The sequence below is a fragment of the Rhinoderma darwinii genome, chromosome 1, assembly GCF_050947455.1.
Source record: "Rhinoderma darwinii isolate aRhiDar2 chromosome 1, aRhiDar2.hap1, whole genome shotgun sequence".
Lineage (NCBI taxonomy): Eukaryota > Metazoa > Chordata > Amphibia > Anura > Rhinodermatidae > Rhinoderma > Rhinoderma darwinii.
In genome coordinates, this window is record NC_134687.1 from 474655905 (window position 1) to 474727993 (window position 72089).

At 41.7% G+C, this 72089-nt stretch overlaps 1 long non-coding RNA gene across 2 annotated transcripts; it reads left to right on the top strand.

Annotated features, from left to right (window-relative positions):
* The first annotated feature begins 6029 nt into the window (after positions 1 to 6029).
* LOC142743588 (uncharacterized) lies at positions 6030 to 57145 on the top strand. 2 transcript variants are annotated; one of them, XR_012881588.1, is made up of 4 exons: positions 6030 to 6132; positions 8289 to 8337; positions 14524 to 14628; positions 57064 to 57145. It is a non-coding gene; the product is annotated as an uncharacterized LOC142743588 (long non-coding RNA). The 2 variants fall into 2 exon arrangements; XR_012881589.1 differs by having other exon boundaries at positions 14524 to 14623; positions 57064 to 57140.
* Positions 57146 to 72089: the final 14944 nt, after the last annotated feature.

Genomic DNA, 72089 nt, shown 5'->3' on the forward strand with positions numbered 1-72089 from the left:
TGTTTTTATCTAATACTAGGTAACTCCAAAATACCGAGAGATGAGAAGAGAATACAATGCTAGTAGACAAAACAGCCTCTTGGCTCCCATCTATTCAAAGGAACATATTAAATTTTATTTCATTATTTAGTCCCCTAGGATTCAAGGTTCCCAGTGTGTAAATCCACATAGTTTCTTTCTGGAGGAGTGTTCGGTTGAGATCACCTCCCCTTCTGTCTTGAAATAATTGATAAATCCCCATGAATTTTAGGCCAGTTGGTGATTGGGCATGATACGTTTTGAAGTGTGCAGCTAAAGGATTTGTCATTTCACCCTTGGTAATGTCCCGAATGTGTTCGCTAATACGAATATGTAATTCTCGTTTCGTTTTCCCAATGTATTGTTTCCCACATGGGCAGATAATAGAGTAAACGACCATGGTTGAGCGGCAATTAATAAAATTATAGACTTTGAATTCCCTTTTATGTTCACTGTCAAGAAAGGTATCTGATTTTAACACATACTTGCAACATCTACAAGAGCCACACATGAACATTCCTTTTGGACGTTTCTGTAGCCATTTCTCATTGTCTGGGGTCCTTCTCTTGAACTCAGAACTCACCAACATATTCCTCAGCGTGGGGGCCTTTCTGGGAACCATACTCGGTACATTCCCCACTATTGAGTTGATTCTTTTGTCCAAAGTTAAATGTGGCCAGTTTTTAATCATCAAATTCCGAAGTATGTTCCAATGGGAACCATACCTCGAAATGAATCTGACTCTATTATCACTGTTATCTTTTTTACCTCTCTTGAGAATTTCCTCTCTATTCTGCCTAGATGCCCTATTGTATCCTTTCTTGATCATTTTTTTGGAGTATCCCCTATCTTCAAAGCGAGAGGATAGATCGTGTGCTTCGCTTTTGAAGTCCCTGAAATCAGTACAGTTACGCCGAATTCGAAGAAATTCGCTTATCGGGATCCCCTTAATTTGAGAGGGAAAGTGATGGCTACTTGCTGCCAAAAGGGTATTACCTGATGTTGGTTTCCGATATGTGGTCGTTTTTAATCTATTTCCCTCCCTATGAATATTAAGATCTAAAAAGCTAATGTGATCTTCACTATAAGTAAAGGTCAAAAGAATATTCAATTTATTGGAATTTAAATCTCCGATGAAGCTTTCTAACAAATCCAATGGTCCCTTCCAACATAAGAGAACATCATCCATATATCTAAGCCAAACAGAGGCGCATTTTCTGAAGAGGGGATGTGGGTATACTATAAATTCTTCCCACCAGCCCAAATGTAAGCAGGCATATGATGGTGCACAAGAGGATCCCATGGCAGTTCCACGAATCTGACGATAAAATTTGCCATCAAAAGAAAAGCAGTTATAATTCAAAACGAATTCCAACATTTCAATAATAAATTCATTTTGGTGAGCCCAGTCTCCTCCTCTCCTCTCCAGAAAATGTGCGGCCGCTTTAAGACCAACATCATGTGGGATGGAAGTATACAATGACTCCACATCCAATCCTACCAGGATGAAATCTTCCTCAAGAGTCAAATTGTCAATTTTGTTTAGAAGATCCCCTGTATCCAATACAAAGGATGGAAGTGTACGGACAAAGGGTTTCAATTTTTCATCTATGTATTTCCCAAGGTGATCTGTTGGACCATCACACCCCGAAATAATAGGTCTACCCGGAGGTGTATTCCTATTTTTATGCACCTTGGGAAGCACATATATAGTGGGCATACGGGGTTCTTTTACCTCCAAATATTGGAACTCATTTTTATTAATTAGGCCCTCATCCAATGCAAAAGTCAATTTTCTATTTAGAGTTCCCACTATATTGTCCAGTGGGTTATCCTTCAAAAGAGAATATGTATCCGTCTCCAATTGTCTTCTAATCTCACCGACATAGTCCTCCTCTCTGAGGAGGACAACATTTCCACCCTTGTCACTGGGCTTGATTACAATATTTTCAATATTTTGCAATTCCTTTAGGGCTTTTCGTTCCCTTTCAGTTAAGTTGTCCTCACACAGAAATGAGGACCAGTCGATGACACTAATATCCCTTAGCATGGCCTCCAAAAATGCATGTGTGTACCTGTTAGAGTGTATACTTGGCATGGTACTGCTTTTTTTCCGCAAGCCCGTATACTCTGGGATAATATCAGTAAGATACTCTTCAAAATTATCTGTATTCTCCAATGTGTTACCTTCCCTCCATAACTCATTTAAATCCACTAAAGTATTCAGATCCGACATTTCCAAATTCGGGATCATTCCAAATTCCATTGTTTCTCTCTGTGACTGTGATGACACATTCTCGTTTTGACTATTCCTCTCATTTTTTTCCCCATGCCAGAGTCTTAAAAGAATCTTTCTGAGAAAGAGGTGAAGGTCTTTACATATCTCAAATTCCTTTCCAGGGATAACTGGTGAAAAACCCAATCCACGATTCAATAAGGATATATGATGTGTTGATAAGGGGAAATCGGTTAAATTAATTATATTATTCATATTATTTTCTATCTTCCCCTGCGTTGTCTTGTATTGGGTCCTCCTTTTTTCTCTACTATTCTTTCCTCTCCGAATTTCCCTCTGTTTCGGTCCCCTAAAAAAGAGACCTTAGATTGTGATTCCTCAACTCTGATGTGTTTCCCCATCTCATTGTCACTAGATGGGTCACTTGTAGTTTCCCCATCTGTTGACATAAAAGTATTCCTTCTCACCCGTAATTTACTTTTGTTTTGTTTTTCTCTATTTTTTGTAAAGGAGAAAATTTGTTTCTGCTCAAAATCAAATGTATCCCTTTGGAATTTTCTCCTTTTCCGTATTGATATTTCACGAAGTTCCATTTCTACCTCTTTTTTGAGACTAACATTTAGTTTTTCAAATTCCGGATCCTTGCAAAATATATCTAATTTTTTAACACTCTCCTCAATTTCCACATTAAGCAGACTAAGCATATTTTTCTCCTCTTCTATCAATAAATCCATCAAATTCCTTGAGTGTCTCAAGCACTCCTCATCCCATTTTTCCAAAAATACTTCACTTTTGAAATGTGATGCTGGTGTTGTACGTCTACGTAAACCTCTTGGGATAATTTTGGACAGCCTATATGCCTCTAAGCTCTGGATATCCCACTTGCGTCTTAAATGACTCAAAATTAGTCTCCGATGATTTTTAAATAAACCATATATGTCTCCTCTGATGTCCTCTGCACTTTTATTCATTTCACAATTCAAAAGTGCAGCAATCCGTGCATCCACCTCTAAGTCCAAGCAATAGGCCATACTAATGACACACCACTGATTACCTCTCAAGTTCAAAAAGAAAATATTTTTCCTTCTAAAGGTATACAAACAAAACAGGAAGGGAAAACACCCTCCAAAAAATATTGTATATAGAAAAAATGTGGTTATAACCAAACCATACCTAACAAACCCAAAATTGCAATATAATATAGCACGGTGCCATTCCTGATAAAGATAATAGAAAAAAAGAAAAAAGAAAAATGATCCAGAAATATAACTAGGCACTCTTGGGTTAAATAAAATTTAACATAGTATTTTATTTTTAAATCCAGATAATACCGGCAACATTTAATTTATACATGAATACAAAATTTACAATTTAAAAAGAGAAATCTCCTGGCCAGGAAAGAAAACATACAATAGAACCTTCAAAACATAGGTGATATAGCCTGATGGATATATATCAAACTATATATGTATAAACAATTTTGAAAAGATTTCAAAAAATGAAAAACCGCTGGGTTGTGTTCACACTTGCGGTTTTCAAACATATATATTATTTTTATCACAAATTGGCCAGAGTTCCTATTTGGAGTAGCTGGTAATGAAATTTTTAAAGAAATTCACTTTATGTGTAAGTAACATAACTTTATTCTCAAGATAGGAAAATAGCCTCATGAATTAAAGGAATAGGAACTCTGGCCAATTTGTGATAAAAATAATATATATGTTTGAAAACCGCAAGTGTGAACACAACCCAGCGGTTTTTCATTTTTTGAAATCTTTTCAAAATTGTTTATACATATATAGTTTGATATATATCCATCAGGCTATATCACCTATGTTTTGAAGGTTCTATTGTATGTTTTCTTTCCTGGCCAGGAGATTTCTCTTTTTAAATTGTAAATTTTGTATTCATGTATAAATTAAATGTTGCCGGTATTATCTGGATTTAAAAATAAAATACTATGTTAAATTTTATTTAACCCAAGAGTGCCTAGTTATATTTCTGGATCATTTTTCTTTTTTCTTTTTTTCTATATGTCAGTATACCTGTTTTTTTTAAGTATGGAATAATGTAGTAGACTCTGCTATTCCATCCTGAGAGATCCCACAAAAAAACGTATACCGCTCGTGACATCACTATATTGACAGTGATGTCAGGAGAAGAGCATCACAAGCACTCTGCCCGTGGACTTTGGCATAGGGAAAGCTGTCCATTTATGAACAGTGACTTCAGAAGTTTCCCAGGGCCATTCCTGAGGCGATGTATCCCATTTTATGCCATACAGTGGAAAACGTTTTGGCTCAATTCAATAAAATCCAGGGTATCAACCGGTAACTCCATGGTTTCATTCACTGTAACTTGACATCAGTATCAAAATCAGTTACTGTGTATACTGTAGCATACAAACGTAAGCGCTACACTTTCTGTTGCCCACCCCCGGTAATAGATGGGGAGTCCAATCTCTTTGACTGTATGGGGCCCAGAAATTCCTGATGGTGCCCCTGACCACCTCAGCCGGTCACCAACATTGGCGGATTCACACGACCGTGATTAGACCGTGAAAAGCGGTACATGTGTCAGCCGGATTTCTCAGCCTGATCACGATACATGTGAACGGGACTCCTGGCATCATAGTCATTTAGGCTTCAATCACACGATGATCAATGGTCAGTTTTTCATGTCCATGTTGCATCAGTGTATCCAAATTCTCAACCATTTCCGGTCTTTCATGGGCGTTAATTTTTTTTTTTTAAATAGGATGGATTTCATTTGTCATGGTAGATAGTGCCACAGTGTCCACATATAGTGACATCGTGCCCATATATAGAGACATAGTGCCCACATATAGTGCCACAGTGCCCACATATAGTGCCACAATGCCCACATATAGTGACATAGTGCCACAGTGCCCACATATAGTGGCAGTGCCACAGTGCCCACATATATTGATAGTGCCCACATGTAGTGACAGTGCCCACATATAGTGACAGTGCCACAGTGCCCACATGTAGTGACAGTGGTGCCACCCCCCAATATAGTACCACAGTGTCCATGTAGATAGTGCCACACCCCCTTGCAGATAGCACCCCCATCCCTATGTAGATCGTACCCCACCTTGTAGATCACGGCACCACCCCCTCCCTTGAAGATAGCACCCCCACATGTAGATTTCATCCCCACATATAGATCGCAGCACCCCCAACCCTTCTAGATCGCACCCCCACCCCCTTGCAGATCGCAGCACCACCCGCCTCTCTTGTAGATCGCACCCCCACCCCTTGTAAATCAGAGCACCACCGCCCTCCCTTTTAGATTGCACCCCTTCCTTGTAGATCATGCCGCTGTAGCTGCCACTAGGACCTGAATCCCCGGCCAGAGTTTGCCGACGCTTTGGCCGGGGAATCAGCTCCAAGTGGTAGCTACAGCGGCATGATCTACAAGGAGGGGGGCATTGTGGTGCGATCTACAAGGTACAAGGGGGGGGGTGGTGGTGCGATCTGTAAGGGGGTTGCTATCTACAGCGGCGCAATCTATAAGGGGGGTTGTGGTGCTATCTACAAGGTACAAGGGGGGTGGTGCGATCTGCAAGGGGGTGCTATCTGCAGCGGGGCAGTATCTACAGGGTGGTGTGGCTATGTACTAGGACTCCCTGCTTCCCCACGGAACTGCTGTTCCGTACTGTATCATTTTGTTCAGTACAGTACAGCAGTTTCGTGGGGAAGCAGAGACAGAACGGGGTGGAACAGGAAGTGACGAGACGTCGGGGTGGAGCTTCCTCCTGCAGCACGGCGATACTAAAGTATCGATTCTACGATTCTGTTAAAAAAGAGTCCTTGAGGGCGAATTATGTGTGATTCAGCTTTAGTTTCTATTGTAAGGTATCCACTTACTACTCTTGCTAATATCTAAGCAAAGTCCAATAGCTAAACTGACTTTATGCTACTTATATAATACAAAATAATGTGCAGTCACTACAATAATACTTTCGAAATGGTACACAGCTTAAAAATTGACACACTTTCTTTTTTTTACATCATTGCAATAGAAAACAGCCTAACAATAAAAACAATCACCAATATCATAACACCACAATAGAACACAGCCTAAAAATGAATACAAACACTATTGTGATATCAACAACATTTACACAGCCTCAGAGTAATCATGAAAATGTTTGTGATATCATCATAAAAGAGCACAGCTTAGTAATTAAGATAATTGCTATTTTATCATATTTACAATACAAAAAAACACCCTAGATATGAAGAAACTCACTATTGTGACATCGGATAATATACAAAGCAGCGAATACTTTAACCCGTTAGTGACCGCCAATATGCCTTTTCATGGCAGCCACTAATGGGCTTTATTCCGATGCATACACCTTTTCACGGCGCTCCATCGGAACAAATAAATGGAGCAGGGAGCCATTGAATCTCCCTGCTCTCCGCTTTCGGAGGTAGCTGAGGGCTGGGAGCAGCTCTACTCTAACAGGCGAGATCGATATCAGTATCGATCTCACCAGTTTAACCCCTTAGATGCGGCGCTCAATAGCAAGCACTGCATCTGAGTGGTTTCGGAGAGAGGGAGGGAGCTCCCTCTCTCACCCCACCGACACCATGCAAAAGATCGCAGGGCGTCGGTGGTTTCTATGGTAGCCAGGGGGGTCTAATAAAGGCCCCAGGTCTGCTACTAGTTATGTCTGCTAGGCCATGCCAGATGCATGGCCTAGCAGATGCCTGTCCGTTTTACACAGACAGGCAGTAATACACTGCAATACAGAAGTATTGCAGTGTATTATAACAGCGATCGGAGTGAAGTCCCCTACTGGGACTAGTAAAAAAGTTAAATGTATACTGTATAGGGGAAGCTATAGGGGCATTATACTGTATGGGGCAGCTATGGGAGGATTATATACTGTATGGGGCCAGCTATGGGGCATTATACTATATAAGGGCAGCAATTATGCTGTATGAGGGCATTATTATTGGGGCAGCTATGGGGGCATTATACGTATGGGGCATTATACTGTATGCGGGCAGCTATAGGGCATTATGCTGTATGGGAGAATTTGCTTGGGCATTACACTGCATGGGAGCATCTGTGTGGGCATTATACTGTATGGGTGCGTCAATGGGGGCATTATACTGTATGATGGCAGCTAGAGGGCATTATACTGTGTGGGGGCAGCTAGAAGGCATTATACTGTGTGGAAGGCACTATGGGAGCATGATACTGTGTGGGCTGAACCGGGTGTGTATTGGCGGGATTGGGCGATATTAGAGACGTGACTTAAAAGGAAAAAAATTGCCACGATGCGCTACGGGCACCGCATCGGTTGTCCCTCTTTGTGATTCTTAAAAGTTGGGAGGTATGCAGTCACTTGCTCACACTGTGAATTGCCGACACGGCCGTAGCGGCGGTTCACAGTATTACAGCCTTCTCCCATTCACTTCAATGGGAGAAGGTTGTAATACTGTGAACCGCCGCTACTGCTGTGTCAGTGATTCAGTGTGAGCAAGTGACTGGAATGAAGGTGAATACGAGCGCTGCAGCCCCTTTAAAACAGCTGATCAGTGGGGGTCCCGGGAGTTGGAACCCGAGCCATAAGCTATTGATGACCTTTCCCGAGGATAGTTTAGTATTATATTTTAGTGGCTGGAAGACCCCTTTAATGATAATCACATTGATCTTGACAAAGGCCCTATATACTGTTTCGGCATGTGTTCCCTCTACTGCATATGTCCAACACTGCAATCACAGGAAACAAAATCATAATATATTTTCCACGTTTACTTCAGGAACAATGGTATTTCAATTGCTCTTTTCTTAAGGTGGTGATACTTTTGATAGACATGTACTTTATCTTTCAAATCTCTCCAAGTGACAGACACAAATATATATTTCTTCTATCTTTAAAATGCAGAAACATTAAAAGTTACCAAACTCCTGGCTTTCTGCCATGTTTTACTTCTGCTTTTCATTAAGCACAGCGAAAATCCAAAGGCTGCACCTTTTATTCTTTGTTTTCTAGGGAAGGTGAAAGGCACATGTGTGATATAGCACCGAAGAAAGCAGCCCTGGTGAGGTGTGATATTGATTCTGCCTGAACAAACACATTGCATTATAGAGTGTGGCATGACTTCAAGTGTTTTTTTTAAAATTGCACTTCCAGGGGTACACCATCTGTACCAGAAACACAGCCCATCCCTACACTTTTCCACCCCCGATTAATAGATGAATAAATAAATCAACACAATATTTAGCTAAAAACACTATTGTAACTTCCACAATCCCATTCTACATTTTACTCCGCAATGGTGTTCCCCAGTTTGAGAGTTGCAGAGAGTGCTTTACACCAGACTATGCAGGTGAACCAGAGGTCTTAAGGTTAGTATACAGCAGGGGTCTTAAACTCGACCGGGTAAGTGGGCCACATATAGAAAAAATGTGAAGTTAACAGGCCGCATTACTTTCAAATTTGATACATTACAAAATTATTGTTAATCAATTAGGTATTTGAACTACTATAATAATACTACATTACTATAACAATACATTACTATAATACTACATTACTATAACAATACTACATTACTATAATAATACTAAAATACAATAATAATACTACATTACTATAATATTACAATATTATAATAATACTACATTACTATAATACTACATTACTATAATATAACTACATTACTATAATAATACTACACTACTATAATAATACTACTACATTGCTATAACAATACTACATTACTATAATAATAGTACATTACTATAACAATACTACACTACTATAATAATACTACTACATTGCTAGAACAATACTACATTACTATAATAATAGTACATTACTATAACAATACTACATTACTACAATAACAATACTACATTACTATAACATTACTACATTACTATAATTATACTATATTACTATAATAATACTACATTACTGTAACAATACTACATTTCTATAACAATACAACACTACTATAATAATACTACTTTACTATAACAATACTACATTACTACAATAATAATACTACATTACTATAACAATACTACATTACTATAATTATACTACATTCCTATAACTATACTACATTACTATTATAATATTACAATACAATAATAATACTACATTACTATAATACTACAATATTATAATAATACTACATTACTATAAAACTACATTACTATAACAATACTACATTACTATAACAATATTACATTACTATAATAATACTACACTACTATAATAATACTACATTACTATAATAATACATTACTATAATAATACTACATTACTATAATAATAGTACATTACTATAACAATACTACATTACTACAATAACAATACTACATTACTATAACATTACTACATTACTATAATTATACTATATTACTATAATAATACTACATTACTGTAACAATACTACATTTCTATAACAATACAACACTACTATAATAATACTACTTTACTATAACAATACTACATTACTACAATAATAATACTACATTACTATAACAATACTACATTACTATAATTATACTACATTCCTATAACTATACTACATTACTATTATAATATTACAATACAATAATAATACTACATTACTATAATACTACAATATTATAATAATACTACATTACTATAAAACTACATTACTATAATAATACTACATTACTATAACAATATTACATTACTATAATAATACTACACTACTATAATAATACTACATTACTATAATAATACATTACTATAATAATACTACATTACTATAACAATACTACACTACTATAATAATAATACTACAATACTATAACAATACTACATTACTATAATAATACTACATTACTATAACAATACTACATTACTATAATAATACTACATTACTATAATAATACTACATAACTACAATAATACATTACTATAATAATACTACATTACTATAATTACTTATACTAATTATACTACGTTACTATAATAATAAGGTAAAACATATTCTACTAATTGTGATACCGAAGATAGTTTTTGTATTTATTACCGTTTGGATATTCAGAGTTTAGTTGGAAGATCCAAAATGTGTCACTACGTAGTAAGCATCTCCACAGTCCCCTCCACTATTGGGCTTTTAACTCTCTCTATGCTATAGAAGGAGAAAGTTTCTAAAATGCCATAATGTACATTACAAAAATGCTGGTAAGCTCCTGATGGGTTAGACAATGGTGGATTGATATAGTGCGCTATGTAGGGCTGTATTTAGCACTAAGCACTGGAGGTCCAGTGCCTAGGGTGGCACCTTGCTGGAGCGGCGCCAAATGAGACTAATACAAATTTTGATATAATTTTTTTTATTTTACAACTCATTCCCTTGCTCCATGCCAGACTGCCAAGTAAAAACAGGGGGTTGGGGTGGGGCAGGGGGTTCAAGTATGAGCCGCACGTCAGAGAGGAGAAATGTACCTTCCTCCTTGCAGTGGGAAGTGAGTGCTGATTGGTGGAGAAGGGGGGGCTTCTGTCTGCTCCACTGATCAGCAGAGCCTGTCCTGCACACAGACTCAGCTATGTGAGGGAGGAGGAAAGAAGGAACTATAAATGATATCTATAAGAGGATTGGGCTTCTGTATAGATCGATTTTGTGGGGGAGAGGAGACTTGGTTATAAGTGCTTTATGTGTGGTGATTCTGTAGATTGATTTTGTGGGGGTGGGGACTTTGCTCTAAATGCTATGGAAGTGTGGGCGGACTCTTTATAAATCCTTTTTTGTTGGGAGGGGGACTTCTTTATAGTTTATTTTGTGGTGTAAAAAGCTTCTTTCTAAAACATATGTGGGGGAGGGGGGTTGACTGCAAATGTTGCGTGTGGGGGAGAAAGGATTCTTTAGAGTTAAGTTTTGTGGGGGAGAACAACTTGACTTTAAGGGTAGGAACACACGGGGTGGATACGCTGCGTAAAATGACCGCAGGGAATTACGCATGAAAAACTACATCAAATTGAGGTGCAGTTTTTCAGAAGGGATGTCTGCTGTGGAAAGACTGCAGGAATAATGAAAAAAAAGCTTGTACTTACCCAGGCCGTAGTCATATTGATGCGTTATTCAGTTCTGGAAATTACACTGCGCCGCTAACTGTTGCGCCAATAGGAACAGGTTATACGTTCACTTTAAATTTGAATAGTATCACTGCCTGTATGAACGATTAAAACTTGAATTTTATTATAAAAATTAAAAAGTAAAAGAGGGCTGAATAGCCAAACAAATAATCAGGCGTTAGCACGACGACCAGTCAGGGGTTGCAAAAAAAGTCACACACATCTATGTGCACCTCAATTGCCAATGTATTTCTCCCCCCACTAATTTTATGATATAAACACCTGGTCATCCATGCCAATAGAATTGCGTCCCTACCCGTTTCCACACCCCCAGTTTACAGGGTGCATCATCAGGCGTCACACTTATTGTTATATTAAAACACCTAATGGCCGACGAGCACCTATTGCGTGCTCTAACATTCACCCGGCTCATGCACGACACTAGTCAGCTGGTCGCCATTATTCTGTTCTGAGCGCAGCCCGGCCTCCTAGAATGATGCTGTAGTCCATGATGAAACATGGACTCCATGTAGTCCATGTCGTCCATGTAGTCCATGTAGTCCATGATGAAACATCATCCTAGGAGGCCGGGCTGCGCTCAGAACAGAATAATGTGTAGATATGACTACGGCCGGTGTAAGTATAAGCTTTTTTAAATTAATTTGCAATAAAAAAAAGCTTTTTTTCTCTCAATTGCGATTGTTGCAGCGAATGAAAACATGGCTCTTTGTTGCAGGTTTTACCTGAATTCAATAGGGAAAGCAAGCAATACAAGAGCAGCGATTCCACAGGATAAATTGACATGCTGCAGATTTAAAAAAAACGCAGATCAATTTATGAACAGTTTCTCGGCTGATTTTTTCCAGTGTGTGGATGAGATTTGTTAAAATCTCATCCACTCTGCTACTGCTGTAATACGCTGCAGATTTTCCGGAATGAAATGCGTTGCAGAAAACAGTGTTTACGCTGTGTGTGTTCCTACTCGGAGTATATTCACGTGTTGCAGTCATATTGCAGTTTTTGCTGCATTTAATTCGGTGAAAATTGCAGCAAAATGCAATATGAACGCAACGTGTGAAAACATCCTAAATAAAATGAGGGGGGGCTTAGTTATAATTTGCTTATGTGAGGAGGTAGACTTGGCTATAAAGCTAGAATTTTGGCATTAGGACGACATGCGCATCAATTTCAATGTTTCCCTATCAGCCTTTTTTAAATGTTCGCAAGGTTGCGCACAACTTTTTAGTTCCCATAGTGTTATTTAGTCACAGTATGGTGGTATTATTCAGTCACAGTATGGCGGTATTATTCAGTCTTGGAATAGAGGTATTATTTAGTCACTGTATGGTGGTATTATTCAGTCACGGTATGGTTGTATTATTTAGTCACTGTATGGTTGTATTATTCAGTCACAGTATGGTAGTATTATTTAGTCACAGTATAATGGTATTATTCAGTCAGTGTATGGTGGTATTATTCAGTCAGTGTATGGTGGTATTATTCAGTCACAGTATGGTGGTATTATTTAGTCACTGTATGGTGGTATTATTTAGTCTCAGTATGTAAGTATTACTTAGTCACTGTATGGTAGTATTATTCAGTCAGTGTACGGTGGAATTATTCAGTCACTGTATTGTGGTATTGTTCAGTCGCTGTATAGTGGTATTATTCAGTCACTGTATGGAGGTATTATGCAGTGACTGTATGGTGGTATTATGCAGTCAGTGTATGGTGGTATTATTCAGTGACTGTATGGTGGTATTATTTAGTCTACGTATGGAAGTATTATTTAGTCACTGTATGGTGGTATTATTCAGTCACTGTATGGAGGTATTATTCAGTGACTGTATGGTGGTATTATTTAGTCTCAGTGTGGAGGTATTATTTAGTCACAGTATGGTGGTATTATTCAGTCCGTGTACGGTGGTATTATTTAGTCACTGTATGGTGGTGTTATTCAGTCAGTGTACGGTGGTATTATTCAGTCACTGTATGGTGGTATTATTCAGTCACTGTATGGTGGTATTATGCAGTCAGTGTTTGATGGTATTATTCAGTGACTGTATGGTGGTATTATTTAGTCTCAGTATGAAGGTATTATTTAGTCACAGTATGGTGGTATTATTCAGTCAGTGCATGGTGGTATTATTTAGTCACAGTATGGTGGTATTATTCAGTCAGTGTATGGTGGTATTATTCAATCACTGTATGGTGGTATTATTGAGTCAGTGTATGGTGGTATTATTCAATCAGTGTATGGTGGTATTATTCAGTCAGTGTATAGTGGTATTATTCAGCCAGTGTATGGTGGTATTATTCAGTCAGTGTATGGTGGTATTATTCAGCCAGTGTATGGTGGTGTAATTCGGTATTATCTAGTTGTTATATTGTAGTGCTATCTAGTCACCGTAAGGTGGTATTATTTAGTCATAGTGGTAATATTTAGGCATTGTATTATTATAATTTGGGGGTAGGGCTAATCTATGTATGAATATTCTAGATTCTGGTACAGCATAGTGTGGCCTATATTTCCCAGTAGATCACATGAGTTTTGGGGAACACAGTCCACACCACCTGACACCAGGACCGGGCTGTGCACTAGGCAGCAATGCCAAGTGTAAATTTCACTATGAGCGTCATTCACATTTATCAATTGTGCCGCTGAAAACAATTATTTTTACATCACGATTGCAGAGCAACTATAGACAAATGTTTTATAGCGTTGATATTCTCCTTTGTTAACACTGACCAAATATCATTATGATTGGTCAGAAACTACCGAATCATGATGATAATTGGCTAAAGTAAATAGGCCTTTAATGGGGGCGTATTCAGGCTTAGTGCCTAGGGTAGCATGAGCTATAAATACGGCCCTGGCACTATGTGTTCTAATATTCCAATTTTTAACTTTCGGATCATACATCCAACATATTTTAAAGGGCATGATGTGCATTCAATGACATAGACTTCATTTTTTGTGTCACAGTTTTTGTAACACTATTTTATACGTGGGGATGTTGCCCTGTGAATATATATATATTTTTTTTAACTTAGTGGCACATTTGCCAGCTTAATTGTAGCGCACTTATGAAACACTATATATGTTTAATTGCCAGCGCACTTTTAAAACACTATATATTTTAACCAGGTTTGTGTACGATTCTAGCTATTGAAAAGACTTGGGGACAAAGTGACTCCTATGAACAGCACCTTCTACAGATAAAGCAACACCCATCATTCTGAATTTCTGCCAAAACCTCATCTTGGTAAAGTATGGGAAATTCTTCTTTCTATCTAATTCCTTCTAATACAGATGCTTTGTATACTGTATACAGAGCAGCTGTATCTAGCGCCAAAATCTGTATCTTTCAGGTCCGTGGGACTGTCGGGTTCAGTGTCAGCAGGATCGAACTGCTATCAATCACATCTAAGTTCATAACTTAGATGTGATCAATAACAGGTGGATCCTGCGTGTCAGAAACACCCTCTTTCACTGAACCCGTCAGTCCCTCGGACCTGATGGATTCAGGTCTTAGTGCATGATACAGCTGCTCGGTATACAGAATACAGAGCAGCTGTATCTCAAAAAGTAAAAATAACCTTTAATAAAAAGTATTTAAAAAGTTGCACCAATCACACGGATAGACATTTTTATTAACCCGTTAGTGACCGGCCCATCGTGTTTCTACGTCGGTCACTAACGGGCCTTATTCCGATGCCATAGACTTTTTACGTCGCGGCATCGGAATAATTTTACAGAGCAGGGAACTGTCAGATCTCCCTGCTCTCAGCTGCCAGAGGCAGCTGAGATCTGGGAGCGTCCCTGCTCTGCCGTGTGAGATCGATATTAGCATCGATCTCACACGTTTAACCCCTCAGATGCGGTGCTCAATAGCGAGCACCGCATCTGAGTGGTTTTGGAGAGAGGGAGGGAGCTCCCTCTCTCTCACACCGACACCCGGCGATACGATCGCCGAGTGTCTGTGTCTCTAATGGCAGCCGGGGGTCTAATAAAGGCCCCCAGGCTGCCCGAAGTGAATGCCTGCTAGATCATGCCGCAGGCATGACCTAGCAGATGCCTGTCAGTGTTAAACGGACAGGCAGTAATACACTGCAATACAAAAGTATTGCAGTGTATTATAATAGCGATCGGAGAATCGTATATTATAGTCCCCTAATGGGACTAGTAAAAAAGTGAAAAAAAAGTTTAATAAAGTTAATTAAAAAAAAATGTGAAAAAAATGAAAAACCCAGCTTTTCCCCTTACAAACTGCTTTACTATTAAAAAAACAAAATAAAGTAAAAAAGTTACACATATTTGGTATTGCCACGTCCGTAACGACCCCGACTATAAATCTATTACATTATTTAACCCGCACGGTGAACGCCGTAAAAAAAATAATAAAAAACTATGGAAAAATTGCTGTTTTCTGCGAATACTAACTTTAAAAAAATGTAATAAAAAGTGATCAAAAAGTCGCATCTACTCCAAAATGGTACCAATAAAAACTACAAGTCGTCCCGCAAAAAAAAAGCCCTCATACAACCGCATCGGCAAAAAAATAAAAACGTTACGGCTCCTCAAATATGGAGACACAAAAACAAATAATTTTGAAAAAAAAGCGTTTTTACTGTGTAAAAGTAGTAAAACATACAAAAACTATACAAATGTGGTATCGTTGCAATCGTAACAACCCGCTGAATAAAGTTATTGTTTTATTTATACCACACGGTAAACGGCGTAGATTTAGGACGCAAAAAAGAGTGGCGAAATTTCAGATTTTTTTCTATTCTCCCCCAAAAAAAAGTTAATAAAAGTTAATCAATAAATAATATGTACCTAAAAATGGTGCTATTAAAAAATACAACTTGTCCCGCAAAAAACAAGATCTTATACAGCTATGTCGACGCAAAAATAAGAAGGTTATAGCTCTTGGAATGCGACGATTGAAAAACGTAAAAAATAGCTTGGTCATTAAGGTCCAAAATAGGCTGGTCATTAAGGGGTTAAAATAAATAAATAAATGATTTCAAAGGTGTACATAGGCTTTAAGATTTAGTGGTCCTTTAATAGTTACAGAAGCTCTGGAAAATAGGTAACTTCTTGTTGACATATCATAGCATCAAGTAGTTGAAACTACACAGCACTGGTACATACAGCTTCTTATACTAATACTGTTACAAACAAGATAAAACTGTGTAATCAATCATATTGAATGTAATAATTTGCAAATAAAAACAGGCATCTAACTAGTTACTATAAGCAACAGCAATGTTCTACCTTTACAGCCGCCCTCTATTGTATATTCACAGTAGTCGAGGAAGCCAGGATATGAAAACTGTGGCTGATTCTAGTATCGGGGTACTGTGGCAACACTATTATGAGATATGGTTATGGAGTGCACAGTTTCAGTCCCATCAATGGTACAAGGCACTGGCACTAGCATTTCCACACTGCGTGTGGTGCTGTAATTTAGTCACTGATACTTGTATTGTTAAAGGGTATCTTAACATTTAAAAAAAAAAGAGGGACTTTTTTCCATATGTAAAACTTGGGAGGTAAATTTTTTTTTACTCTGTAGATCTACTATTTCATTTGTCTAGAACAGAAAAACACCAGTAAAGACTATCTTTTCAGTATAAAGACCCTGCTACACCTTCTACATCCCTATATGTCTTAATATCTCAGTGAGATATAGAAGTGATTCAGGTAAAATTTAGTCATTTTCAAGTTTTTAGGGATGTCAAGTTTAACCCCTTAATGACCGTCTATACGTGTTTTCACGGCGGCCATTAAGGGTACTTATACCAGAGCGCCGCATAAGATAGTGCCCCTGGGAGGCGCTTAAACTCCGTGTACTCAGCTACGGAGGTAGCTGAGGCCTCGGAGCACAGACCAAGGACCATTTTATCCAGTCCCCGGTCACGTGATCGCCGTTATTCACCGAATAATGGCGATCACTGTAAAAACAGAGACGGTTAGTTCTCTCTCTTCTCTCACAGAATAAATTCTGCGAGAGAAGAGAGAAATGGTAAAAATAAGGACCAGCACCCCCTATTAGACCCCCGATCACCCCTCCGCCTGCCCCCCATCTCTGATAATCAAAATGGCTCATGCATGCGCCGTTAGCACATTGCCAAATATGCCTGTGGCAAAAAGGAACAGGCAGGGACCAATCTGAGTGGTCCCTGCTGACATAGTCACTGTGATATATGCTGTCCACTCTGCATCCAGACACCACGGTGGCAGTTAGGGTATGTTCACACGATGAGAGGCATTTACGTGTGAAAAGACAGACTGTTAACAGCTGCCTCGTTTCACACGTAAATGCTCCTCCTCGTAATTTACGAGGCGTCTGAGACGCTCTGAGACGGTCGTAAATCTTGAGCTGTGCTTCATTGAGTTCAATGAAGAACAGCTCAAATTACGTGGCAAAGAAGTGCCCTGCACTTCTTTGCCGAGGCAGTCAATTTACGCGTCGTCGTTTGACATCTGTCAAACGACGACGCGTAAATTACAGGTCGTCTGCACAGTACGTCGGCAAACCCATTCAAATGAATGGGCAGATGTTTGCCGACGTATTGTAGCCCTATTTTCAGACGTAAAACGAGGCATAATACGCCTCGTTTACGTCTGAAAATAGGTCGTGTGAACCCAGCCTTAGAGAAAGGGGGGCCACCGTGGAAAAGCATAAGCCTGTCTGTGTGACACACTACAATAAATTCATGGGGGGGTGTAGATCTGTCGGACCAGGTGCTTTAACCGTATTTGGTGAAGTGGAAGACCAGGGCCTGGTACAAAAAGGTTGCAATCTACCTAATTCAGATTGCTACCTATAATGGGTTTGTGCTTAATAAAAAAAACAAGGAACGCTCACCTTCCTCAAGTTCCAGGAGGAGGTTATTGAGCGTCTCCTATTTGACTTCAATGCCCCTGTACAACCCTACGAGTCTGAGGATCTTCACCCCGTCCCTTCCACCAAGTCACAAAGATATCCCCAAAAATGGTGCCGGGTTTGCAGTAATCATGGAAGGAGGAGGGATAGTCGCTTCTACTGCCCGATGTGCCCATCTCAGCCAGGACTCTGCAACTACCCCTGTTTTGAAACGTACCACACATTTTACAATTATTAATTTTATTTAGGGAATGCCAAAATGGGGGAGGGGGGGTCTTTTTAGGAATTCAATTTTAATTTATATTTTCATTTTAGTTTGTGGGCTTTCCAAGTGGGGAGGAATTCTTTTGGGAGAGGTAGTAGAGTTAATTTTTTCAGAAAATATTTGACCACTTTCATATTTTTGATCATTTTGTTTCTTTTGACTGTTTTTATGACTATGTTCTGCCAAACAAAGGTGTTATTTTTATTAATATTTCTGTATGATGTTACGGGCATGAACTTTTTTTTATTTATTTAGAGGATCACTAATAATCGAGCTGTTCCTAATCAATACACTATGGGCTTTACTACATTCTGGTTTTCGCAGGACGTCTTGCACCCGACAATGCTTCTGGAAATACTGACATAATTTTGGGGATTAGTGATCCTTTACTGTTGATATAGATGGTTTTGGACACTGCCCCTTTATACTGGAACCGATTGGTTGTTTTGTGCACATAGCGGTTCCTACCTGGCCGGGCAGGGGCCTGTTATGGTGTACCGCGTCACTTGGCACATTTGTCCCTTATATAGGGATTGATGGAGCTGAAGAGACGTTGTACATCCAGTCACTGAAAAAAAAAGAAAACGCTTGTCATGACATCCCTGCAGGTGTTCTTCTTTCTAGTGAACAGACTTGAGTTTGCAACATAGTTGAATACATTTTCCTGCATTTTTTTTTACAATATTGCTCATCACTCCAGTACAGTTTATTTTTTCCTCTCTGACTGATTTTATATTAGGACAGAATTCTGTCCACAATGACATCATAATGGCACAGATGAGGGACAACTGCTTCTGTAACAAGACATAGTCATAAGTAAAGGGAAAAAAGAAAATAGTGTCATTCATCCGTTATGAATATACGGCTTCACTTCTCTATTGTATGCCGCACAAATTTATTAATGTGACATATTTCTAACAAAATAACCTTTTACCACATGTCTCCCCTATTTCATGTGGAAATGTAAGAAGAATTTGAAGAAAACATATAACATAGTGTCTGAAATAATACCCATTAGTTCCTCCTTTAAAAATGGTTTGGTCAGAATGCTCACTACACCACTAGATAAATACCTTTAGGGGTCTGGTTTTTAAAATGGGGTCATTTATGGGTGTTTTTTTTTTTTTTTTTGAGGCAGCTCAATGCCACTAAATGCATGAAATGGGGCCTAGAATTTATTCAATTGTGCCCTGAAAGCCAAAGGGTGCTCTCTCTCTTTTTGGCCCAGCCACACGTCTCGTAACAAGATCAAGGCCACAATGGGGGTATTTTTTAACACATGTGAAACAGGGTGATAGATTTTGTGGTGTTTTTCTTAATTCTGATGTACGCTTTACAAAGAAATCTGTCTTTACAATGATACATTTGTGAAAAAAGTGGAATTGTATTTTTTTCCACCTGCTTTGCATTAAATTTAGCAAAAAACAAAACTGTGACGTCAAAATACTCACTACACCCCTAGATAAATACCTTAAGGGGTCTAGTTTTCAAAATGGGTTTCATTTATGGGGAGTTTCTATCGTTCTGGCAGCTCAAAGCCTCTTCAAATGTGCAGTGGGGCCTAAAACATTTTCAAGCAAAATATTTGTCCTGAAAGCCTCCAGGTGCTCCCTTCCTTTTGGGCCGTGCCCAGTGGCGGATTATCATATCGACGGTTCAGGCGGCCCCCCGGGGCCCTCGGCTCCCAGGGGGCCCATGGCCGCCCGAACCGCACATCATTTTAAAAAAAACACATTGCAGTGCACTAGCGCCGCTAATGTGGAGGAGGGGCGGGCTGAGAGGGAATAATGGCGCATCGTTCGACCTGCTGTCTCTCTGAGGGGGTGGCGGCGCAATTGAAACCAGCCGCTACCCCCTCCTGCACTATAGAACCCAGGTACAATTACATGCATAAGTGCTGAATGGCCGGGATACGTTCCGTGCCCGACCATTCAGCGCCTTACAATGACGCTGATTGGCAGGGCAGAATGAGTTGTCCCGCCAATCAGAGCCTTTCAACTTGTTGAAAGGCGCTGATTGGTGGGGGAAGTCATTCTGCCCTGCCAATCAACGATGGTAGCGGTGCAATGATGTCATCACACCGCTTCCATTGTTGAAGGGCGCTGATTGACGGGGCATGTCATTCTGCCATGCCAATCAGCTCCTTTCAATGATGCAAGCAGCACGATGGCGTCGCTCAGCCCCAGCAGCAGAGAGCAGGCCTGCATTGACAGTGGACGGCACGGGAACGGGATCATGGTGAGTATGTAAATTTTTTTTCAACTAAAAAGTGTGGGCGACATTATCTACAAGGGGGGCTATATGTGGGACACAATCTACAGGGGGGCTATATGTGGTGCGCTATATGTAGGGTGCCATATACAGGGAGCTATATGTGGGGCACAATCTACAGGGGAGGCTTTATGTGGGACACAATCTATAGGGGGACTATATGTAGGGCACTATATACAGGGTGCACTATATGTAGAGCGCAATCTACAGGGGGCTATATGTGGGGCACAATCTATAGGGGAGGCTTTATGTGGGACACAATCTACAGGGGGACTATATGCAGGGCACTATATACAGGGGGAGCTATATGTAAAGCGCTATCTTCAGGATGCTATATGTAGAGCGCTATCAACAGGAGGGCTATATGTGGGGCATTATCTATGGGAGCACTATCTACAGGGGGCTCTATGGGGGCACTATCTACAGGGGGCTCTATGGGGGCACTATCTACAGGGAGCACTATGTGTGTGTGGGACACAGCATATGGTGCTATTATAATCAGGGACACAGTGTATGGCGTTATTATAATTAAAGGTGCAGTGTATGGTACTATTATATATAGGTGTCACGCCCATGGCCATGGGCCATCAGGCTCACTCACCTCCTGACGCCCGCAGCCAGGACCTGCGAGCGCTAGCCCCAGTCTCCTACTCAGGAGACGCCAGCACTCACGTCCGCTCACCTCACCTGGGTCCCGCTCGTGCCCGCTCTTAAAGGGGGCAGCGCGCGCACCGGACTTTTATGTTTAATTAGCCATAGCACCCTGGACTATAAGAAGGGCCCAGCCCCTTCCTCCCATGCCTGAGCGTTGTTGTCGTACCCGAAGTTTGTCTATGCAAATGGTCTCCTAGTGGTTTCCAGTGTTCCCTGTTCCTGTATCCTGTATCCCGTGCTATCCTGGTCAAGTGTCGTGCTGAGCGTCGTGCTGTGCTGTCGCCCCCCTCTTTCTAACGATTTAAATGCTGCAGTCGCTATTGACCGCGGCATTTAATGAGTTAAACGAGCGGGATCGCGCTCGAGCCCGATGCCGCTCGTTACTCTGAAGTGTCGGCTGTAACATACAGCCGACACCAGCATCGTATGGAGCGGGTTCACTCCGTGAGCCCGTTCCATACTTCCCCTACCCGACTTTGGCGTATGGATACGTCAAATGTCGGGAAGGGGTTAAAGTTTTTCCCTGCATAGCAATGTTACCAGCCACTGACTGTGCAGGGTACTGCAGCATGGCGTCATCCAGTTGAATGAAGATGTTGTGCAGATCTATGCACAGTGGGTGGCCCGGAACATCTAGCAATATGCCATCACTTTCTGTAATGAGAATAATCCTTTAAATATTTGATATGCAAAAGTTTTGTAACAGTTATAGCACTGGTCAACATTGAAAAGAAAGTAACAGTGAAAAAAGTAATACAGCCATTATAGTAAGGAATAATACAAAACCTGTCATGTCATCAAGTACTGCACCATGTACATGTTTCATTTTTATTTTAGTTCTGCACATAAAGGAATACTCTAAATAGGATTTAGAATTGCAGCTAGAATTCACAATTCCATTTAAGGATCATGCACAGCTGTCAAGCTGGATTTTTCAATCTTATCCCTGATTAACAAAAGCATATAAAATGAAATGTTTGATGTGTGTAGAGTGTTTTATTCTATTGAAAGTCTTATTTTCTCAGGTGCAGAACATAAGCCTTAAACATTATTAGCCTACTGTACATGACGGCTTGGTATTTTGTGCTCGCTCTGCCTACTTAAAAAAAGACATATTGAGCTTTTCATGGTCGATGTTAGAGTCTTCAGATCTAAAACTTAGGAAGTCCTTAAAATATGTAATATTTACATTGCATCACTTCTATTAGGGTCAGTTCACACAGAGTTTTTTTGATGCATAAACCGCGTCGGAAAACGTGGCAAAAATGGCAGAAAATGCCTCCCATTGATTTCAATTGGAGGCGGAGGCGTTTTGTTCCCGCGAGCGGAAACACCGGCTCGCGGGGAAAAAGAAGGGACATGCCCTATCTTTGGGCGTTTACGCCTCTGACCTCCCGCTGACATCAATGGGAGGCAGAGAAAGCGTATTTTGCGGCGTTTTTTGCCCGCGGCGCTTAATGGCCGTGGGCGAAAAGCACCGTGAAAAATGTGGCGTGCCGGCAGAGCAAAATCTGCCCCAAAATTCCAAATGGAATTTTGAGGCAGATTTTCCTCCTGCAAAAAACTCTGTGTGAACCCAGCCTTATATATCCAAGAAAAAAAGATAAGAAAACTACTCCTTTACAGCCTAATGGCAACTTTTAAATAGATGTATATTAGTGCATTACAATTTACAGAAGTAACCAAAGTTTGGTCCTTATATTTATTTAACTTTCAGAGATATTGGCATTTATTCTATTAAGTTGTGACTGTCATTTTTACAAAGGTGACAATATGAACTTACTGTCATTACTGTCACTATTGTATCTGACAGCGGTGCCCGCCGCCGAGTCTCGTACCATGCTCGGCCGCCTCTGCCTCCACTACCTAAGTAAGAAAGAAAAAAATACAACAGCAAAATAAATAAGCTCTGCAAAAATTAGAAACTCTCTGTGTAAGACAAAAAAAATGGACAAAAGGGATACATTGCAGCGGCGTGTAGTCCCAATGTTGATGCAATTTCCTGTATTCGGGCTTTTCAGAAAATAAAAATTGTACATGTTCAAACAGAATTACAATTCAGTTTTTTTTTTTTGTGGAAACAATGGAAGCATTATGGTTTCTGTTTGGCTTTCTGTTCATCGGTTCCTCCGTCGGAAAGGTCAAATGGAACCGACGAATGGAAGCCCAACGCTGATGTGAACACAGTCTTAAGGAGAAAACAATACAAATGACATGTAACCAAACTGTAACTGAGGAACTATTTGCTGAACCAGTCATATTGCAGCCACAACCATACCAAGAAACTGTAGGTCCAGTGGTAGCCACACCTTGAGTCAGAAAAAAACACAAAGTAATAATAAAGAATGAATCAATAACAGCTCCAAAAAAAATGCACTTACAAAGATCCCTTTCACATCAAATTCGGGAGATACGTGTGGTCAGAAGGAGGATCGTATTGGGACTCAGAGGAAACAGGAAACGTTCCCTAAGGTAATGTTATGGACTACAGGAGAGCCGGCCTCCCGAACTTGATGTGAAAAATGCCAAAGCATTAGAGTACATTTTTAGGAATGACAGAATAAAATGACCCACATCTTTGACCAAGCTGGTATGTTAACTTCTACTTTGAGACTTTCACAATATCTTCAGTTTACACAGGGTGTGAAAATCACTTTTATTAATCAGAATGTAATGGCAACGTTTGTCCATTAACTTCCTATTAAAACATTGACAAATAGCCCTAAAGCCTAATGATTTTTGCTTCATTCTCCAGGTGACAGTGTTTTACCACGAGCAAAGTAGAATGTACGGCATCTAAAACTAGTCACAATAGTTTGCGTGGTGCAAGTCTTCTCAGGGGTTCTGTCCAACTGACCCCAATATAATAGCTCTAAGAAAAGAAAAGTAGTCAGCACTCACGTCTTGATGCAAAAAAATAGTTTTGCAAGACCGGATTAAAACGACTAGTTTTTTGCATCAGGACGTGAGTGATAACTACTTTTTTGGAGTCTTTTACCACAATGAAACGCTAACTATTCTAGACAATTTATATAAAGTTGCATTTTGGATGACCATATGAGCTTATTTTTAGACATTTAGCTAATTGAATTGGACAATGAACTTTCACAAATATAAAACAAGTGTTTTATGGAATTCAATTTTGGAGTTCCCTGAAAATATTCAATTATTATCATAATAAAAATGGAAATAATAATAGCATGTTTCTATTTTGTCAAATCTTTTTAGACTTGTGTAGTTTCTGCTGTACAGCATTTTATATCCGCATTGTCAAGTTTTTGGCACCTGACCATTCCAGTTAAATTTGATACTCTGCAAATACATAGCAATGTAATAAACCGTATGGCTGCTTAGTGTGAGATGTGGTATCGTTTCTGGGGTACACATTGGTCTGTTAAGCATTTTTCTCACACAAAGTTATTTCCTGTATAGACAGACAGCATTTGCTACAGACATTTCCTGAAAATATCCCGCTGGCCACTGGTATTTTCTTTGTAGCTAAATATAACAAGATATTTTTTATGCAGTTAGATTCTTTGAAAGCATTTTTGCATAATGACAGACAGATTTAATATGCATTGCTTTTTATATTTACTTACTTTACTATAAAAACTGACCCATTCACTTCCATTGAACGTGGATACCTTTCCGTATCGCTACGGATGAGTGTCCGTGCCGCAGAACTGTGCCGGGAATTATGGAGCATATCTGTTCTTGGTCCGCAATTGCGGCACAGACTCCTCCATAGAAGTCTATGGGGGAAGCCAAAATTGCGGATGGCTACAGAGGTGCGTCCGCAAATACGGATTGCCGTCCGCAAATACAGAAGTGTTGGTAAGCGACACAAAGGGGATTTTCCATTAACCAGGCCTCTTTTTTTGCGGATCCGTATATACGGATGCAATACGGGCCCGAGACTCCCGGGGGGCCCATGGGAGCCCCAAGTACAATGCGTTTTTGGCGCGATTTTGCAGCGAATATGGGGTCTGTATTTAGGGGTCTGGTCTGGGGTCTGTATTCAAGGGGTCTGGTCAGGGGTCTGTATTTAGGAGGTATGGGGTCTGTATTAGTTTAAGGGGTCTGTACTTAGGGGGTCTGTATTAGTTTAAGGGGTCTGTATTTAGTGGGTCTGGTTTGGGGTCTGTTAGTTTAAGGTGTCTGTATTTAGGGGTCTGGGGTTCTGTATTCGTTTAAGGGGTCTTGGAGTCTGTATTTAGGGGTCTGGTCTGGGGTCTGTATTTAGGGGTCTGGTCTGGGGTCTGTATTTAGGAGGTCTGGGGTCTGTATTTAGGGGTCTGGTCTGGGGTCTGTATTTAGGAGGTCTGGGTCTGTGTATTTAGGGGGCCTGGTCTGGGGGTCTGTATATTTAGGGGGTCTGGTCTAGGCTCTGTATTAGTTTATGGGGGTCTGTATTTAGGGGATCTGGGTTCTGTATTAGTTTAGAGAGTCAGGTATGGGGCCTGTATTAGTTTATGGGGTCTGTATTTAGGGGTCTGGTCTGGGCTCGGTATTAGTTTAGGGGGTCAGGTCTGGGGTCATTAGTTTACGGGGTCGGGTCTGTATTTAGGGGTCTGGTTTGGGGTCTTTATTAGTTTATGGGGTCTGTATTTAGGGGTCTGGTATGGGGTCTGGTATGGGGTCTGGTATGGGGTCTGTATTAGTTTATAGGGTCTGTATTTAGAGTTCTGGTCTGGGGTCTATATTAGTTAAGGGAGTCAGGTCTGGGGTCATTATTCGTTTAGGGGGTCAGATCTGGGGTCTGCATTTAGGGGTCTAGTCAAAGGGCTGTATTTAGGGTGCTTGTTCTGGGGACTGTATTTGTTTAGGGTGCTTGTTCTGGGGTCTGTATTTGCTTAGGGGGTCTGGTCTGGGGATGGCAATAGTTTAGAAGGTCTAGGGTCTGTATGCTTTTGAATTTATTAGTCTGAGTAAAAGGGGTTGTCCGGGCACATCGATAGGTCTTCTGTATGAAAAAACGGTCTGTGCCCGGACAACCCCTTTAATGTATGGTCCTGGGTCTTGGTGTCTGAAATTTTTGTGTTTCTATAGGGGCTGGAAATGGCTGCAAAAGTGAGGAGCAAAGATGTCTCATCAGGAGAAGTCGCCATACCGGTCTGTGTCAGATGGAGAGGAAAAGACAACGAGTACCATCAGAGAAGATGTCACTTATGAGTCACTGGATCTATAGAGGATCTGTCACCTCTCCTGACATGTGTAAAGGATCTGCCAGGCACAGCTTCTGTGTCAACGCCCATAGGTAATCAGTCTGCACCTGCTTCTATGTCTGTGAAATTGACTCCATCTTCCACCACTTAAAATGGCAGGCTTAGGAGTGGGAGAGCCTATCACAGCCTGGCCAGACGGAGCTAGTTCCCGCCCTCTGTCTATTTATACCTGCCTTTCCTGTTCCTCCTTGCTTGTGATTCTTCTCGTTTGGTTTCCTGGCCCTGCTGCAGCTTCTGAACTATTTGACCCTGCTTCATATTGACCCTGGCTTACTGACTACTCTCCTGCTCTGCATTTGGTACCTTGTACACTCCTGGTTTGACTCGGCTTGTTCACTACTCTCCTGCTCTGCGTTTGGTACCTCGTACACTCCTGGTTTGACTCGGCTCGTTCACCACTCTTGTTGCTCACGGTGTTGCCGTGGGCAACTGCCCCATTTACCTTTGCTTCTGTGTACCCTTGTCTGTTTGTCTGTCATGCACTTATTGAGCGTAGGGACCGTCGCCCAGTTGTACCCCATCGCCTAGGGCGGGTCGTTGCAAGTAGGCAGGGACTGAGTGGCGGGTAGATTAGGGCTCACTTGTCTGTTTCCCTACCCCTATCATTACATAATCACAAGCCCATATACCTAGTCTACCCTGGTCCCTCACACTACTATGGACCCCCTTGAGACCCTGGCTCAACAAATGCAGGGTCTCTCCCTACAGGTCCAGGCCCTGGCTCAGAGGGTCAACCAGCCTGATGCTACCATGGTAGTGCCCCTCACCTCACCTCTTGAACCCCACCTCAAGTTGCCTGACCGGTTCTCAGGGGACCGGAAGACTTTTCTCTCCTTTCAGGAGAGTTGTAGGCTCTATTTTCGCTTAAAGCCCCACTCCTCAGGTTCTGAGAGCCAGCGGGTGGGTATAATTATGTCCCGGCTCCAGGAAGGGCCCCAAGAATGGGCCTTCTCCTTGGCTCCTGACGCCCCTGAACTTTCCTCCGTTGATCTTTTCTTTTCTGCTCTCGGACTCATTTATGACGAGACTGACAGGACTGCCTTTGCCGAGAGTCAGTTTGTGACCTTACATCAGGGTAAGAGACCTGTTGAGGAGTATTGTTCTGACTTTAGGAAGTGGTGCGTAGCTTCTCGGTGGAATAACCCTGCCTTAAGGTGCCAGTTTAGGTTGGGTCTGTCGAACGCCCTGAAAGACCTGCTAGTTAGCTATCCCTCTTCTGACTCCCTAGACCAGGTTATGGCGTTAGCGATACGACTTGACCGACGTCTCAGGGAACGACAACGTGAACGTTTTGGTATTTTCTCCTCTGACTCCCCCATGATGCCTCCCGAGGTTCCGTTGCTTCGTTCTTCCACGGAAGACTTGGAGTTACCTATGCAACTCGGGGCCTCCGTGTCCCCCCAACAACGTAGAGAGTTCCGCAGGAAGAATGGTCTCTGCTTCTATTGTGGGGATGACAAGCATCAAGTGAACACCTGTCCTAGGCGTAAGAATAAGCAGCCGGAAAACTTCCGCGCCTAAGTGATCATCGGGGAGGTCACTTGGGCGCACAGGTATTTCCCGTAAATATGAAACGTAATAAAATCTTGCTTCCCTTTCAGGTCTCTTTTGGGGGTAGGTCTGCTACCGGCAGTGCCTTCGTGGATTCAGGGTCTTCTGCTAATATCATGTCTGTGGAATTTGCTATGTCTCTAGCTATGCCTTTGATTGATTTGCCTAAACCTGTCCCGGTAGTGGGTATCGACTCCACTCCTCTTGCTAATGGTTATTTTACACAGCATACCCCTGTCTTTGAACTCCTTGTTGGCTCCATGCATTTGGAGCAGTGCTCTGTACTGTTGATGCAGGGATTATCGTCCGATTTGGATTTAGGCCTTCCCTGGTTGCAGTTGCATAATCCCACGTTTGACTGGAATACTGTGGAGCTTACCAAATGGGGTAATAAATGCTTGACGTCATGTTTTTCTGTTAATTCTATTTCTCCCCCTGAGGAGGTGAACACGCTACCTGAGTTTGTTCAGGACTTCGCTGATGTTTTCTCTAAGGAGGTCTCCGAGGGTAGGATATTTAATCTCTCTTGTCTCGAACGTGAAGCCATGAGAGAGTATATCCAGGAATGCCTGGCCAAGGGTTACATTCGCCCCTCTACTTCTCCGGTAGGTGCTGGCTTCTTCTTCGTAGGGAAGAAGGATGGTGGTCTTAGGCCATGCATTGACTACCATAACTTGAATAAGGTCACTGTAAGGAACCAATATCCCCTTCCTTTGATTCCTGATCTCTTTAATCAGGTTCAGGGGGCCCAATGGTTCTCTAAGTTTGATCTACGGGGGGGGGCGTATAACCTTATCCGCATCAAAGAGGGGGATGAGTGGAAGACTGCGCTTAACACTCCCGAAGGTCATTTCGAATACCTCATCATGCCCTTTGGGTTATGTAATGCTCCCGTGGTCTTCCAGAATTTCATAAATGAGATTTTAAGAGATTACCTGGGGGTATTTCTTGTAGTGTACCTTGATGACATACTTGTGTTTTCCAAGGACTGGTCCTCCCACATTGAGCATGTCAGGTCCTTCGGGAAAACAAACTGTTTGCGAAGACCGAGAAGTGTGTGTTTGGGGTGCAGGAGATACCATTTTTGGGTCAAATCCTCACTCCTCATGAGATCCGCATGGACCCCGCCAAGGTCCAGGCTGTGGCGGAATGGGTCCAACCTGCCTCCCTGAAGGCGTTACAGTGCTTCTTGGGGTTCACTAATTATTACAGGAGATTTATTGCTAACTTCTCGGTCATCGCTAAGCCTCTTACGGACCTCACTCGCAAAGGTGCTGATCTCCTCCACTGGCCTCCTGAGGCTGTCCAGGCTTTTGAGGTCCTTAAGAAGTGCTTTATCTCGGCCCCGGTGCTGGTTCAGCCCAACCAAATGGAGCCATTTATCGTGGAGGTTGACGCATCCGAGGTGGGAGTGGGGGCTGTCTTGTCCCAGGGTACCAGGTCCCTCACCCATCTCCGTCCCTGTGCCTACTTCTCCAGGAAGTTTTCGCCCACTGAGAGTAACTATGATATTGGCAACCGCGAACTCTTAGCCATTAAATGGGCATTTGAAGAGTGGCGCCACTTCCTGGAGGGGGCTAGCCACCAGGTAACGGTCCTTACCGACCACAAGAATCTGGTTTTCCTAGAATCTGCCCGGAGGCTAAACCCGAGACAAGCTCGATGGGCGTTGTTTTTTACCATATTCAACTTTTTGGTTACCTATAGGGCTGGGTCTAAAAATATTAAGGCTGTTGTGTCGCGTAGCTTCATGGCCAGCCCTCCTTCGGAGGAAGATCCTGCTTGTATTTTGCCTCCAGGTATAATCATTTCCTCTATTGATTCTGATTTAGTCTCTGAAATTGCGGCTGATCAAGGTTCAGCTCCCGGGAACCTTCCTGAGAACAAGCTGTTTGTTCCCCTGCAATTCCGGCTAAGGGTACTTAGGGAAAATCATGACTCTGCACTATCTGGTCATCCAGGCATCCTGGGTACCAAGCACCTCATTGCCAGAAACTATTGGTGGCATGGGTTGCCTAAAGACGTTAAGGCCTACGTCGCCGCTTGTGAGGTTTGTGCTAGGTCCAAGACTCCCAGGTCCAGACCAGCGGGCTTACTACGTTCTTTGCCCATTCCCCAGAGACCTTGGACCCGTATCTCCATGGATTTTATCACCGATTTGCCTCCATCTCAAGGCAAGTCGGTGGTGTGGGTTGTAGTAGACCGCTTCAGTAAGATGTGCCACTATGTGCCCCTCAAGAAACTACCCAATGCTAAGACGTTAGCTACCTTGTTTGTCAAACACATCCTGCGTCTCCATGGGGTCCCTGTCAATATTGTTTCTGACAGAGGGGTACAATTAGTTTCATTGTTTTGGAGAGCCTTCTGTAACAAGTTGGAGTATTATCTGTCCTTCTCCTCTGCCTTCCATCCTGAAACTAATGGCCAAACTGAGAGGACTAATCAATCTCTAGAACAATATTTAAGGTGTTTTATCTCTGACTGTCAATATGATTGGGTCTCATTCATTCCCCTCGCCGAATTTTCCCTTAATAACCGGGTCAGTAACTCGTCAGGGGTCTCCCCCTTTTTCTGTAATTTTGGGTTTAATCCACGGTTCTCCTCCGTTTCACCTGGTAGTTCCAACAATCCCGAGGTAGAGGTCGTTCATCGGGAACTGTGCACAGTCTGGGCCCAGGTTCAGAAGAACCTAGAGGCGTCCCAGAGCATACAAAAAACTCAGGCAGATAGAAGACGTTCTGCTAACCCCTTGTTTATGGTCAGGGATCTGGTGTGGCTATCGTCAAAGAACTTGCGCCTTAAAGTTCCGTCCAAGAAGTTTGCTCCCCGGTTTATAGGGCCGTACAAGGTCATTGAAGTCCTCAATCCTGTCTCCTTCCGACTGGAGTTGCCCCCATCTTTTCGAGTACACGACGTGTTTCATGCCTCCCTCCTTAAACGCTGCTCCCCGTCCTTGGCTCCCTCGAGGAAACCTCCTGTCCCCGTTCTCACCCCTGAGGGGGTTTAATTCGAGGTGTTCAAGATTGTGGACAACAAGATGGTCCAAGGCTCCCTCCAGTACCTGGTCCATTGGAGAGGATACGGGCCTGAGGAGAGGAATTGGGTACCCGCCCGGGATGTTCACGGTGGGGTATTGGTCAGGAGGTTCCACCTTCGTTTCCCGAATAAACTAGGTCCACCTAGAAAGGGTCCGGTGGCCCCTCATAAAAGGGGGGGTACTGTAAAGGATCTGCCAGTCACAGCTTCTGTGTCAACGCCAATAGGTAATCAGTCTGCACCTGCTTCTATGTCTGTGAGTGACTCCATCTTCCACCACTCAGGATGGCAGGCTTAGGAGTGGGAGTGCCTATCACAGCCTGGCCAGACGGAGCTAGCTCCCGCCCTCTGTCTATTTATACCTGCCTTTCCTGTTCCTCCTTGCTTGTGATTCTTCTCGTTTGGTTTCCTGGCCCTGCTGCAGCTTCTGAACTATTTGACCCTGCTTCATATTGAACCTGGCTTACTGACTACTTTCCTGCTCTGCGTTTGGTACCTCGTACACTCCCGGTTTGACTCGGCTTGTTCACTACTCTCCTGCTCTGCGTTTGGTACCTCGTACACTCCTGGTTTGACTCGGCTCGTTCACCACTCTTGTTGCTCACGGTATTGCCGTGGGCAACTGCCCCATTTCCCTTTGCTTCTGTGTACCCTTGTCTGTTTGTCTGTTGTGCACTTATTGAGCGTAGGGACCGTCGCCCAGTTGTACCCCGTCGCCTAGGGCGGGTCGTTGCAAGTAGGCAGGGACTGAGTGGCGGGTAGATTAGGGCTCACTTGTCTGTTTCCCTACCCCTATCATTACAACATGTCTGTTGTAGGAAATCCTTGTATTCCACATAAAGACTTTGTGTACCCAGGACTAATAGACAAATGCATGTTACCATTCCCATTCTCAGGAGGATGTGTCCCTAAACAGTGTTATACTGTCAGCGATGGTTGGGGACTGTCAGTATGTTGGGGCACAGCCCTTTGACAAGAGGAATCATAGCACTCATTTGTCAATGCTCGCACAAAAAGGTGGTGTTCACTAGAGACACGACAGAGCGGTGGTGGGGAAGGGGGGCCCAAGTTTGGGGAACAGCCCAGGGCCTAAGGTCTACTTAATCTGCCACTGGAGCCTCCCCACAAGAGAATTTGTTGAAAGTGGATTTTCCGGGGAGCTTTTCCACGCTAGAGATTGCAGAAGGTCAGAGAGAAAGGGTCTTGAAACAAAAGGACACTACCCCTGTATCAGGGAAGAGTTGAAAGATCTGTCCAAAAGTGAAGTAAAGTTGGTGAGCAGAAAAATTTTTAGAAAATAGCGTCCAGCACTCGATCCAATAAAAACAAAAAGTTTATAAATTCTTAATCTGAATAAATTAAAATATCTGAAGGTATATAAATATATACAGACATAACGCAAGCCTTCTGTTTACAAACAATGTAAAACAAAACACAAAAGCACACCTACAGGACAGGACCATTAATAAATATACATAAGGTCTGTTCTATAATTCAGACCTTTGGGGAAATGGGTACTCATTTTGGGTATCTATAAAGCTTCCTTATTAAGTTGCAGTTCGTGCCAGTCACCTCCTCTTTTGGGTTTAGACACTTTTTCTATTGCAAAAACGTGAAAAGACCTAGTATCCCCCTGATGTATATGTAAGAAATGTCTGGCAGCTCCAGATACATTATGCTTAATAGGGTTGTGTATATCGGTCAGATGTTCACCGATGCACTTTTTGAGAGATCTACCCTATATACTGTAAATCACGTATACTACACTGTATGACATACACCACATGAGTGGTATTGCAATTTATAAATATTAATTTGTCGTTGAGTTGAAGACGACTGGAAGCTAGTGATGTTAGACATGGTTAATCACAAACCGCAGCGTGTGTGTAAAGGATCTGTCAGACAAAGCTTCTGTGTCGACACCCGTGGTTACTCAGTCTGCACCTGCTCCTAAGTCTGATAGAGTGACTCCTTCTTCTACCACTCAGGCTGGGAGGCTGAGGAGTGGGAGAGCCTATCACAGCCTGGCCAGACGGAGCTAGCTCCTGCCCTCTGTCTATTTATACCTTCATTTCCTGCTTCTCCTTTGCCTGTGATTCTGCTTGTTTCCTGGCTCTGCTGCTGCTGCTTGTACTATTTGTCCTCTGCTTCTTATTGACCCTGGCTTTACTGACTACTCTCTTGCTCTGCGTTTGGTACCTCGTATACTCCTGGTTTGACTCAGCTCGTTCACTACTCTTGTAGCTCACGGTGTTGCCGTGGCGATCTGACCCTTTTTCCCTTAGCTTCTTTGTACCCTTGTCTGTCTGTCTGTTGTGCACATAGTGAGAGTAGGGACCGTCGCCCAGTTGTACGCCGTCGCCTAGGACGGGCCGTTGCAAGTAGGCAGGGACTGAGTGGCGGGTAGATTAGGGCTCACCTGTCTGTTTCCCTACCCCGGCATTACAGTGTGAACCCACACTTATATGTGCCTTTAACGCTGAGACAGGTAGATTGTGCGGTTTTTACAACAATCACTTGGGGAAAGGAATTACCTAAAGTGATGGCATTTCTAGCTACAAATTTGCATCCTGAACCCAATATTTGCTTAACGGAATCATCCTTATATAAGACTGGAAGATAGGTTTTTTTTCTTACAATATCTACCACCTAATGGTAGTTGCCACTGAATTGAGTAGAGAAAACCAATTTCTTATTTCTTGGAAATAAACTGGAGTCCTATCTGGATTTATTGGAATAGAGAAATTTTTGTCTTTTCTTAGAATTAGTAATTGTCTTAGTTCTATTCAAAACAGGTGATGTATAGCATCTTGTCCTTAGTCTACTATCCATAGTGTCACACTCAATAGATAACACTGATGATCCATGCAACTACGGTTTGCTTGTATGTTTTCTCCTATTTGTAGATTTTTAACAACGTGTTTGGGGTGAGAACTAGGGGCATGAAGAACAGAATTCCTTGCTCCAGGTTTCCTATATAAGCTACACAAAACACCTCCACGTGAATTATCACAAATCAGAAGGCGATCCAAAAAAACAATAGATGCTGAGCTAACATCAAAAGTAAAAAGCAAAATTTCTGCATTATTGCTGATGTAATTGACAAACTCTGATATGGGTGCTAAAGGACCATTTCAGACAATCAATATATTATCTATATAGCGCCCCCTTCCACTAGAGGATGTGTTGAACAAAAAAATTGTATACAGAATATATGAACCTTTTTTCCTACCACGTAACATAGATATTGGCTAGTTCAGGCTAAAATGTGACTCCCGTTGAACAGCCAAGACACTGAAGAAAAAATTGACCATTGACCAAAAAAAAATTCTTATGTTTCAACAAAAAGTCTGTGACCATAGGAATATATTATTTTAGTTCATTGCTGTAGTTGGTGTATTTTTTTAATTAGTCTTCTAAAGCAATCAGAGCTTTATCGTACGGTATTGAAGAGCATAAAGCAGTAATGTCACAGGTGAACCAAGCATTATCCATCTTCCTCAGCATTTTATCCATAATTTTTAGATTTTTTTTTACTGTCCTTAATATAACTAGTGCTGATATACAGAAAAAGATAGAGTCTCCAAGGCGCTGCTGCACGGGGAAGCAATAAGCAAGCAAAGTATCAGGTAAAGGTGGTTTATTAGAAACAAGGCTACGCGTTTCAATGCCGCACCGGCATCTTCATCAGGCCATAAAAGAAATAAAACATCTGCACAGTTTAAATACACACTGACCAATTAAAAAACCCGCCAATGCGGCTGGGGTCAAAGTTCTCAGATGACGTCACAAATGAGAAAAAATGTGACAGTTCACACGAGGCAATAGATAGAAAAACAGCATTCAGGACCATGGACAGCAGTAGTATCAAACATACGCAACTGTATAGATGGAGCGCACATAGCCAACAGGGTAAAAATGGTACATAGGGTATAGAAATGCGAAATTGCAGAAGGGATAATCAATGATAAAATGCACAAAATGTTGAAATAAAAATAATAAATGACACATATAAAAGGAAAACATCCAAATCTACAGTAAACTCATATAAATATATAAATGTGCCGCGATAAGGTTACTAGGAGAGAAACAAGCACATCCAAATGGATGTTTGAAAGATAACATCCACATGGATGTTGAAAAGAGTATAATAAATGATGTTAAGAGAAGGAAATAAATAAATAAGAGACAGCGCATATGTAAATGGAAAGACGGGCATAGACAAACGTAATGGGCAATGATATAAATAGCGATGTTCTTTTGATGAGAAACTATACAATTATGAGATACAATTATATGATAATGTACAATTATGGAATACAATGATGTAGATACAGCACAAAAAATAATAAATCAACAGATAATAGACATAAAAAAACGGGGTAAAAGGGACCAAGTTACATGAACACCAATATATAGATAAATCATCAGGGGGCTAATGATAAATAAATAGATGAACACCAATATATAGATAAATCATCAGGAGGCTAGGTAAGCAAAAAATAAAGAATAAATGTAAGGGAGTGATTGGAAAAATAGGGTAGCATGAAAATGAAGAGCAGGAAGGGAATATCACTAATACTCTTTATTTGATAGCGGAAAAATGACGCTACATAGAAAAGACCTGAAATTATGAGGCAAACGAATTTAAGGGAGTACATGAAACTAGGAAGTGCAAAGCACTCACAGATGTTAGGAAAAAACGGACTCAAACGAACGGGAAGAGGGATTAAAGATGAATGGATGGAAAAAATGTTGATAAATGAACTGTTAGTAAATGATATTTAATCAAGGGAAGATTCAGTTAGATCATTTAGACCATATGGTTGTAGAGTCCTGAGTTTAAAGATCCAATAGTTTTCGCGTTGCTTGAGTTTATTAAACCTATTTGTAGTGTTTAATGAGATTAGTTCAATGGGTGTGACCTTTATTTCATTAAAATGATTGTTATGTGTGGAGGCGAAATGGCGTGAAACACTATGTTTCATAAAACCAGAGGTAACATTGAACCTGTGACTATTTATTCTGGTTCGTAGGCACTGAGTAGTGCGGCCTATATATTGTAAACGACAAGGGCATTCAAGCATATAAACTATATATGAACTCCCACAATTGAGGAAATTATTAATCTTAAAAGATTCATCGGTCACTGTTGATGTATATTTAGTGGCTCTATGAGTAATCACAGTACAGCACATACAGCGTTGATGGCCACATTTGAAAGAGCCTAATAATTTAGGGAGCAGAGTGGTGCTAGTAGTCGGTGGATTGCTTAGTCTACTTGGGGCCAAAATATTTTTTAGAGATTTAGAACGTCTGAACGTGACTACGGGTTTGATGGGCAATTCATTCTTAAGATAGGGATCATTAATTAAAATATGCCAATGACTCTCTAGGATTTCCCTAATTTTCTTATTACCACTATTGAATGTGGTGATAAAATTATTACTAAAATTTTGGGCAGTCTTACTGACTACTTTTTCCTCAATACAGGATGCTTGGGTTAATAAGGCAGCTTTACGTCTAGCTCCTTTGATGAGGTTGGTAGGAAAGTTCTTCTGTTTAAACCTTCTTTCTAAAACATTACATTCCCTATTAAAATCTAAGTTGGTGGTACAATTTTTCCTAATCCTCCTAAACTGACCGAACGGAACATTCTTTATCCATGGCGGATAATGAGCACTATTAAAATTAAGGTAGCTATTGACGTCTACCGTTTTAAAATGGGTTTTCGTATTAAATTTATTGGAGGCAATATCAAAAGAAATATTTAAGTCAAGAAAATCAATGGACGTGGCTGAAAAAGTATGTGTGAAAGAAAGCCCATATGTGTTCTGGTTAAGGAAATTAATAAAGGATGCAGCTTCAGATTCATTACCTGTCCAAATGAAGAGAAGATCGTCAATATAACGTTTATACCATAAAATATTATTTTTGAAGCGATGATCCTGGTGTATATAAAGATCTTCAAAGTTACCCATATAGAGGTTGGCATAAGATGGTGCGAACCTGGAACCCATAGCACACCCCTTTATTTGGTTATAAAAATTTTTATCAAAGCTAAACGAATTATGGTGGAGAATAAAATGAACGCATTTGGTAATAAAATTAATCTGAACAGAGGGCATGTTGGTTTTGGTGTTTAGAGCAGCTTCAATGACTTCAAGGCCTTTGGAGTGGGGGATATTACTGTATAAAGCAGTGACATCTGCAGTCAGAAAATTAATGGGATGCATGAGATTGGTTACATTAATGGCAAGAAGCTCTCTAATAACTTGTGTTGAGTCTTTGAGATATGAGGATAGGCCGGCCACCAGGGGTTGTAAATGTAGATCAACGAAATGGGAAAGGTTGCTCGTCAGGGACCCTATCCCAGAAATGATCGGGCGCCCAGGGGGATTGGTGATGGATTTATGGATCTTGGGAAGATGGTACATAAATGGCAGACTAGGAAATGGCATATGGAGAAAGCCCTTTTCTTTTTTTGTAATAATGCCTTCCTGGAAGGCTGTTTCAATCAGATTAGCACCATTGTCAGTGATTCTTTAAAAACCGAGATCTCCTTGCTTAAGGATAAATTGGTGAATTTCTCAGACCACCCTGATTTCTCAAAAATAGAAACATCCATCAATAATAGGCTCTGTGCCTATGACAAAGATCTGATCCTCCGTAAATCAAACAAATTTAAGAGAGATCGCTGTGAGCATCATCAAATTAATGTTATTGAGGATATTACTGCAGGTTCAGCACTTTTAAGTGATACTGCCATTGATCGTTCTACTACTAATAAAGGTAGAGTTGGAAAAAAGAGTTTTTTTCCCCTAACGGAGGGTAGACCTCGCAGATACCCCCGCAATGAGTTTCCAGAGGTTGAATCACGTAGGTTTTCACCTCACAGTAGGACATTCAAAAACAGCCACAGAAATATGAATTCTGTTGAGCTCCATACCAACCCTACCCGCTTTGATAATTCTTCAGTAATGTCCCACACCACTGAATCTGTGTTTCTTCAAGCTAAGGTTAATTCCAAAAGTACTGCTGCCACCTGCTCCAAAGGTACTGATTATATGCCCTCCATTAACCATCTTTCGGATATTCCTGTCAATGCGTTTAGATCCTCTGAATTAGAAACGCGGTTATTACAATTTCAATCCACCCTGGAAAACCCTTCCACTCCTATTATCATTTCACCATCCACAAATATCTCCATGGTACTCTCAGAGCATGATTTATCCACATCCCTGTTACAATTATCCACCCATGATACCTCCACCAATCTTTTGGATAATTTTTTTCCTACGAATATAGAAGACGCTGGTATTGCATCACCCTCCAATGATGCACCCCATGATAATCATGATCCACCTACCATAGCTCCTATATCCTTTTTGGATACCACCACTTCTTTTTTAGGACTCCCCTCCCAATTAACCATGCCACCTGTTACACCCACTTTCAACAGCGACGACCAACTTGTGACTTATCTTCTAAGCCCGAAAATCCAAACTATCACACATTTTTTCCCATTGGTACAGAAAATATCCATAAAAAGAAAATTAGATACAGAGGAAGAAGAGGAGGTCGTAAGCGCAATAAAACAGCCCCTCTCGACAACTCTAAAGAAACATCGGACCAATCATTAAAAATGAAACTTTTCAACCTGTCCTCTCACATGTTGAATCCACATGAGATTAGCTTGCTCAATAAAGGCCTTTCATTTTGTCCAGTCGCATCTCCCAATAATTTTGATCTCTTTATGGACCTCAATAGATTCATCCGTAAACTTACTCTTACCAGACACTTTTCGCTCTCCAAAATGGTGCCCTCATCTGTAACATCTGTCCCTACGCCTGTATCTACCACATACGATACTGCTGCGTCAGTTATCACCACTAATCTAAAACCTAAATCCTGTTTTTATCCCATGCACCATCAGGGCTCCGTTTTAGAAACTTTTTCCACTCTTGTAGGTAATGAGTTCAGAACTCTTGGCAAACCTTTACACAAATCTGATAATCTCACTTATCAGGAAAGGAATTCCCTTAAAGCATTGGCAAAAAATGAGAATATCGTAATTCGTTCAGCTGACAAAGGAGGTGGCATTGTAGTTATGAACAGAGACCAATATTTGGGTGAGACTTACAGAATTTTGGGAGATACTAATTTCTATGTCCCATTAACAGTGAACCCCCTACACGACCACTCATTAAAATATGCTAATCTGATTGAAACAGCCTTCCAGGAAGGCATTATTACAAAAAAAGAAAAGGGCTTTCTCCATATGCCATTTCCTAGTCTGCCATTTATGTACCATCTTCCCAAGATCCATAAATCCATCACCAATCCCCCTGGGCGCCCGATCATTTCTGGGATAGGGTCCCTGACGAGCAACCTTTCCCATTTCGTTGATCTACATTTACAACCCCTGGTGGCCGGCCTATCCTCATATCTCAAAGACTCAACACAAGTTATTAGAGAGCTTCTTGCCATTAATGTAACCAATCTCATGCATCCCATTAATTTTCTGACTGCAGATGTCACTGCTTTATACAGTAATATCCCCCACTCCAAAGGCCTTGAAGTCATTGAAGCTGCTCTAAACACCAAAACCAACATGCCCTCTGTTCAGATTAATTTTATTACCAAATGCGTTCATTTTATTCTCCACCATAATTCGTTTAGCTTTGATAAAAAATTTTATAACCAAATAAAGGGGTGTGCTATGGGTTCCAGGTTCGCACCATCTTATGCCAACCTCTATATGGGTAACTTTGAAGATCTTTATATACACCAGGATCATCGCTTCAAAAATAATATTTTATGGTATAAACGTTATATTGACGATCTTCTCTTCATTTGGACAGGTAATGAATCTGAAGCTGCATCCTTTATTAATTTCCTTAACCAGAACACATATGGGCTTTCTTTCACACATACTTTTTCAGCCACGTCCATTGATTTTCTTGACTTAAATATTTCTTTTGATATTGCCTCCAATAAATTTAATACGAAAACCCATTTTAAAACGGTAGACGTCAATAGCTACCTTAATTTTAATAGTGCTCATTATCCGCCATGGATAAAGAATGTTCCGTTCGGTCAGTTTAGGAGGATTAGGAAAAATTGTACCACCAACTTAGATTTTAATAGGGAATGTAATGTTTTAGAAAGAAGGTTTAAACAGAAGAACTTTCCTACCAACCTCATCAAAGGAGCTAGACGTAAAGCTGCCTTATTAACCCAAGCATCCTGTATTGAGGAAAAAGTAGTCAGTAAGACTGCCCAAAATTTTAGTAATAATTTTATCACCACATTCAATAGTGGTAATAAGAAAATTAGGGAAATCCTAGAGAGTCATTGGCATATTTTAATTAATGATCCCTATCTTAAGAATGAATTGCCCATCAAACCCGTAGTCACGTTCAGACGTTCTAAATCTCTAAAAAATATTTTGGCCCCAAGTAGACTAAGCAATCCACCGACTACTAGCACCACTCTGCTCCCTAAATTATTAGGCTCTTTCAAATGTGGCCATCAACGCTGTATGTGCTGTACTGTGATTACTCATAGAGCCACTAAATATACATCAACAGTGACCGATGAATCTTTTAAGATTAATAATTTCCTCAATTGTGGGAGTTCATATATAGTTTATATGCTTGAATGCCCTTGTCGTTTACAATATATAGGCCGCACTACTCAGTGCCTACGAACCAGAATAAATAGTCACAGGTTCAATGTTACCTCTGGTTTTATGAAACATAGTGTTTCACGCCATTTCGCCTCCACACATAACAATCATTTTAATGAAATAAAGGTCACACCCATTGAACTAATCTCATTAAACACTACAAATAGGTTTAATAAACTCAAGCAACGCGAAAACTATTGGATCTTTAAACTCAGGACTCTACAACCATATGGTCTAAATGATCTAACTGAATCTTCCCTTGATTAAATATCATTTACTAACAGTTCATTTATCAACATTTTTTCCATCCATTCATCTTTAATCCCTCTTCCCGTTCGTTTGAGTCCGTTTTTTCCTAACATCTGTGAGTGCTTTGCACTTCCTAGTTTCATGTACTCCCTTAAATTCGTTTGCCTCATAATTTCAGGTCTTTTCTATGTAGCGTCATTTTTCCGCTATCAAATAAAGAGTATTAGTGATATTCCCTTCCTGCTCTTCATTTTCATGCTACCCTATTTTTCCAATCACTCCCTTACATTTATTCTTTATTTTTTGCTTACCTAGCCTCCTGATGATTTATCTATATATTGGTGTTCATCTATTTATTTATCATTAGCCCCCTGATGATTTATCTATATATTGGTGTTCATGTAACTTGGTCCCTTTTACCCCGTTTTTTTATGTCTATTATCTGTTGATTTATTATTTTTTGTGCTGTATCTACATCATTGTATTCCATAATTGTACATTATCATATAATTGTATCTCATAATTGTATAGTTTCTCATCAAAAGAACATCGCTATTTATATCATTGCCCATTACGTTTGTCTATGCCCGTCTTTCCATTTACATATGCGCTGTCTCTTATTTATTTATTTCCTTCTCTTAACATCATTTATTATACTCTTTTCAACATCCATGTGGATGTTATCTTTCAAACATCCATTTGGATGTGCTTGTTTCTCTCCTAGTAACCTTATCGCGGCACATTTATATATTTATATGAGTTTACTGTAGATTTGGATGTTTTCCTTTTATATGTGTCATTTATTATTTTTATTTCAACATTTTGTGCATTTTATCATTGATTATCCCTTCTGCAATTTCGCATTTCTATACCCTATGTACCATTTTTACCCTGTTGGCTATGTGCGCTCCATCTATACAGTTGCGTATGTTTGATACTACTGCTGTCCATGGTCCTGAATGCTGTTTTTCTATCTATTGCCTCGTGTGAACTGTCACATTTTTTCTCATTTGTGACGTCATCTGAGAACTTTGACCCCAGCCGCATTGGCGGGTTTTTTAATTGGTCAGTGTGTATTTAAACTGTGCAGATGTTTTATTTCTTTTATGGCCTGATGAAGATGCCGGTGCGGCATTGAAACGCGTAGCCTTGTTTCTAATAAACCACCTTTACCTGATACTTTGCTTGCTTATTGCTTCCCCGTGCAGCAGCGCCTTGGAGACTCTATCTTTTTCTGTATATCAGCATTACATTTGCGGTCTTCCTTGGAACACCGGCACCAAGTCCTGGCAGCAGCAGCAACCTTTCTCTCCATCGTTCGTTGTCCTTTGTTTCTAGGTGAGCACCTAATTGGACTTCGGGATTTTACATCCTTTTACCATTGGTAATCTACTCTATGTGGCGCCGTGTTTTGTGTCTCTTATCTGCTTAATATAACTAGGGGATCTTCATACTAAAGGTTGTAGTTTGTCATCCAACCATGCTCACAGGTGTTCTGTAGTGGACCCTATTCCCGGCACGATAGGTTTCAAAGGCGGAGGAAATAGATTTTTATGGGTCTTCGGTAAAGCATGAAAAATTGGACTGATAGGATAGTCTCTACTCATATATTCTACTTGTCTATTCATTAATATTTCTATGATGGGCCTTCCTTCAAAATATGAGATAGTCGATTTTTAAAAATACTAGTTGGATCGGATGTTCTTTTACGATACGTTGTTTTGTCATTGAGCATCGATATTATTTCTCGTTCATAGAGGCCGGAGTCCAAGATGACTATTGAGCCCCTTTGGTCAGAATTCCCTATAACAATATTGCTCATTCCCTGTAATTATTGAGGAGCCAAATTTTCGCCTCTAGTTAGATTGGAAGGTATAGGAGTTCTCTTATTATACAGTTCCTTACGGGTCCTGTTCCACCAGGACCTGAAAATCATCCATTGCTGTGGATCTAGAGTGAAGTGGATAGTACTACACCTATTTTCTACTTGCATAGTTGTGGCAGGTTCAGAACATTCGTTATGTAATGACTTTAAATTCAAAACCGTAAGTGTTTAGCCAAAATCAAGATCCAAAAACTCATTATGTTTTGATATATTTATAAAAGTATCTTCTCTTAATACAGTGTCCATTCTATCAAGATGTAACACATGTTTCTTCACCATTAATAAACGGACAAATGTATTAATATCAAGAAGAGTATGGTATAAATCGAATCTCTTAGTTAGAACAAAATTGAGACCCCTTTTAAGAACACTGATTTGATCTTTTGTTAGAATACATGCAGATAGATTACAGGGGTTGTCTAGGAATACATTTTATTTATATTTTAACCTAATTGGACATATTTAAGTACATTTCTAATATAATGTCTGTTTACATGTGGCAGCGATACTATGTTCTGATTTGCGGTCACGTGACCGCACCGAGAGTAAATTTTTAATTTCCTGTGATGTTTGGTGTCTTTGCTCCACAGCACTTCCGGCTGAGAAAGGCACGGCGCGTCATCAACTACATTTACAGGCAGTGGGCTGGGCGGATGTTTCATGAGCTCTTCAGAGCTCCGCCTCCTCTGGTCCTGCCACCTGTAAACATAGTTGATGACGCGCCGTGTCTCTACACAGCAGGAAGTACTGGCTGAGCAGAGACACGGAACGTCGTCTCTGCTTGTACACGGCCCCTCCTCCTCCTATCTTGGAGTTCCCGCACTGCCTGCCCATCTCCTCTCATCTCGCACGCCGCCCCCCATGGCCCCCACCGCTCTGATGGTATATACAGTTATTACAGGGGTTATATAAATACAGGGATGATGGGGGTTATATACAGGAATGATGGGGCCATCATCCCTGAATATAACTCCCATCGTACCTGTGCATAACCCCCATCATCCCCGTGTATTAGCCCCATCAACACTGTATATAACCCCCATCATCCCTGTCTATAACCCCCATCATCCCTGTGTATTACCTCATCATGCCTGTGGATGATGAGGTAGTACACAGATGATGGGGGTTATATACAGGGATGATGAGGTAATACACAGGGATGATGGGGGTTATATACAGGGATGATGGGGGTTATACACAGGGATGATGGGGGTTATACACAGGGATGATGAGGTAATACACAGGGATGATGGGAGTTATATACAGGAATGATGGGGGTTATATACACGGATGATGAGGTAATACACAGATTACGAGGTAATACACATGGATAATGGGGGTTATACACAGGGATGAGGAGGTAATACACAGGGATGATCGGGGTTATATACAGGGATGATGGGGGTTATATACAGGGATGATGAGGTAATACACAGATGATGAGGTAATACACAGGGATGATGGGGTAATACACAGGGATGATCAGGGTTATATACAGGGATGATGAGGTAATACACAGGGATGATCAGGGTTATATACAGGGATGATGATGTAATACACAGGGAGGATGGGGGTTACATATAGGTTGTATACAGGTATGATGGAGTTATATCATCCAAGTGTATAACCCATATTATCCCTGTGTATTACATCATCATCCCTGTTTATAACCCCAACATCCCAGTGTATAACCCCAACATCAATGTGTATTACCCCCATCATCCCTGTTTATAACCCCCATCATCCCTGTATTTTACCCCCATCCCCCTGTGTGATTATTACTGGGTGTGTGTGACAGTGCAGGGAGCTGGGTGCCTGTAATTAGTGCAGGGAATGACCTGTGAACATAGAGGGGCGTGGCAGTATGCAAATAGCTGAGATGCTGTGGAGGGAGGAAGGGGATGTAAACTGTCTCCTCAGATGCAGCAGAGGGATCATGGGTATGGTGGGTTACAAGACAGGAAACAGCCAGGACCAGAAGCAAGGGATGTAAACAAACAGAAAGAGCAGCAGTGACGATTGAGTTCAAACAGAAACTGGTTAGAAAGTGTGTAGGGGGTTTTAGGGAAGGCAAACCAAGGCTGATGGACACTTTTTAGAAAATATTTTTTTTTTTCCTGGCCAACCACTTTAAGTTCTGTAAACTCATTCATTTGTTGTGTTAGTATTGTTTACTTCTGCGTATGGCATACCTGTTGCCCTTTGTGCCTGAATTTTTTATCACACCTTCTGGTGCATTTTTTGTGGTCGAGCCAGGCCCTAAAAAAGACTTGGAATTAGTTTGGTTAGTGGTCAGTGGATTAATTTGCGCATTCGAATGATGCCTAATATCTCCACTGTGCTCTGGATAACCATCCGAGTCAGAAAGTTCCATTGTAAAATCTGTGGAATCATATTCTGATGAAGTAAAATGCACTTTTTGCTCACTCCTCTTATAATGCTTTTTATTTTTACTTTTAAGCATAGGTCATGGTGATGCGTTTGTCACGTCACGTATAGACAGTGTCCGTTTTGTAATCTTTAATGTCATGTTCAAATCTGGAACGTTTAGTTCTAGTTATAATGTCCTGTAGTTTGGAAATATCATCCTTCAATTTCTGATTTAGTTCATCATATTTGTGATGTTGGGTATATGTCTGTAAGGAATCACGAATCTCTTCAATGGAGACTTCAATCTCCTTGAGCTTGTCATTTTCGTATTTAACGATAAATTGCATCAACCTCAGTGAGGAATCTGATTCTATGACAAAGCTGTCACGGGAAAATAGTTGTCGGGGCTTATGACTATGCAGCCCCCTAGGTTTTATGGCTTTGTCTATGTAGGTTTGAAGAGTGGTACTATCCCACCAGATCCACAATTGTTGACATGAATATTTATCCAGACTTAGTAACAAATCTAAGAGATTGTGATTATATTCTGTGCTAACTGACATTTGATCAGAAGAAAGAGCAGCCGCTCTTTTCAGTCTTTCCTGGCTACTAATCCCTGCCAGGTTTTGATCCAAATATTAAACACCTTGGGCAAAAACACTTGTTTGTGTCATGTTTAAACAAGCAACATATATGTGCTGCACTTCAAATACTCAATCCATGCAGCGTGATGATATAATAAATCAACTGCAATGCTGCATACACAGGAGCAAAGAATAGTAACCACCGATGTAAATTGACAAGACTAGAAAAACGATTGGTCCGTTCACCATGCACCAGGTACTCTTTAGACACCACGGTTAAAATCCAATACGCTGCTGTGGACAAATGCATGCATCAGTAGCAGGTAAATCAAATAAAAAAAATAGAGACGATGGCGTCCAGGACTCGATCCCATAAAAACAAAAAGTTTATTTCATCTGGTTAAAACAAGTAAAAAGCTTTCCTAGGAAGGACACTTACGCTTTTTGACCTTGAGGTTCTTAGTCAAAGATACCTTCTCTATACCCTGCAGCCACCATTGCAAACTTTGCCACCATTGTTTGTGTAGCATTTTAAACAGACACTGCCGCCCATCTTGGGAAGTGTTTGCACTGCCCTGTGGCCGTTTGTGGAGAAAACAAGCCTAGTAATACAACTATTCTTTGGGATCAAATTTGGGCTTTCTGTCATCTTGGCAACTAAGATCTCCCTGCCTTGCAGAGCTCGGCTTACAATTGCACTTTTTCTTTACAACTCCCCCAACCTGCTGTGTTGATTATATATATAAACCAGTGGTAGATGTGACCTAAATTTTCTCCGCTCAGCTCCATTTACCACTTTCACTAGCGTTGGCTCGTTTCAAGTTTTAAAAAGTACCATTCATTAAAACGTTGCACACACATTACCCAAGAGAAAAGGATCACCCCACTGGCTAGCCCTTAAACCCCATAATAGTCCAATAGGGTATTAGTGCAAGTAGTGCGAGGTAAATGGTTTACGTTCTGTACTTCACATAAGTATAACAAGATGGAAAAACCAAATCCAGTAAAATGAGGCATACAGACCAAGTCAATAAGGAAATCCAACCCTACACATGTTTCTTCTTGATAGCCCCTGAAAGAAGGATTTTGGTTTTTCAATCTTGTTATACTTATGTGGAGTACTGTATCTGCTATGTATATGTATTAGTATGGTTAATCATTTATCTTGCACTACTTGCACTGATACCCTATTGGGCTATTATAAGGTTTAAGGGCCAGCCAGTGGGGGGATACATTTATCTTGGGTAATGTATGTGCAACAATTTAATGAATGGTACTTTTTAATCATGTATTTATGACTAATACTGATTTGTTACATATTTTTTAGGTGGTTTTCTGTTTTTCTTGTTGGGTAATTCTGTACTATATTTTTACACGGAACAGTATAAAGGTTGTATATAAATATATACCAGCCCAATTGCATGCGGAGAATGTTTTCCAATAGGAAAAACGCAAGACATATTTTGGACTAGCAAACCCTTACCTAGTCACTGAACAGTACAAGCACTGTGGTAAATTCAATGAATGAGTTAGTGTAACAAGTGTTATCTCGAAACAAGGTACAGAATTGCTCCTTTCCCATTACAAGGAGGGTAATTATAAGAAGTCCATTGCTTTTTGATTATCTCATAATCAAAGTTTAGTAAAAAGAATAAAAATTACATCACAGTTCAAGTCCATTAAAAAAGAGATAAATTCAAGTAAAGTATGACAGATATTAATGAATGCTAGGAAATTTGTTGAAGGTTGTTGTGTTCACGATAATAAACCTATATGGAAATAGATGACATAGTGTAAAAGCCATTAATCATCTAGACTGTGTAATCATTCACTGGTAGATGATTTTCCATTCTAGATTAACTTCTTAATATGTTGAAATATTATTTGTGAAACTAACATTCTTAACCAGTGGCGTAACTACCGCTATAGCAGCATGAGGGGGCCCGTGCCACCCGCCGGCACAGGCCCCCCCATGGCCGGAGGATCCGCTAGCAGCCGCTATGGCTGCTACAGCGCGACGCCACTGAAGGGGTTGTTCCTACAAAAGACATGCATCCCCTATCCACAGGATAGGGGATGCATGTGTGATCGCTGGGACACCCAGCGATAAGGAGAACGAGGGACCGAAAGTCCCTGAAGTTCTCCATAACAAACCTCGGACTTCTGGGGTCTGTCTGCAGCTCCATAGAAATGAATTGTGCACTGGTCACGCTTGTGCGCATGCGTGACCAGCGCACCTTTCAATTTTATTGAACTGCGCAGATTCCAGAAGTCCGAGGTTAGTCATGGAGAACTTGGGGGGACTTTCGGTCCCCCGTTCCCCTTATCGCTGGGCGTCCCAGCGATCACACATGTATCCCCTATCCTGTGGATAGGGGATACATATCCTTTGTAGGACAAAAATTTTTTTGGGGGGGGCTATATGGCGTTATCTACAGGGGGGTTCTGTATGGTGTTATCTACAGGGGGGTCTTATGGCGTTATCTACAGGGGGGTCTGTATGGCGTCATCTACAGGGTGGGGATTCTGTATGGTGTTATCTACAGGGGTGTCTGTATGGCGTTATCTACACGGGGGGTCTGTATGGCGTTATCTACAGGGGGGTTTGTATGGCGTTATCAACAGGGGGGTCTGTATGGCGTTATCTACAGGGGGGTCTGTATGGCGTTATCTACAGGGGGGGGTCTGTATGGCGTTCTCTACAGGGGGGGTTCTGTATGCTATTCTGCGGTGTTGCTATCAGTGTGTGAAGAGTGGGAGAAGAGGGTTGCATTGACAATACAACACTATGGGCAGCACTTTGAACACATTTTATAAGTGGTCAGAAACTTGTAAATAACTCATGAAAGAATAAAGTAACGTTAAAACCAAGCACACCATTGTTTTTCTTGTGAAATTCTCGATAAGTTTGATGTGTCACATGACCCTCTTCCCATTGAAAAAACTAAAGTTGGATACAAAATGGCCGACTTCAAAATGGCCGCCATGGTCAACACCCAGCTTGAAAAGTTTCCCCCTCCCATATACTAATGTGCCACAAACAGGAAGTTAATATCACCAACTATTCCCATTTTATTTAGGTGTATCCATATAAATGGCCCACCCTGTATTTTATACTGAATAACTAATAAATACAATTATTTGCTGGCTGATCTAAGAACAAAAGCAAACCCACAAAAATCTAAACTTAAGCATGTATAACAATCGTGGCCAAATATTAGCTTGTAATCTACTGGTAGATCCTAGAAATTGGAAAACGTCATACTCATAAGTTTGTTTCACTGTGCCCTTCACCACTTTTTCCAGTGAAATGCTGATTGGTAAAGCATATAGGGATCTATGGGACGATTAGTGCTTTTAGCTGGTGTAAGACTTAGGCGGCGTTCCAACGGGTCGGATACGCTGCGTAGAAAACACGTCGCGTATCCGACCTGGAACCCGCAGCACCTTCCATCCGAAAAATCGTACCACATTGTGGTGCAAATGGAACTTCCGATGTGTAAAAAAACACTTATACTTACCCTTCCCTCCAGTGGCGTAACTACCGATATAGCAGCCGTAGCGGCTGCTACGGGGCCTGCAGCATGAGGGGGCCCGTGCCACCTGCCGGTACGGCCCCCCCCCCCCATGGCCGGAGGCTCCGCTAGCAGCTGCTACAGCGCGACGTCACTGATAGGGTTGTTCCTACAAAACACATGCATCCCCTATCCACAGGAAAGGGGACACATGTGTGATCGCTGGGACGCCCAGCGATAAGGAGAAGGGGGGACCGAAAGTCCCGAAGTTCTCCATGACAAACCTCGGACTTCCGGGGTCTGTCTGCAGCTCCATAGAAATGAATTGTGCACTTGTCGCGCTTGTGCGCATGCGTGACCAGCGCACCTTTCATTTTTATTGAACTGCGCAGACGCCGGAAGTCCGAGGTTTGTCATGGAGAACTTCGGGGGACTTTCGGTCCCCCGTTCTCCTTATTGCTGCCAGCGATCATACATGTATCCCCTGCTTCCCTCCCTTGACGTCCGCTCCGGCCTCCTACAATGACGTTGCAGGCCATGTGACCGCTGCAACCTGTGATTGGCTGCTGCACTCACCTGGAACGAAACGTCATCCCAGGAGGCCAGACTGCAGGAAGGAGGGCGATCTAGGTTAGTATGATTTATTTTTCTCGAGTTGTGATTTTTGTGGCACGATCACTGCGTTTACGCCGCAAAAGTCACAACACTTGGCTTTCTGTTGTGGGTTTTGCATTCCCATTGAATTCAATGGGGAAAACCCGCAACGGAAAATCAACAAAAACGCAGCATAAATTGACATGCTGTGGAATTAAATTCCACACCACAGGTCAATTTATTAAAGGGGTAATCCGGGGATCAAAAATTGCATTGTATTAATATTTTAATGTAAAAAGAAGTCACTTACTAATGTACTTTAACCCCTTCACGACCAGCCCACGTAGATTAACGGGCTGCCATGCTGGGCTTTTCTCCTGCAGCCCGTTAATTCACTTGGTGCCAGAACAGAGTGCACAGCGCTCTCCCTATGCTCTGAATCTCTCAGCACACGCTGCTACAAGCAGCCTAAGTGCTGAGAGAAGACATCAGGACCGGATTGGTGTCGGTCCCGATGACGTGATCACCATGATAAATCTATCACGGTGTTCACAGCAAAGTTTGTTGCAGCAACAAACTTCTCGTGCTGTTTGTTACAATGTTTCTCCTCCCTCCCTGTCAGATCGTTCTGAGACAGTGGTGGAGAAGAAGCTGTGCCGAGCAGCTGCTGTGTGTCTCCTATAAAGACACAATGACTGTGAAAAACACCTCCACATAGATAGTTTAGTGTAGGCAGCTAGTTATAGTTCAGGTAGTCTGTTAGGTAGATAGTACTCAGACTAGGACAATTAATTAGTTAATTAATAATCAATTAGGGCTTATAATGTGTGTGTGTGTATATATATATATATATATATATATATATATATACATATATATATACACAGTATATATATATATATATATATATATATATATATATATCTATATGATTTATATATATATATGATGAATCATTAAGTATCATGACAAATAATTTTCTACAGAGAGGATATCCTAAATTATTGCTGCTATCTCATAAAAATAAGCTTTGTAATGTCACAAGGGATAGTCTAGTTCAATCTGCAAATTCCCTCACACAAAAGAAACAACAAAAAAAACGTATTCCTTTTATTTCAACTTACAATGAAGCTAGTGGAGATCTTTCCAGGATTGTGAATAGACATTGGTCTATTATTAGCAACAGTTTTGCGCACACCGAGGAATTTAAAAATAATCCTCTAATGTCTTATCGACGTTCACAAAATCTTCGTGACCGATTGGTTAACAGGTTCCCGACCGCTGGCCGTAAATATACGGCCAGCGGTCAGGGTCTCTAAAGTCCGGCGTATAGTATATATACGGCCGCACTTCAGAGACTGTGCACACGGGATCGCATGCACACAGCTCTATGCCCTGGCTGTTGCTAACAGCCATGGGCACTTGGCCGAATGTCAGGGGTCAATCTTTTGGCCCCTGAACATGTGATCGCTGTGACAACCAATCACAGCGATCACATGCATTTCTGCATAGAAAACAGTGTGCACGCGATCGCGTGCACACAGCCCTGTGCCCTCGCTGTTACCAACAGCTCTGGGCACTGGGCAGAGTATCAGGGACCAATCTGATGGTCCCTGAACATGTGGTCGCTGTGACAACCAATCACAGCGATCACATGCATTCCTGCTTATAAAACAGTGTGCACGCGATCGCGTGCACACAGCCCTGTGCCCACGCTGTTACCAACAGCTCTGGGCACTGGGCAGAGTATCAGGGACCAATCTGATGGTCCCTGAACATGTGACCGCTGTGAAAACCTATCACAGCGACCACATTTGTTTTATTTTGACTTTTCTGGCAGTAAATCTCCTGCCTCTTTTCTTCTCCTCAAACATTGTTTCAGTTTGAGGAGAAGAAGAGACTCAGGAGAATTGCTGCCAGAAGATTACAGTTACAGTTACAAAAAAATACAGTTACACTCTAAAACATTCTCTGTATAGATAGATTTCTATCTATCTATACAATCTATCTATCCATCTATCTTTTTTTCTATCTATCTACCTTTCTTTCTTTTATTCTATTAGAATAGGCAGGTAGGGAGTATATAATTATATATATATCCACATATATATAATATATATAGCAATAGCGGTTTATTTTTTTGTTAGCGGTAGTGTAGATATATATAGCAGTTAGTTTGTGTGTTTTATAAAAAAAAAAAAAAAAAATTTGTTTCGTTAGTGTTAGTGTTAGTTACGTTATGGCGAGGAAGTTGTTTAGCGCCGAGGAGGCATACGCCATGCTGTGGTCTGAGTCGGAGACCGCATCAGAGATGGCGTCCGAGATGGAACCTGTTTTAGGTAGTGACGATGACAGCGTCACTTCAGGTTCATCTTCAGGGGACGTTGTCCCTGATGCAGTCGAAACTGCAGAACATGAATGCGCAGGGCCAAGTAGCGCTGTAGCACGGGACAGCCTGGTCCCTCCAGTCCAGGCTCTTGTATGGGCACCTGCCCCATCTTTTGGGCCTAGAATCCACGGATTTACGGCCACTCCTGGCATAACCGTGGACAATACAAATTTTGTCCAAATGGATTACTTCCATTTATTTATAACGGACGACATCCTAAATCAGATTGTCCACGAAACAAATTTATATGCCACGCAATATATAAGGCAGAAACCTTCATCCACCCATGCCAGAGATTGGACGCCCACCAATTTGCAGGAATTAAAAAAAATTTTGGGGCTCACCCTAAATATGGGTATTGTCAAAAAGCCCTCCATTAGGTCTTACTGGTCAACAAGACCCGCCCAAGCCACCCCAGTATATTCTGCAGTAATGCCCAGGTCTCGTTATGAGACAATAATGAGGTTCCTCCACTTCAATGACAACGCACAGGCCCCCCCAAGTACCGATGCAAACCGGGATCGGTTGTTCAAAATAAGACCGCTAATAAATTCCCTGAATAATTTATTTCTGCAACTCTACACCCCTGAGCAGAATGTAAGTGTGGACGAATCCCTCCTCAACTTTCATGGCAGACTTAGCTTTCGCCAATATCTACCTTCCAAAAGGGCAAGATATGGCGTTAAGCTCTACAAATTGTGTGAAAGCGGGTCAGGATATACCACCGCCTTCAGGATTTATGAAGGGCGGGACCACACAATAAATGTTCCTGGATGCCCCCCTGATCTTTCCACCAGCAGTAAGATCGTGTGGGAGATAATGCAGCCTCTACTTCACAAGGGGTACCACCTGTACTGTGATAATTTTTATTCGAGTGTGCCCCTGTTTAGGCATTTGCATGCTGCAAGGACTGGGGCATGTGGTACCATGCGCAAAAACAGAATTGGTTTTCCACAGCAATTAGTGGGGAAGCGCATGGTAAAGGGGGACTCCTGTGCTTATGCATCTGAAGAATTGCTGGCGGTCAAGTTCAGGGATCGCAAAGACGTGTATGTGCTAAGCACGATTCATACCGCAGGAACAGTGGCAGTGAGGGAAAGAGGGGCAACATCGGACAAGCACAAACCAGTGAGCGTGTCCGAATATAACAAGTACATGGGGGGGGTGGATTTAAGCGACCAGGTTTTACAGCCCTATTTAGTAAAACGCAAAACTAAAACCTGGTACAAAAAGGTGGCCATTTATTTGTTACAGGTGGCAATCCACAATTCATTTGTGCTCTACAAAAAAAACAGAGGCAGAGATACATACCTGGATTTCCAGGAAAAAATTATTGAAGGCCTCATTTTTGATGTTCAGGACACCCGAGAATGCCCCCAGTCTGAGGATGTCACGCGACTGACTGAAAGACACTTCATCAGTCGGATTCCCCCAACAGCAACCAGAAGCAACCCTCAGAAAAAGTGCCGCGTCTGCAGAAAAGACAGGCACCGCAAAGATTCCCGATATTTCTGTCCCTCATGTCCCTCGCAACCAGGCCTGTGCATTGAGCCATGTTTTAAAAAATACCACACTGTTCTGAATTATTAGATTTTAGTTAATTTGTTGAAAATATATTTGCCCTACATTACGTTTTTATTTTTCCCATGATTTTACTCCAAGGGTGAGGGAGGGAATGGGTGGGGGGTGGATGTCATGTTTGCATATTCTCTAAAGTTCATCTGCTGGAGAGCTCCATTTGCATAAACCTGCAATTTCTTATTTTAGAAAACCCCAAAAAATAAATTCCCATTATACCCCTAGATGAATATTTTGGGATTTCTGCTTCAAGAGCAGATATTTTGGAAGTGTTATAGAAACTCTGTTGAGTTTTGTAAAACCAGCTTTGAAAAAAAGCGATATGTGAAATAATCTTCTTCTATCCTCCGCCCTCCTACATCTCTATGTGATAAATAAGGCCACATATTTGGTATCCCCGTGCACGGGAGAAGTGGCAGAATGTGAACGGAGATTAATTTTGACCGTGGTCTATACCGTGTGTGAAAAATGCTGGTATAAACTGACGCATTTGCTAAAAAATTGCTAATTTTATTTTGATCCATCTTATTCAAGAAACTTTCAGAAGAAAACTGGACTGTCTAAAAATATGATAAACCCCTTTAAGGAAACCTTGTGGGGTCTACTTGTGTGAATGAAGTCATTTATGGGGTGTTTCTAATGTTTCAGCAGCATTAGGCCCCCCAGAAAACAGTATGCGGCTATAAAATGAAATGCAAAATTCCTGGACCGAAAAGGCCAAAAAGCCTCCTTTTATGCCAAGCCCTGGCACATGCCCGCACAGTGAATAAGGCACACATATTTGGTATCCCCATGCACGGGAGAAGTGGAAGAACGTGAAAGGAGATGAATTTTGGCCGTGGTCTATACCGTGTGTGAAAAATACTAGCCTAAACTGACGCATTTGCTAAAAAAGTGCTGATTTTATTTTGTTCCATCTTATTCAAGAAACTTTCAGAAGAAAACTGGACTGTCTAAAAATACGATAAACCCCTTGAAGAAAACCTTGTGGGGTCTACTTGTGTGAATGAAGTCATTTATGGGGTGTTTCTAATGTTTCAGCAGCATTAGGGCCCCCAGAAAACAGTATGCGGCTCTAAAATCAAATGCAAAATTCCTGGACCGAAAAGGCCAAAAAGCCTCCTTTTATGCCAAGCCCTGGCACATGCCCGCACAGTGAATAAGGCACACATATTTGGTATCCCCATGCACGGGAGAAGTGGAAGAACGTGAAAGGAGATGAATTTTGGCCGTGGTCTATACCGTGTGTGAAAAATACTAGCCTAAACTGACGCATTTGCTAAAAAAGTGCTGATTTTATTTTGTTCCATCTTATTCAAGAAACTTTCAGAAGAAAACTGGACTGTCTAAAAATATGATAAACCCCTTGAAGAAAACCTTGTGGGGTCTACTTGTGTGAATGAAGTCATTTATGGGGTGTTTCTAATGTTTCAGCAGCATTAGGCCCCCCAGAAAACAGTATGCGGCTCTAAAATCAAATGCAAAATTCCTGGACCGAAAAGGCCAAAAAGCCTCCTTTTATGCCAAGCCCTGGCACATGCCCGCACAGTGAATAAGGCACACATATTTGGTATCCCCATGCACGGGAGAAGTGGAAGAACGTGAAAGGAGATGAATTTTGGCCGTGGTCTATACCGTGTGTGAAAAATACTAGCCTAAACTGACGCATTTGCTAAAAAAGTGCTGATTTTATTTTGTTCCATCTTATTCAAGAAACTTTCAGAAGAAAACTGGACTGTCTAAAAATATGATAAACCCCTTGAAGAAAACCTTGTGGGGTCTACTTGTGTGAATGAAGTCATTTATGGGGTGTTTCTAATGTTTCAGCAGCATTAGGCCCCCCAGAAAACAGTATGCGGCTCTAAAATCAAATGCAAAATTCCTGGACCGAAAAGGCCAAAAAGCCTCCTTTTATGCCAAGCCCTGGCACATGCCCGCACAGCGAATAAGGCACACATATTTGGTATCCCCATGCACGGGAGAAGTGGAAGAATGTGAAAGGAGATGAATTTTGTCCGTGGACTATACCGTGTGTGAAAAATGCTAGCCTAAACTGACGCATTTGCTAAATTCTTGCATTTTTTTCCAATTTTGCCCACTTTAGAGAAAAAAATAAAAATGATATATACTGACAAATGCCACTAAAACAAAGCCCTATCTGTCCTTTAAAAAGAGTGTAAAATTCAAAGATTAACTTTATTCACCTGCAGCGTTATAGTCATCTAAAGAAGCGCATAGCAAAATTGTGAAATTTGCTCTGGTCATTTAGCTGTAAAACAGCCTAGTCCTTAACCGGTTAAGACTAGGGTGACAACATACAAAAAAGGGTCACAATCCTTACTAAAGTCTCTAAAACCAGGGAATGTCCCGTGCCACAGATGTGTTAACTGCTCATTAATGTGTAAGGGTAACACTTTTACACATCCACTAACTGGTCATAAGTTTAACATCAGTCATAATTTTACTTGTGACTCTGATTGGGTCATATATGTTCTATGGTGACCCTGCGGCCTCTTATATGTGGGGGAGACCACTTGCGCTTTTAAAACTCGTTTAAACAACCACCGTTTTTCTATTCGAAAAAAGAAACTTGATTTACCTGTAGCCAAACATTTCTCAGAACATGGACACAATGAAAGGGATCTTACATTTATGATCCTTGATCATATCCCGCCATTACAATATGGTGGTGATAGACATATGACTTTACATAAGAAAGAACTGAGATGGATATGCTCATTGAACTCGTTGAGACCATCCGGCCTCAATGTAGAATTCAGTGTAGATAGGATTACCATGTGATGCTTTCGCTTCTCCGCTTTATTTTTGAGGTTCTCTAATGCTCTCATTTTTATAACAATTTATGACACATTGGTATTATTTATCTATATGTTTATTTCTATCAGCACTAAATTTTACTTTTTATATTTATATTTTGTTTTCTTTCTTTCAGATCCAAACACCAATCTCAACAGAACCTCGGGATCTTTCATATTTATATCTGATACTAATGACCTTGTTTGACAGACATTACACATTGCTATATTACGAGTTTTTTGTCCTATAAACACATTAAATAAAATACCTTTTTACATGGAGTTTATTTCTAGTCTCCTTTTTGGTGATAAGTGACAGGGAGATTGTAATGGCAGGGGGTAGGGAGACGGACAAGTGAGCCCTAATCTACCCGCCACTCTGTCCCTGCCTACTTGCAACGACCCGACCTAGGCGACGGGGTACAACTGGGCGGCGGTCCCTGCGCTCAGTAAGTGCACGACAAACACGACAAACATACAAGGAACACAAGCAAGGAAAAGGGGCCGTTGCTCACGGCAACACCGTGAGCAACCAGAGTGGTGAACGAGCCGAGTCAAGCCAGGAGTGTGCGAGGTACAAAACGAAAAGCAGAAGAGTAGTCGGTAAGCCAGGGTCTGTATGGAGCAGGATCAAAAATAGCAGGAGCTGTAGCTGGGCCAGGAAACCACAAGGAAAGAAACACAAGCAATAACAAGCCCCGAGGGACAGGAAGTGCAGGCTTAAATAGACCGAGGGCGGGACCTAGCTGAGTCTGGCCAGGTTACGATAGGCTCTCCCACTCCTAAGCCTGCCAGCCTGAATGGTGGAAGCAGGAGTCAGTCTCAGGGATGTATTCTCAGGTGCTGACTGATTAGTTCTGGGAGTTAACCCCGAAGCTGTGCCTGGCAGATCCTTTACAGTACCCCCCCTTTTATGAGGGGCCACCGGACCCTTTCTAAGTGGACCTGGCTTACTGGGGAAACGCAGGTGGAACCTCCTGACCAATACCCCAGCGTGAACATCCTGGGCGGGTACCCAATTCCTCTCCTCGGGCCCGTATCCTCTCCAATGGACCAGGTACTGGAGGGAGCCTTGGACCATCTTGCTGTCCACAATCCTGGCCACCTCGAATTCCACCCCCTCTGGGGTGAGGATGGGAACAGGAGGTCTCCTCGAGGGAGCCAAGGATGGGGAGCAGCGTTTGAGGAGGGAGGCATGAAACACGTCGTGTATCCGAAAAGACGGGGGTAACTCCAGCCGGAAGGAGACAGGATTGAGGACCTCAATGACCTTATACGGCCCAATAAACCGGGGAGCAAACTTCTTGGACGGAACCTTGAGACGCAAGTTCCTAGACGACAACCACACCAGATCCCCGACCATAAACAGGGGGTTAGCAGAACGTTTTTTTATCAGCCTGAGTTTTTGTACGCTCTGGGACACCTCTAGGTTTTTCTGAACCTGGGCCCAGACTGCGCACAGTTCCCGATGAACGACCTCTACCTCAGGATTGTTGGAACTACCAGGTGAAACGGAGGAGAACCGTGGATTAAACCCAAAATTACAAAAAAAAGGAGAGACCCCTGACAAGTTACTGACCCGGTTATTAAGGGAAAATTCGGCGAGGGGAATGAAAGAGACGCAATCAAATTGACAGTCAGAGACAAAACACCTTAAGTATTGTTCTAGAGATTGATTAGTCCTCTCCGTTTGGCCATTGGTTTCAGGATGGAAGGCAGAGGAGAAGGACAGATAAATCCCCAACTTCATACAGAAGGCTCTCCAAAACAATGAAACAAATTGTACCCCTCTGTCCGAAACAATATTGACAGGGACCCCATGGAGACGCAGGATGTGTTTGACAAACAAGGTAGCCAACGTTTTGGCGTCAGGTAGTTTCTTGAGGGGCACAAAGTGGCACATCTTACTGAAGCGGTCCACCACCACCCACACCACCGACTTGCCTTGGGATGGAGGCAAATCGGTGATAAAATCCATGGAGATATGTGTCCAAGGTCTCTGGGGAATGGGCAACGAACGCAGTAAGCCCGCTGGTCGGGACCTGGGAGTCTTGGACCTAGCACAAACCTCACAAGCGGCGACGTAGGCCTTAACGTCTTTAGGCAACCCAGGCCACCAATAATTTCTGGTAATGAGGTGTTTGGTACCCAGGATGCCTGGATGGCCAGATAGTGCGGAGTCATGATTTTCCCTAAGTACCCTTAGCCGGAATTGCAGGGGAACAAACAGCTTGTTCTCAGGAAGGTTCCCGGGAGCTGCACCTTGATCAGCAGCAATATCAGAGACTAAATCAGAATCGATCGAGGAAATGATTATACCTGGAGGCAAAATACAAGCAGGATCTTCCTCCGAAGGAGGGCTGGCCATGAAGCTACGCGACAGTGCATCAGCCTTAATATTTTTAGACCCAGCCCTATAGGTAACCAAAAAATTGAATCTGGTAAAAAATAACGCCCATCGAGCTTGTCTCGGGTTTAGCCTCCGGGCAGATTCTAGGAAAACCAGATTCTTGTGGTCGGTAAGGACCGTTACCTGGTGCCTAGCCCCCTCCAGGAAGTGGCGCCACTCTTCAAATGCCCATTTAATGGCTAAGAGTTCGCGGTTGCCAATATCATAGTTACTTTCAGTTGGCGAAAACTTCCTGGAGAAGTAGGCACAGGGGCAGAGATGGGTGAGGGACCTGGTACCCTTGGACAAGACAGCCCCCACTCCCACCTCAGATGCGTCAACTTCCACGATAAATGGCTCCATTTGGTTGGGCTGAACCAGCACCGGGGCCGAGACAAAGCACTTCTTAAGGACCTCAAAAGCCTGGACAGCCTCAGGAGGCCAGTGGAGGAGATCAGCACCTTTGCGAGTGAGGTCCGTAAGGGGCTTAGCGATGACCGAGAAGTTAGCAATAAATCTCCTGTAATAATTAGCGAACCCCAAAAAACACTGTAACGCCTTCAGGGAGGCAGGTTGGACCCATTCCGCCACAGCCTGAACCTTGGCGGGGTCCATGCGGAATTCATGAGGAGTGAGGATTTGACCCAAAAATGGAATCTCCTGTACCCCAAACACACAATTTTCGGTTTTGGCAAACAGTTTATTTTCCCGAAGGACCTGGAGCACCTTCCTGACATGCTCAATGTGGGAGGACCAGTCCTTGGAAAACACCAGTATGTCATCAAGGTACACTACCAGAAAAATCCCCAGGTAATTTCTCAAAATCTCATTTATGAAATTCTGGAAGACCGCAGGGGCATTACACAACCCAAAAGGCATGACGAGGTATTCGAAATGGCCTTCGAGCGTGTTAAACGCAGTCTTCCACTCATCCCCCTCTTTGATGCGAATAAGGTTATACGCCCCCCGTAGATCCAATTTAGAAAACCATTGGGCCCCCTGAACCTGATTAAAGAGATCAGGAATCAAAGGAAGGGGATACTGGTTCCTTACCGTGACCTTATTCAGGCTACGGTAGTCAATGCATGGCCTAAGACCACCATCCTTCTTCCCCACGAAGAAGAAGCCAGCCCCTACCGGAGAAGAAGAGGGACGAATGTAACCCTTGGCCAGGGATTCCTGGATATACACTCTCATAGCTTCACGATCGGGACAAGAAAGATTAAATATCCTACCCTTAGGAAGCTTAGCTCCTGGTACCAATTCGATAGCGCAATCGTATTCTCTATGAGGAGGTAACACTTCGGAGGCCTCCCTAGAGAAAACATCAGCGAAGTCCTGAACAAACTCGGGTAGCGTATTCGCCTCCTTAGGGGGAGAAATAGAATTAACAGAAAAACATGACGTACAACATTCATTACCCCATTTGGTTAGCTCCCCAGTATTCCAGTCAAACGTAGGATTATGCAACTGCAACCAGGGAAGACCTAGAACCAAATCGTACGATAATCCCTGCATCAACGGTACAGAGCATTGCTCCAAATGCATGGAGCCAACAAGGAGTTCAAAAACAGGGGTATGCTGTGTAAAATAACCATTAGCAAGAGGAGTGGAGTCGATACTCACTACCGGGACAGGTTTAGGCAAATCAATAAGAGGCATAGCAAGGGACATAGCAAATTCCACAGACATGATATTAGTAGAGGACCCTGAATCCACGAAGGCACTGCCGGTAGCAGACCTACCACCAAAAGAGACCTGAAAGGGAAGCAAGATCTTAGTACGTTTCATATTTACGGGAAATACCTGTGCGCCCAAGTGACCTCCCCGATGATCACTTAGACGCGGAAGTTCTCTGGCTGCAATCTTACGCTTAGGACAGTTGTTCACTTGATGCTTGTCGTCCCCAAAGTAGAAGCAGAGACCATTCTTCCTGCGAAATTCTCTACGTTGTTGGGGGGACACGGAGGCCCCGAGTTGCATAGGTATCTCTGAATCTTTCGGGGAGGAACGAAGCAACGGAGCTTCGGGAGGCATCATGGGGGAGTCGGAGGAGAAAACACATAAACGTTCACGTTGTCGTTCCCTGAGACGTCGGTCAAGTCGTATCGCTAAAGCCATAACCTGGTCTAGGGAGTCAGAAGAGGGATAGCTACCTAGCAGGTCTTTCAGGGCATTCGACAGACCCAACCTAAACTGGCACCTTAAGGCAGGGTCATTCCACCGAGAAGCTACGCACCACTTCCGAAAGTCAGAGCAATACTCCTCAACAGGTCTCTTACCCTGACTTAAGGTCACCAGCTGACTCTCGGCAAAGGCAGTCCTGTCAGTCTCGTCATAAATAAGTCAGAGAGCAGAAAAGAAGCAATCAACGGAGGAAAGTTCAGGGGCGTCAGGAGCCAAGGAGAAGGCCCACTCTTGGGGCCCTTCCTGGAGCCGGGACATAATTATACCCACCTGCTGGCTCTCAGAACCTGAGGAATGAGGCTTTAAACGAAAGTAAAGCCTACAACTCTCCCGAAAGGAGAGAAAAGCCCTCCGGTCCCCTGAGAACCGGTCGGGCAACTTGAGGTGGGGTTCAAGAGGTGCGGTGAGGGGAACTAAAAGGGTAGCATCAGGCTGGTTGACCCTCTGAGCCAGGGCCTGGACCTGTAGGGAGAGACCCTGCATTTGCTGAGCCAGGGTCTCACGGGGATCCATAGTGGTGTCAGGGACCAGGGGTAGAATAGGTATGGGCTTGTTATTATGTAATGGCAGGGGGTAGGGAGACGGACAAGTGAGACCTAATCTACCCGCCACTCTGTCCCTGCCTACTTGCAACGACCCGCCCTAGGCGACGGGGTACAACTGGGCGGCGGTCCCTGCGCTCAGTAAGTGCACGACAAACACGACAAACATACAAGGAACACAAGCAAGGAAAAGGGGCCGTTGCCCACGGCAACACCGTGAGCAACCAGAGTGGTGAACGAGCCGAGTCAAGCCAGGAGTGTGCGAGGTACAAAACGAAAAGCAGAAGAGTAGTCGGTAAGCCAGGGTCTGTATGGAGCAGGATAAAAAATAGCAGGAGCTGTAGCTGGGCCAGGAAACCACAAGGAAAGAAACACAAGCAATAACAAGCACCGAGGGACAGGAAGTGCAGGCTTAAATAGACCGAGGGCGGGAGCTAGCTGAGTCTGGCCAGGTTACGATAGGCTCTCCCACTCCTAAGCCTGCCAGCCTGAATGGTGGAAGCAGGAGTCAGTCTCAGGGATGTATTCTCAGGTGCTGACTGATTAGTTCTGGGAGTTAACCCCGAAGCTGTGCCTGGCAGATCCTTTACAGAGATATTGTGATATTATTTATATTTATATTATGTTGCTAAAAGAGGTACTATTGGTCCGTTACACGTGTGTGGTTGACGGAATATCCTGTGCACATGAAGATGATGCCAGTGGATTCTGGAGACCTCGGGAGTGTGATCGTTCTGAACACGCAATAGTGAGCAGAGATCCACATACCCACATGTGGATCAACAACAATATCCTCTTATTACAATGACGAAAATCCGTTATACTTAATCGCTATTTTTCCTTTTCTCCGTCACTCATCAACAGGAGCCCTTAATAGTATATATGGTTTTTTCCATGTGTTGGACTATCTAACTCGTTGTAGCTTTGTTACTCTGTTATTATGATATAAGAATTTGCGATATTGCCACCTGACGTGGTAGCAACGAAGTGCGGCAGATCCATGTCAGTTGCTTGGCAACTGAGGACGCCACCATCTACATGATCCAGATGGTGGAACGCACAGTGTCGTCAATATGCGCCGTGTGCGCCTTGTTGCCCAGCAACTATATACTTCCGCTGTTTTTAGACAGTCGCACTACTCCATGATTACAACGTGGTGCGCAGCTGAACATCGCTATGGATTTCAATGACCTGACATGTTAAACGAAGTCCTGAAGTTCTGATTGGTGAACGGATCTGTGATGCTTTATTTTGACACAGCTGAGGCTTAAATGATTATGTCCTAATAACTTGTTTTTAACGTTTTCTGTATGATGTATTGTAGTTCACAATTATTGTTGATGCACATTAGCACTTTATGTATCATATTTATATGTTTATTGATACCTTAAATTATCTGCTGATAATGATTTTGACACCAAGCACTTTATTTGTTTTTTAATGAGATCAATTATGTAAAGTGATCTCAGCCCTATATATGCTTGCAATGCTAGATGTGTCACTATGCTTGATAAAGATCCTATTGTAGGATTGAAACGTCGCTTTTGTATTGGAATTGAATAAACCACCATTTTCTTCATTGGAGTGCCGCATATCTTCTTTTGCTATATCTGACACTTCGTCCGAGGATCAGGACGTTTTTGCTGGGCACCCGTTCATTGATTTCCATGTGAGTGCTGCTGCTTTCTCTTTGTGTATATATATATATATATATATATATATATATATATAAATATATATATATATATATATATATATATATATACATACACATGTCTATATTATATATATATATATATATATATATACACTACCGTTCAAAAGTTTAGGGTCACTTAGAAATGTCCTTATTTTTGCAAGAAAAGCACAGTTTTTTTTCAATGAAGATAACATTAAATTAATCAGAAATACACTCTATACATTGTTAATGTGCTAAATGACTATTCTAGCTGCAAACGTCTGGTTTTTAATGCAATATCTACATAGGTGTATAGAGGCCCATTTCCAGCAACCATCACTCCAGTGTTCTAATGGTACATTGTGTTTGCTAACTGTGTTAGAAGGCTAATGGATGATTAGAAAACACTTGAAAACCCTTGTGCAATTATGTTAGCACCGCTGTAACCAGTTTTGCTGTTTAGAGGAGCTATAAAACTGACCTTCCTTTGAGTTAGTTGAGAATCTGGAGCATTACATTTGTGTGTTCGATTAAACTCTCAAAATGGCTAGAAAAAGACAGCTTTCATGTGAAACTCGACAGTCTATTCTTGTTCTTAGAAATGAATGCTATTCCATGCGAGAAATTGCCAAGAAACCGAAGATTTCCTACAACGGTGTGTACTACTCCCTTCAGAGGACAGCACAAACAGGCTCTAACCAGAGTAGAAAGAGAAGTGGGAGGCCCCGCTGCACAACTGAGCAACAAGACAAGTACATTAGAGTCTCTAGTTTGAGAAATAGACGCCTCACAGGTCCTCAACTGGCAGCTTCATTAAATAGTACCCGCAAAACGCCAGTGTCAACGTCTACAGTGAAGAGGCGACTCCGGGATGCTGGCCTTCAGGGCAGAGTGCCAAAGAAAAAGCCATATCTGAGACTGGCTGATAAAAGGAAAAGATTAATATGGGCAAAAGCACACAGACATTGGACAGAGGAAGATTGGAAAAAAGTGTTATGGACAGACGAATCGAAGTTTGAGGTGTTTGGATTACACAGAAGAACATTTGTGAGACGCAGAACAACTGAAAAGATGCTGGAAGAGTGCCTGACGCCATCTGTCAAGCATGGTGGAGGTAATGTGATGGTCTGGGGTTGCTTTGGTGCTGGTAAAGTGGGAGATTTGTACAAGGTAAAAGGGATTTTGAATAAGGAAGGCTATCACTCCATTTTGCAACGCCATGCCATACCCTGTGGACAGCGCTTGATTGGATCCAATTTCATCCTACAACAGGACAATGACCCAAAGCACACCTCCAAATTATGCAAGAACTATTTAGGGAAGAAGCAGGCAGCTGGTATTCTATCTGTAATGGAGTGGCCAGCGCAGTCACCAGATCTCAACCCCATAGAGCTGTTGTGGGAGCAGCTTGACCGTATGGTACGCAAGAAGTGCCCATCAAGCCAATCCAACTTGTGGGAGGGGCTTCTGGAAGCATGGGGTGAAATTTCTCCCGATTACCTCAGCAAATTAACAGCTAGAATGCCAAAGGTCTGCAATGCTGTAATGGCTGCAAATGGAGCATTCTTTGACGAAAGCAAAGTTTGAAGGAGAAAATTATTATTTGAAATAAAAATCATTATTTCTAACCTTGTCAATGTCTTGACTATATTTTCTAGTCATTTTGCAACTCATTTGATAAATATAAGTGTGAGTTTTCATGGAAAACACAAAATTGTCCGGGTGACCCCAAACTTTTGAACGGTAGTATATATATATATATATATATATATATATATATATATACATACACGTAATATATATTATATATAGACATGTATTTGAAATTTGTTAATACTAAAAATTAATAATTAGGGATGTTATATATCTATAACATCATATAGATATATACGTACATGTAATATATACGTATACACATATATACTTATATAAATCTCTTCATATATTTTACACATCTGGAAATTCTAAATACATTGATTCATTGTTAGGCTGTGTTCACACTGAGTTTTTTGCAGGAGGAAAATTCCTCCTGCAAAAACTGCTCCAGACGTTTTTTGCACAGTGGTTTGACAAAAACTCGTCAAAACACTCGTTGAGGTGTTTTTTTTTACCCTTCTGACTGATTGAAATGGGGTTTTGGAGGCGGAAACCGCCTCAAGATAGGTCATGTCGCTTCTTTTTACCGCGATGCGTTTTTTTTGCTCGCGGTAAAAAGCTCATCCAACTCCCATTGAAATCAATGGGAGACATTTTCGGGTGGTTTTTGACGAGTTTTGTGGAGCGGTTTCCGCGCCTAAAAACTCGTCAAAAAACTCAGTGTGAACAGGGCCTTAGGGTTGTTCATAAATCTATTGATCAATGGATTAGTGGACTTTTTCTTTGTTACTTTTATTAAAACTGTTACAAAAAATAAGTAAAAAAAAAAAATACGTAAAAAAAATGGCACGCAAGTTATATACCACTGAAGAGGCATTTGCTCTCTTGGATTCTGATAGTGAATGGGGTCACTTTTGGGGGGTTTCTGCTGTTTTGGTCCCTCCAGGGCGTTGCAAATGGGACATGGCACCGAAAACCATTATAGCAAAATTTTTGCTCCAAAACCCAAATGGCGCTCTTTCCCTTCTGAGGGCTGTAATGTGTTCAAATATAAGTTTATGACCACATATGGGGTATTGCCGTAATCAGGATAAATTTCTTTACAAATGTTGGGGTGCTTTTTCTCCTTTATTCCTTGCAAAAATTAAAAATGTCTATGTTTCTTCAGAAGAAATGTAGATTTTCATTTTCACAGAGTAACGCCAATAAATTCAGCAAAAAAAACTGTGGGGTTAAAATGCTCACTATACAACTAGATAAATTCCTTGAGGGGTGTAGTTTCCAAAATGGGTTCACTTTTTGGGGGTTTCCCCTGTTTAGGCACCACAAACCTCTTCAATCCAGACATGGAGCCTAAAATATATTGTAATAAAAAGGAGGCTTCATTATCCACTAGGTGCTCCTTTGCTTCTGAGGCCGGTGTTTCAGTCCATTGGGACACTAGGGCCACATGTGGGATATTTCTAAAAACTGCAGAATCTGGGCAATAAATATTGAGTTGTGTTTCTTATGTAAAACCTTCTGTGTTACAGAAATTTTTCTATTACAAATGAATTTCGGCAAAAAAAATTACATTTGTAAATTACACCTCTACATTGCCTTAATTCCTGTGAAACGCCTAAAGGGTTAAGAAACTTTCTGAATGCTGTTTTGAATAATTTGAGGGGTGAAGTTTTTAAAATGGGGTGATTTATGGGGAGTTTCTAATATATAAGGCCCTCAAAGCCACTTCACACCTGAACTGGTCCATGAAAAAATAGGTTTTGGAAATTTCTTGAAAATGTGAGAAATTGTTGCTAAAGATCTAAGCCTTGTAACGTCCTAGAAAAATAAAAGGATGTTCAAAAAACGATGCCAACATAAAGTAGACATATGGGGATGTTAACTAGTAACTATTGTGTGTGGTATTACTATCTGTTTTGCAAGCAGATACATTCAAATTTAGAAAAATGCAATTTTTTGCAAATTTTCTCTAAATTTCTGTGTTTTTCACAAATAAATACTGAATTTATCGACCAAATTTTTTCACAGACATAAAGTACAATATGTCACGAGAAAACAATCTCAGAATCGCTTGGATAGGTAAAAGTATTCCCAAGCTATTACCAAATAAACTAACACATGTCAGATTTGAAAAAATCGCCTGCGTCCACAAGGCCAAAACAGGCTGTGTCCTGAAGGGCTTCATTTAAAATTCGGGACTAAATCATGCAGTTGAAACTGATGCTCTGCTCTGGAACTCCAGCGATAGGAAACCCCTGAAGTGACTGACCAAATGTCAGGAGCAGTGCTGGAGTCCCGAGCAAAGCACTAGCTGATGCTCTGCTCGGGGACTCCAGCAATAGACAATGTGTCAGCCATTGGCAGTCATGGCATTGATAACACGCCGACACAAACAGCACAGGAAGCAAGCCCTCAGTCACGTGGGGCCGTGTAGGTGCGTCATCAATATTAGAAAAGCTCCAGGACTTCCGGAAACAATTCACCGGGTTTTAACTGCATGATTTAGTACCGAATTTTAAATTAAAGTACATTAGTAAGTGACTTCTTTTTTTGTCCCCGGATAACCCCTTTAACATTTACACTGCATTTTTTTCCCGCAGTGTGGGCATGAGATTTACTAAATCTCATACACTTTGCTGCTACTGTAAATGCTGCGGAATTTCCGCACACAATTACGTTGCAGAAATTCTGCAGCGTTTACGCTGTGTGGGAACCCGGCCTTGCACACTCCTTGAGGGTAAATACACTACTCAGAACAGGAAAGAGGACCGGATGGCGTTGTATGATAAAGCATGGCTGTGGACAGTGGCGTTTCTAGGCACTTAGAAAGTCGACTGCCCCGAATCGCTGACAATCGCCTAAGAGAAAAAAAAATTTTTTTTCCTTAACACACTGCTGCCTCTGGCTTGCAGCAGCATGCATAGTGGGTACCTGGCTTGATCCTCTTCTCAGCGCTCGATAGTGCAGTGAGACAGGGAGTGTAGGCACGTGACGTCAGTCAACCATCATCACAGGGAGGAACAAGTGTCCACTCCCGGCTCACAGGCAGCACATTTGTGGACAGAGATGGGACAGAAGATTTCTACTTGCTTGGTAGGTTAGGTCATATTTTTTAGTGTGACCTATGCCTAGCCCCTGCCCATACACAGCTAAATAAAATAAGCGCATAATACATGTACATCAACTAGCAGGATAATAAAATAAAAAAATTGAGGCATACTGAAAAATATTCATATTCAGTTTCAGTATGGCTCAATTTTTATATTCTAATCTACACAGAATTAATTTATGTACATTTTAGTTTGAGAACTTATATGGGCCAAGAAAAAACATTAACCTCTTCACGCGCTGCTCTGCAACTGTACGTCCTGCAGAGGGCTTGCTTCCCGCATCAGGACGTACAGTTGCGGAGTAGTTCCCGGCGCACACTGTCCTAACGGGCAGTGTCCGGGATCCGGGAGGTCAGCTGTCCCCGACAGCTCACACTCCAGTCTTGCCGGTCAGCGGACAATCGCCGTTGATTTCGGCAATTAACCTCATAAATGCGGTGACAGATTGCGTTCGCCACATTTAAGGGGTTTGAAGCACATCGGCAGCCCCCACGAAGTGATTGTGGGGACTGCCGATGCTTGTCGTGGCAATCGGCGGCCAGACAATGACCTCCGGGTTGCCATGTACGGAAGCTTCGGAGGAGCAGCCTCCGGCCGGTCCTCCGAGGCTTCCTGTCAGTGTGACTGTCATGTCACAATGACAGTTAGAACACATTACACTACGTAGGTAGTGTAGTTTACTCTAGCAGCAATCAAAGCTGCAAGTCTAAATGTCCCCTAGTGGGACAAGTAAAAAATTTAAAAGACAGTAATAAAAATGTTTTAAAAAAAGTGTAAAAATAAAAGTTAGAAGTTACATAAACAAACACTGTTTTTTTCCTATAATAAGACTTTCATTATAGGAAAAATGAACACGTTAAAAAAAGTACACATATCTGGTATCACCCCATTCGTAACGACCCCAACTATAAAGCTGTAATGTTATTTTTTCCCGCACGATGAACACCCGAAAAAAAAAGTTATGGCTCTCGGAATATGGTGACGCTGCAAAACATAAAAAAACCTATATACATATCGTAATCGTACCGACACGCAGAATAAAGTAAAACCGTCATTTATAGCACACGGTGAACGCCGCAAAAACACTAAACTACAAAACATTGTCAGAATTGCTTGTTTATGGTCACCCGGCTTGCAAAAAAATTGAATAAAAAGTGATCAAAAAAATCGCATGTACCCCAAAATGGTACCAATGAAAAGTACAGATTGTCCCGTAACAAATAAGCCCTCACACAGCTCCGGTGGTGAAAAAATAAAACAGTTCTGGTTCTCAGAATATGGCGATGCAAAATGTGCAGTGTTCCAAAATCGGATAAGATCAGGCACCATTTATCAGTGTGACACCAGCCACACATCTATGAAATATTATTTATTTACCCCATTATTATACCCTCATATTATGCCCTGATGTACTCTACCCAGCTTACATATGCCCCCACATTATAAACTGAAATACCAGCAAAACCCCAAACAGAACAACTGCCAAGCAAAATCTGCGCTCCAAAAGCAAAATGGCGTTCCATCCCTTCTGAGCCCTGCAGCGTGCCCAAACAGCAGTTTGCGCCCACATATATGGCATCACCATACCCGAGAGAACCAGCTTAACGCTTTATGAGGTATTTGTCTTCAGTGGCACAAACTGGGCACAACATATTATGCACTAAATAGGCATATCAGTGGAAAATTGCAATATTCAAACTATCCGCTGTGCATTAACCCCTTTGCGTACTATGACTTAATAGCACATCATGGTGCGGGGGTTAATGTATGGAGCGGGCTCACATGCTGAACCCACTCCATACGCTGTGGGTGTCGGCTGTGTATTACAGCTGCCACCCAGGACTAACAAACAGGAACAGCGATCGTGCGGTTATAGAAGCCGGTAAAAATAACAATATACTGCAATACATTAGTATTGCAGTATATTGTACCAGCGATCCAGTGATCGCTGGTTCAAGTCCAGTAAGGGGACTAATGAAATGTTTAGAAGAATTAAAGTTATTAGTAGTGAGAAAAAGAAAAAGTTTAAAGTAAAAAAAAAACCTTTTCCCATTTTTCATCTAAAGTAATGTAAAAAAATAAACAAAATTGGTATCGCTACGTCCGTAAAAGGCAGAACTATTACAATATACCATTATTTAACTCGCACGGTGAACACCGTAAAAAACGTAAATAATTTAAACCGCCAAAATCGCTTTTCGTTTTTACCGCACGGCGAAGGCTGTAAAAATGAAAATTCCAAAAAATGGAATCAGATTTTTTTCCTATATTCCTATATTTTCCTATTTTTTTCAGTATCCCAGTACATTCTCCAATTCCTCCCGCAAGAAATAAGCCCTCACATCACTCTACTGATGGAAAAAGAAAAAAGTTATGGTTCTTGGAAGGCGGGGAGTGAAAAACGAAAATAAGAAAGCAAAAAATGGATCAGTCTTGAAAGGGTTAATTCATTTCTATTGAAAAAAAAGTTTTGACCACATGTGGGGTATTTCCGTACTCGGGAGAAATTGCTTTACAAAAATTGGTTGTTTATTTCTCCTTTATCCCTTGTGAAAATGAGAAAATTCAACATTTTAGTGGAAAAAAATTGTGATATTCATTTTCACGGCCTAATTCTAATAAATTCTGCAAAAGACCCGTGGGGTCTAAATGCTCACTATACCCCTAGAAAAATTCCTTGACGGGTGTTTCCAAAATGGGGTAACTTGGGGGGTTTCCACTGTTTTGGTCCCTCCAGGGCGTTGCAAACGCGGCATGGCACCAAATACAATCCAGCAAAATCCGTGCTCCAAATCCAAATGGCGCTCCTTCCCTTTTGAGCGCTGCCATGGGTCCAATCAGCAGTTTATTACCACATATGGGGTATTGCCGTAATCAGGAGAAAATGCTTTACAAATGCTGTGGCTCTTTTTTTCCTTTATTCCTTGTAAAAATTTTAAATTTCCATGCTTTTTCAGAAAAAAAGTCTATTCTCATTTTCACTGCCTAATTCCACTAAATTCTGCAAAAAACCTGTGTAGTCAAAATGTTAACTATACCCCTAGATAAATTCCTTGAGAAGTGTAGTTTCCAAAATGGGGTCACGTTTGGGGGGTTTCCCCTGTTTTAGTCCCTCCGGGGTGTTGCAAACGCGACATGGCACCGAAAACCAATCCAGCAAAATCAGTGCTCCAAAATCCAAATGGCGTTCCTTCCATTCTGAGCCCTGCTGTGGGTCCAATCAGCAGTTTATTACCACATATGGGATATTGCCGTAATCGGGAGACATTGCTTTACAAATGTTGGGGTGCATTTTCTTTATTATTCCTTGTAAATATTAAAAATGTCTATGTGTTTTCAGAAAAAAAAAGTAGATTTTCATTTTTACAGACTAATTCTAATAAATTTAGCGAAAAACCTGTGTGGTCAAAATGCTAACTATACCGCTAGATAAATTCCTTGAGAGGTGTAGTTTCCAAAATGGGGTAACTTTTGGGGTGTTTCCACTGTTTTGGCACCACAAGACCTCTTCAAACCTGACAAGGTGTCTAAAATATATTCTAAAATAAAGGAGGCCCAAAATCCACTGGGTGCTCCTTTGCTTCTGAGGCCTGTGTTTCAGTCCATTACCACACTAGGGCCACATGTGGGATATTTCTAAAAACTGCAGAATCTGGGC